Below are 72,089 nucleotides of genomic sequence, written 5' to 3'. Positions count from 1 at the left end.
AAGTACAATCACCTACATCTGTTGACGTGTCTTTTGATGCTCAAGGTACACTAGTGGTAGGGAGTAGTTATGCCATACATGATTCACTATCTGTCCCTTAACAGAAGTCAAGAAAGCAGCAAAGCTCTATTATATCTATAGGAGTAGAATGAAATGACTGTACGATGGAAAAAAAATAGGGAATGGGTTGTCTAATTCTTTTGGTCCCCATTGAAAGAGATAGAGGAAAAAGCATGGGAAGATTTATGGCCTTTTGGTTAATCACATGTTACTGTTTGGTCTTGTGCTTCACTTACAGTTACAGATTTGAGGATGATATTTAGCATCCAGAATTTAGGACTTACTTGAACTTTGATTAAATCTCCCAAATCTGTTGAAGGATAATTTCATTCATGATCAGGTGGATTGTGAAGAGTTTTAGTTAGATTAATATAAGGGCAAGATGAAATTAAACAGAATATGTGAAAATGTTTATGAATCCTGAGCTTACCACTGTTAAACTCTAAACATCCCTGTGGAAGAATGGGAGGATACAAGGGATGGGATAACCATTGAGATGTAACAAGAATAAATTAATAAAGGAGAAAATAAAATAAAATAAAATAAAATAAAAAAGAAAAAAAAATAAACTCTAAACATATGCTTTTATTATGAATGTTAGTTTTCACTAGACAATCACATGTTCGAAAGATTGACAAGATCTCACAAATTTATTTGAGGGTATTCAAATCAATTAATCTCCATCTTGTAGTTCCTCTTGTAACAGAATGTACACTTGAGTCTTTGAGACATCTTCCACTTAGTTCCTCCTGCTCAGTGTCCAGCTTGGGATGGACAGAGTTCATCAGATCCATTTACTCTTTCATTCATTCATCACATCAGAGTAAATATAACCTTATAGACAGTTGACTTCAAACATATTGGAGGACTCTTTCTTTCTTTCTTTCTTTCTTTCTTTCTTTCTTTCTTTTGTTCTCTCTCTCTTTCTCTCTCTCTCTCTCTCTCTCTCTCTCTCTCTCTCTCTCTCTTACTTTGTATCAGATTTAGACTATCTCTTATTATTGTATTTGATTTAGTTTCTTTAGATAATAATGAATGAGATGAATCAGAAAAATATATATTGTATTCTACAATTCTCATATAATAAATCATATTTGAGTTGGAACAGGCAAAGTTACAGTAGATTTTACCTGAAATATAAACATGTATATAAATGAATGCTTGTGCTTTGAAAGTAGGTTTTCAAGTGTTGTGTTTTTATTCTTTGAAGCAGATATAGATTCATCCTGCCACAAAATTATCAAAATTACACATAACAGATTTCAACAAATAGATGTAGAGTAAACATACTTTCTACTATGGACTCTATCGCCACATATGCTGTAAAGTATCGTTCCACCACAGGAAAGACTAACTGAAATACATAATAATTCCACGATTAACCTCATAAGATAATATTAAATACATTTTTTATTGAAGGAGGTATGCTTTAGATAAAAATGGGTTTTATTTTAATAGACATTTGAATTTTTTTGTCCAGTATTCCTATTGAAAACTCTGCAAAAACATGGTGCCTAAGACCAGATAAATCATTAAAAAATCATTCTGTATATCACTGCTTCCCAACTTAAGAGAGCTCCTAAGATGATAGTGCAGGAACTGGTTTGCTTCTGTGCCAATCTGAGCTATTGCCGTATAAAAGATAGTCCATACCCCAATGCAATAAATTGAAGTTATTTTCTTGTGAAAAGTAGACTAGTAATTGACATGACCATGACCATGATTTGCTTAACTAACAATTAAGTTGTACAACTTATTTATCCTGAACAGCCTGCAATAGCACTTTCAAAGTATTCAGAGTAAACCTTGTATTATAATTGGGTTATATGGGTAAAATATTTCATATTAGAGTTGAATATATATATATATAGTGTGTGTGAAGAGTAATCTTACATTTGAATTTATACCACTGTATATAGAATTAAACTTACATATCTTAGGCGCAACAGATAGATATGATTCTATAGGAGGATAAGGCAGGATATTAGATAAGGTCTTCAAAAACCTCAGAGACATGCAGAATATGGCTTTTTAAAATGTTACTGTAAATAACACTGCTAATGAAACAGGTTAACTCTTGGCAACATTCTGCCTACATCAAAGAGGTTAATGAGTATCAAAGAACCTCCTTAGGGAGATGTTTTCAAATGTGGCAAACATGTCACTAGGCAAAATGTCCTTCTTTACACTACAGACAGAATTCTGCCTGTAAAAAAGGGCAAGCTTGGATGCAGGCAGAGTCGATGGTCAAACTCTACCAAGACAGGGTAAGCAAGTCTTCAATAGTTCCAGTCTCAAAAATATGGTTGTCAGATATATTGGGCCACAAGGCTGAAGAAGATGCTCCAAAATTGTTCAGAGTTTTGGGTGACTATTCAGGTAGCAAACTGTCACGGTCATCTTCTCATTTGGAAAGCTACTAACCTGCACTCCTGGCATACCGAGGCAATCAAGTTTACTCCTTCTCAAGTCTCTGATGGGGTTGAAGAACAGTTAGCTTAGTTTTAAAATGAAGCTTAATTGTTTAGTGGTTAAGATGTTTTTAGGTCTAGATAGATGTTTTAAGTTGATAATGACAAGATATGATGGAGATTTATTTACATTCAGAATTTTAGATGCACCAAGATAGGAAAGATGTTTTCTTCAAGGATGTCAAATAAATTTAGCCAAAATACTAGAAATGTACAATTATATAATTCCTGATTGTATCATGGTTCTTCTTGCTATAGGTAGTTTATTATATATGTGTGTAATAATATAAATGTATATGTAAAAATAAAAAATGTTTAATTAATAAAAATATTATCACAAAAATAAAAAACAATAAAATAAAAAGCTAAAAAATACAATAACTATGGGCATGCAGATGTCTTTTTAGTATGCTGATTTAATTTCCTTTGCCTATGGATCCAATAGTAGGATAGCAGGATTGTATGTTGAATTTTACAGTGTTTCTATAATGGTTATTTTAATTTCTATCCTAAACAGTATATAAGAGCTTTTTCCGTACACATCCATGCCAACATTTTGTATATATTTATTTTTTACAGTAACTATTCTAAGTTTGCTGAAATATTGTTTCTTTGTTATTTATTTCATTTGTATTAATCTATATTTTTAGCCATTTTTATCTCTTGTTTTGAAATATGCCTGTTAAGATGGTTCACACACACGCAAAAACATATTTGAATTATTGTATGCCTGTGCCCAAGGCTCATTATTGATAGTCAGTGGTTTGTCAAAATAAAGAACAATTTTCTCCTTCGAGTCATTCTTTCAGTTCAGTCTTCTGTTGGAGAAATTGTGTGAGGTAACAGATGACTTTAAGAGTTACATCTTTCAAACAAACTCTTTAAAATCTTACACAAGTTCTAAAATGTTTTAAAGCAGTTTAATGTATTTTGTTCTTTCTATACTCCCTGCCAAAGGCATGCTATTGCTTGCCTCTGCTTGCTTACAGGTGGAGGTAACTCAGTTCTTTTTTTTTTTGAGGAGGATACTGGGAGGAGAAGAGAGCACAGCACACCTGGGATGGACCAGACTGTGTGTTTATGTATAACAGACCTCTTGTGGACTAGCCAGGAAACTCAGCTTCAATCTTCTACTGACTACAGTAGTTATAATAAAAGGGGAACAAAAATTTGTGGATGGGTAGACTCTGTAAGATGTGAAGAGCCTGCACTGTTCTCCATCTGAGCTCAACTCTGTCTGAGTCACTTTCGGCTCCCCATCACAGGAACAGGTATCTTAATAATGATACAAAAATAATAGCTTATCAAAGTCCTTGAAGTGTTGTGGTTTGATGGCCTTTCAAAACTTACTTGGATCAATACCATGGACATAGTGATAGATATTTACCTATGAAACATAGTCACCAGTGGACTATAAACCGTTAAGTGGTTTGCATATTTGAAAACAAAACATGCTTAAAGAAGAATTTCCAGAGTCAGACAAGGTTATGAATTGTTTAACTTCTAAAAGTTAAACAATTTTTCATCTTCTGAAACATTGGCATGGTTAGACCACAACATGTAAACAGAGCTCGTGAAACTTACAAAGAGGGACAAAGATCACTCTTGCATCTATGAAATGGGATTTGTAGACAAGGGTGTTGTGTATTTTAAGAAAAGTAAGCTGTTTTTTCTCCTCAAAAGTGTGTATTTACTACAAGAAAATTCATATAAAAAATGGATGATAGCATGAGAATGTTCCTGTTATAATTTAATGCAGTTTAAAAGAAAATATGCAAAAATGAAATTTTAGAAAAGTAATAATTATTGGCTATTATTCACCAAGAAAACTGTATTTTTGCACAACATTTTATATCCTGTATATCAACATGTATAATTTTATGAATAGTAGTAATTAATTAATATATAAGTAGTGTTAATTTTTTTCTGAACATTAAATCAGAATTTATATCTGAGCCATTTTGTTGATTAAAAAAATATTGGGTGGTACATTTTTACAGTACTCAAATGTGGGATGTGGTTTCTAGTGAAGATGCTTTTTTTTTTTTTTATTTTTAACACTGACATTAAAATGAGACCACACAACCATGATTTATTTTAACTGATCAAACATCAGGGGAACTTAAGCGAGTGTATTTCTTAAGGCCATCTCGTAGGTAGGTGTGGCTGGCATTTCCTGGCATGGATATTCTAGTAGATGGCATGCCAAGGTCTTAAGGCTAAAAGTAATTATGTTCAATGTAAGTTAGTTATTCTTTGCCAGTTAAAAGTGTCTTTTCAAAGAGGGATTTGAATCTACATACATATAAACTACTTCAGAAACAGAGGTACAAGAAGTACAAGCTAAATGATTTATTCAACTTTCAAACACAAAGTGAAAGTAAGGAACTGTTGAAGGAGAGTATGAGAAAAATACGTTGGAGTATTAACGGAGTTTCTAGGTAAGGAAATTTACCTCTTTCACATTAAAAAGTTGGCGGGCAAAGTAGAAAATGGAGAGTGTGGGTGTTGCTCTATTAATGTAGACCCTCTTCTTTATTGTGCTTAACACCCTAGGAAAATGATTGGTAATTGCACTGAGATCATGCTTTGAGATATATACATATATAGGTATATATAGTTTTTACTAAAACTACTTATTTCAGCTAAGTGAATGTAGTCATCCAACATTGAAAAAAGAAAAAAGTTAAATGCTGATTTATATCGGAACATCTATTCAGTGGTTTAAGATGAGTTTGTTTTCAGTTGACATGTGTTATGTTGGGTAATATGGAATTATATTATTATATATAAGACAGAAGAACATTTATTTTAAATTAACATTTTTTAATGGCATTAATTTTCTTTGTGGGGACACCATGACCCTTTCAAGGGTTCCATTTAAGCTGGTGATTCTTTGAACATTCATTTTTGTTAATTTGCATTTTAATAACTCTCCTTAAACCATATTGATAATAGTATTTAAATAATAACTGTGATGCAATCCACAATGTACAATGTATAATCAGAATTGATTCCCGCTCAACTTCTTACAACTTGTGCAAGTTATGTCTATTATGCCATTAATATGAAACAATTACTGCTCTAATTAGATGCAGACACAACTGGCAATTATGTATATAACTTTGCTCCTTCTCAGATCTAGTTTTAGCATGTCACCAAATAACATGCCCCTCTTCCCCCCTCAAAATCTGTAATCTCTTCGCTTAAACAGTCCCCGTCTAAAAGTTGTAGCACTGTACGGTCCCATCAGTAATAAGATTACAAAGAAGTGCAAAGATGCTGGCCTCATGGGCCCTGGCCTTCATTTTGAGGCCATCCAACTGCTGCCCCCTTTTATGTGTTCACACCCTTAGAATATTTGAAGGCACTTGTCATGTCTTCACTTACTTGTTGCTCAGACAAGCCGTGAGTACTCGTTTCAACTTTTTTTTTCCATGCAGTAAATCTCTCTTCTCTCTGATTTTCTGTGAACACTCTTCATTACATCAAAATGTTTTTAAAGTAACATTGTAGTGACGACAATATGTCTATTGCTTTCTATTTCGGATGGTTTTCAGTGAAGCTACGGTAACATATTTGATTCTTTCTATGGAGTTTATTTCAAATAATTGCATAATTATTAAAAACTATCATTTAGCCAAGTGACAAGGAAGAGGGATATGAAGGCTTGATTTCCTTTCCTTTCCTTTCATCATAGATATGTGGGTAAGTGATAGAAACAAAGGTGCCTTTTTAAAACATATTTTCCTCCACATGTACATGAAGATGAGTTCTAGCTTACTTAACACATTCCAAATGTCCCTTGGATTGAATTTGCCTTTCGTCTAGTTATATGGATGAGAGAGTAAAGTTTTAAAATGTAATTTCTATTTCTTTGCCTATTACATTTAAGGAAAACTTGGTAATGTTATGATTCTTCAGTGAAACCAACGCACTTTAGCCTGATGAATCAAGAGAATTTGGAATTGTTTATATGGCTTTGCAGATGAAAGAAAATGCTTTTATTTAACTGTGATACATGCCTACTTTTGTTTTTTGTTTGTTTGTTTTGTCTTGTTCTTATAAAGCAAAGTTTCTCTGTGTAGCCTTGGTGTCCTCGATTCACATTGTAGACCAGGCTGGCCTAGAACTCGCAGAGACCTGCCTACGTCTGCCTCCCAGAGTGCTGGGATTACAGGCATGTGACACTGCACCCTGGTGATTCTATGCTCTCTGGATCTTTCCTTCTCCAAAGAATTCCAATTTCTGTCAAAAATACGTACACAACCTTCTATAGCCAACATCATTGCAAAAATATGTATGGACTGTAAGCCTTCCAGTCCAGCTTTCACGGAAGTGTTTGTAAATGGCTCTCCATAACTTGGATGGAGAGAGAAGAGTAAGGAGAACAGGAAGGCAGGAGAAGAGTCTCTAATGTGAGCATCATGTAAGCAATAGCTCATAGGCATTCAAGACAGGGGCTTGTATGACCTTTTGTCTTATGATATACAATCATTTCCATCATCATCATCATTAGTTATCTACAATTGTTCAGAGAGAAGCCACAATCAAAGATATGAAATGACTTGGCAAAAATATTTGCTGATGAAAACAGTTGCCACACATCTTTGAACTTGGCTCAAATCTGTGAGAGACCTTATCTGGCTTACTTGTCCTCGTGCAAAGAGATTTAACACTATCAGCAAAAGATGAGAGCTGCATTGCTAGTCAAAGAATTTAAAAATCTGAGAAATGGTAAGTAGAACAAACAGCATAAAACTAAACAGTCTAAAGATTATTACTGGAACCCTGAGAAAGAGCAGAAAGGGTGCTTGTGTGCTTTCCTGCTCTTAATCGTGTGTTAAAGACGTTAGTGACAGTATCCTTGCAAATTCCTACATAGCAATACTTTCTATGGAAAATAGAACATTCAAGTTACTCTCTAAAAAATTTAAATGAATCATTAGTCTCAATACCTTAGTTTTCCCACAATTAATGTTTTGGGAAGAAAAAAAACCCTTCTAAAATATTTGATGGATCAGAAGCCCAATCTCAGCTAATGGAAAAACAAAACTTATTTAAATGTCAGCCTAAGTGATTGAGGTGCATTTGTGTTTAATGTTATTACAAAAATGTACAGAAATTAAAACTGGAAGCCATGGACATCTCCTCTCACCTCTTGTTTTTGAATTTTCATTTTTGATGAGCTAATCAGAGAAAAGAATGCTTGTATTTCTTTTTTTCAAGGAGAAGCCTCCTGGTTATTGTTCGTTATTCTTTCTTCCATCTCTCTCTCTTTTGTTCTCTGCTTTCTTAACTTTCTTCACCATTCTTTATCTGTTCCTTTACTTTTTTCCTCTTTATTTTTCTTTATTCATTTTTCTGCACGAAATAAAGAATGCCATAGCTTTACAATCCCTTACAAGTTTTAAAAAATTTCTATGTATACTGTACAAATAATTAGGTAAAACACAAAAGGAGTCAAGTCCTATCAAGTTCTTGCTTATCCCGTTGGACTTGTTCATTTAATTATTTTAAGTTAACTATATCACAAGTTTATTAAGACATTTGAATAAATTTTCAATCATAACTACACATTAAGAAGTAGCTATATGGCCTGTAGATGGGTAATGTCTAACACACTTTCCATGAAGCCATGAGGACCAGAGTTCACAATCCTAGGACTCATGCACATCTAAGCTCCTAATGTTTTGGTGGCAAGGTGGCAGATGGGTGACAGGAGAATCCCTGGAAACTGACAGTCCCGCTAATGGTTAAGTCAACAGCCAAAGAGAGGAGACAGCATCGCAAACATAATTGAAAATAAAAAGCCAAATTGTAAGTGGTTCTCAGACCTTCAAAAGCACATTCATATGTTTTATATGTACCTGTACTTTTATACAGAAACTTACACTCACTTTCTAAAATATTTTTAAAAATTAATGATGCTAAAAGTTTAAAGAACAAACACAATGGCTACTGTGCAAATATATATAAAAAAAGAAAAATCTGATGCTGCTGGGTTTTTTCTTGACTATTTGTATGTACTTACTTTAGTGTCACTTTTTACACAAAGAGTTTGCCTTTTGCTAATGAAATAGAAATGAACTATAGTCACAGTTCTGAACTGGGACAACATTAGTACCATGTGGGTGAGGAAATCCATGGCTTTGATTTCCTACTTGATTCTATTCCAAAGTGAACTTCTCTCCAGTCTTTTCTCCTTTGCCTCAAGCCCTGGCTAAAAGTAACTCTGGGTCTTGCTGAGCGTGCAACAGAGAAATATGTCCTTCTGCCCTCCTCAAACTCTCTGAAGCATCCGAGAACTCTTTGAGCTAAGAAGACCCTTCTGCACAGTAGGGATGTGACACAGTGGAAATTCCAAAAGCAGTTCAGAGAGGCTACACAGCAGAGTGAAAGAACTGTTTAAAAAATGCAGATTTTGATATCTTGCTCTGCTGCTCTACCATGGGCAGCACTAGTGAAGTGGGCACCTTTCTCTAAGCACACTGAAGGGCAGCCTCTGTCACTGTTCCGGTTCCCCTGATGGAAAACACAGACGTGGAGAGCTCTTAGGCTAACATTCCCACAACACAACAATACCTGCTGCTCATTTACACACATAGAGGCACACAAAAATTCGACAATTCAATTCTCATTTGAAAGCTAGTAGATAATAATATAGCAACACTGCCAAATACAGTAAGCTTCGACTATTTTAAGTAGCTCGCTTTATTTAATTTGTAGAACACATGAGCATATAACTTACTTTTAAAAAACAGTTGTCACCACCACAAAATAATCAAATCATGTTAAAAGTGTTTTGGCTGATAATTAATAATATATGGAAAATATAGCCATCAAGATATTAGTAAACATAGTTTTTTGAACATCTTAATCCTTTTTTTTTTCTTTTGTTTTTTTCGAGATAGGGTTTCTCTGTGTAGCTTTGGTTGGTCTGGACTTTCTTTGTAGACTGGGCTGGCCTCGACCTCACAGAGATCTGTCTGCCTCTGCTCCCAAGTGCTGGGATTAAAGGCTTCTTAACGCAATACATAGTACCTGACCTCAAAATTCATAAAAGAAACGTTACTTTCAATTTACTCTTTCTTCCGTCAGAGAAAAAGGTTTTACTGATTTATTTTCAGTATATATCATGGAAAATCATGCTTATTAACTGTCAGTTGTGGGCTTTTACTCATCGTAATGTAGAAAGCCTACCAAAAAGTTATAAAATGAAGAGGTTTTTTTTTTCTGACTGGGATGGAATTGTCTGCTTTTAACTATAACTCGTTTCTCCTGTGTAGCGTGTTTGTTGGGAAGTCAATTTCATTGAACATAGACTGACAAAACAACATTTAGTTCATGTCTGCATCTCAGGAAAGATGTGTAATATATACTTAACAATTGGCAGAGGATGAGATCCACACCCTTTCTTAGAAATAGAACTCGTAAACTCTACTAAGTTTCACTAAGAGGCTTACCTCAGGAAAAGTCTCTACAAAAGCATCTCAGTCTATTTTCGACTGGGTGTTTTGAATGGAAGCAGTCAAGGGGCCTGGTTTTGTGCCTTTGAAGTGTTTGACTGCTGTTCAAAGTCAGCCAATAACTTTCCTTGTGTTGCATAGCCAACATTGTTTTTTCTCATTTTGTCATTTGCACTTATATAGACATCTGGAAAATTAAAACACGTATAATATAAATACTGAATCTGGAAATAAATTGTATTATAACATTGGTGATTTATTGGTGGATATCAGGTAGAACTGTAGTCAGTCCCTCCTTTATAGCAGCACTGCAAAAAGCTCTAACTGTATGAGGTCATAAAGACTAATGCCATAACCCAAAATTCCCTTTAACAAGTAGGAGGAAAGGACAGATGTCTCACCGACATCAGACAATTTAAGTTAAGTTCAGACAATGTTATTTCTATGAGAAAGGATTTGGAAATTTATTTTTCAATGAAACATTTCAAATTGAGTAGTATCCATTCAGCTGAAAAGATAAGTTTTATATGTGAAGATACCAAAGTTGGAAAATTCTTAATAATTAATGAGAAATAGCCTTCATATGCTGGAACACAGGGCATATGTGAAGCACATTAAAAAACTCTGAGTAAGAGTTCTCACCGGAAGTATCTTGCTGACGTTGTGTGTGTGTGTGTGTTAGAAGCAATTGGAGTTTGCCTTCTTTGCTTAATACTATAAGTATTGACTCAACAATTATTTCCGCAGAGATTTGTTATATAGCCAGGCATGGCTGGCACGGTATGTGAAATGTGTAGAATGTATGAGGTCTTGTTTTTAAACTTTAGCACCACAGAGAAATCAATGCATGCTGAATATGTGCAGATATATTTTGAACTCTTACTATGTGCCCAGTAATATGGTACACCCTGGAGACATAGCAACAGACAGGAAAGAAAATGCTCCTTTTGTTAAACTATTTGTATTTGGGGGGAAAAGAGGCATTAACAAACCAATATGTATAAAAATAAAAAAATAATGTATTCACATAATATAATGTAATTTAAGAGATTATAAATTTTATATAGAAAATAAAACCAAGAAAATAATTAATATGGGTTGGGAGATTATTTATGGAAATTTCTTGAAGAAGGTAATGCTTCAAACAGAGATCATATGGTCAATCTGAAGAGCTGCGTGTCTTGTAAAGAGTCCAGAAAGGTGTGGCTTGGGGAGAGTCAGGAGCAAGTTCAGAGATTCTTGAGGAATGAAGTATTGGACTTTAAGAACAGGTCATCTAATTTCCCATAAGATGGGCAATGAACAATAGGCATTATCTCACACCTTCAACAAGCCTTGTATTCACAAGAGGAGACATGCACCCTTCATTAGAGAAACATGGCTTAATATAACAGAAGGGTGATTCTTTGACAATTTTAACACTAAAACTTCCTTTTATTATTGTTGTTGTAGTATGAGAGTGCTACAACATATTAATTCAAAATTTGACCATGTCTACAATTTTTAGATATTAAAGTTAGTTAAAAACTACTGAAGATCACTTTCTGTGCAAATTGATTGCTAGTGGTATAGATCAGTGTCATATGTACTTTGACTTGAGAAATCTAGGCTTTTACTGAAATTATTAGCAAGATTACTAGTTAGTACTTTGGACAAAACATAGAATGACAGTTTGGTGTTTCACAGATACTAGCATCTCATATTCACGGAAAAAGAATATTTATTTATTGTTTCGTAAGTGTGTGACAGATTTTGTGCGAACCCATACAACGCTTGCCACACATGTGTGAAGGCTAGAGAGGAGTATGTTGTCTCCTTCCAACATGAGGGACCCAGTGACTAAACTCAGGTTATAGATTTGGCAGCAAGTGGCAACTTTCTGAGCCATTCCACTGCCCCATATTCATTTAGTTTTCAAATGAAGAGCACAATTCTTAAAGACTTTGTTATCATTTATTACTAAGCATTGAAGCTAAAGTGCAGATTATCTGTATGTTATTTGCGAGTCTGAAGGGTTATTTCTCATGGGAGCAAATGCTCCTAGTTGAATTTAACTTCAGCATACGCTCCTCGAACGCACATTGGACAAGACAAGTTGAATTAAGGGAAATCAGGGACTCAGCCAGGCTACTAGAGGAAGCACCTCTTTAATTCCCAGGCTCCCGGCAGATTTTCAAGCCCACTGGAGAGGTTTTTTTTTTTTTCATCACCACCGCATAACCTTAGTTTATTAGGACATTTTCTTTCTCTATTCTGAAATGTTCTTTGTGGCTTTGAAATTCATCTGCAGAGAACAATATTTACTGTGTTAAATGTCTTCTGATTTGTACTGCATGTGATTTTATGACTAACCTTCTCTTCAGTCACCTGGCATTTGCCTATGAATTTCTGAGCTGTAGACAAAGGCTTGACAGATTCTTCCCACAGCAGCACCCTCTCCCAAATAAAACAAGTGATGGCTTCCCATATGTTTTAGGAAGCAGTGCACAAGCTGTTTAATTACATTATGACTTAGTAGGAGAATTGGAAACTTAAAACAGAAAAAAAATTCCTTTCTTCTTTAGAGCAAAGGAATTCAATGGATTCCTATGGTCTATATATGCTCACCCCAGGAAACATAACACACCTACATAAAAAATGGGGAAATTCATGCCTTCAAAACCAATTCATATCTAGTGATCAAGGCAGCAGCAGCATCATGTCTGCTCCTGTGGGTCACTATTCATGCAAATTTATTTAGAGTTCAGCCCAACTTTCCTGTTGCTCTTTACTCTTGCTCCAAGGACAGGCTGTAAATCTAGTCTGGGCACCTTATCTCTCCATAGTGCTTCAAGCATTTTATCAAAGGATGTGTACAAATCTATATTTGTGTTTTATGAGTTGGTTATGCTTGGGCTGTCATAGAGAGTTATAGGGCTATAGCAGCTGATAGTTTGAAACATGTGCTTCAGAAACAGCAGAGTTCAAATAACCCAAAGTTCCCTTTAACAAGTAGGAGGAAAGGACAGATGGCTCATGAGTTAGAGAAAGATGATATTTTGCCTTTATGCCTTCTAACTTCTCTTTGAGTTTCTTAGGATCCTTTCTTCTGTAACTGAGATGCCTGTCAAGGGGCTAAGACTATTTGTGTAGAATTGAGACCTTGTAGCCTGTTCCCTAGGGAGTTTGGCATGTTCATTTTTTCCTTGTTCACCTCATGTTTGGGTAGTCATATCGGTAAGATTCTTTGGGGTGCATTGTTGTTACAAGGGGATACAATCTCACAGCAAATTCCTTTATCCACTGATTCTTACAGTCTTGCCGCCTCTCTCTCTCTCATGGTTTCTGGATCTTAGGTGTGGGAGTGTTTTGTCGATGTCCGTTGGGAATAGGTTCCACAATTGTGCATATTGCTTGAGTGTGGTTTTCAGTAGTGGTCTTTCTCTGTTAAAAGGAGATGTTTCCTTGGTGAGGAGTGAAGACTATACTTATCTGTGAGTATAAGGACAAATGTTTATAGATGGGATTATTTTGGGCTAGTAAATTAGTGGTTTGTACGTTCTCACCAGTAACTGTGACTTCACTAGCACCAGCACTAGCTAGTTTAGGTTTACAGTACCAGGCATGGCATCCCTCTCGTTCAGTGGGTCTCAGGTCCAGCTAGAGAAAAGATGGTCACAGCAATGAGACTGTAGGGTCATCATACCATGCTGCTCGTTGATATGGTTCATGGGGGGGGGGGAGTATTAGCTAGTTCCTTTGGAAGCTTGCATAATGTCTTTTGGTACCACAAAAGCTACTCCTCAGAGAGAGGCATTCAGGTCAACTCCAACTCAGGTGATTTTTTCTGTTTTTTTTTTTGTTGTTGTTGTTTTGTTGTTTGTTTGTTTGTTTGTTTTTTGTTGTTCCTGAATATCTTTGCTTTCCCATGTACATTTAAAGTGCTTTATAAATCCATATAAAAATTTCACTATTACCTTTATTGGGATTATAGAAAATCCATAGGGAATCTGGCAAGATTTGATGACTGTGGTCTTCTTCTATTTTTTGTTGGCATTTTATACTCATCGAAGTATACATTTTGAAGGTTTATGTGCTAATTTTTAATAATTTATTCTACTGCAAGTGACATACTATTGACTTTTTGTTTCTAAGTTTTCACTGATGGTGTGGGCAAATAGAATTCAGTTTCATATATTGACATAATGTGTTGTTGTGCTGTGCTTTTGTAAGGTCCTAAAACTTCTTCCAGTTTTTTTTGAGACTTTCTGCATATAAATCAAGGCATCAATAAAAAAGCTTTATTTTTCCTATATACACAATTTCCCCAAAATTTTACTTCATTTTATTTAGATCTTGACTAACTAGAAATTCTAGTACATCTATTTGTTCATGACTTTAGGAAAACATTAATTCTTTTATCACTAAAGATGATGCTTGTAAGGTGCCTTGCATTGGCTTATGGTTTTATGTTTCACATTGCTGAAAGGCTTTACCCAATGCTTTTTGTCTTAAAGAGCCAGTTGTGGTTGTGCATGCAGGCACTTGGGAGGCAGTGGAAGGCATATCTCTGTGAGGATGAGGCTAGCCTGTTCTACAAAGTATGTTCAAGGCTGTTATAAAAAACAAGCAAACAAACAAACAAACAACCAAAACCAAAACAAAAACAAACCTTGTCTCAACAAACAAACACACCAAAACAACAACAACAAAAGTAAAGAAAAGAAAGTTAATGAATGTTTCTTGTTGCTGTTTGTTATTTGCCTCTAAAGACATATTTTCCTATCCTACATGAGCCCTGACTCCTGATCCTACAGCCTTGACACTCCTAGTTTAGGTTTATGGTACTACACCAAGACACTAGGCCAAGTACTTTGTTAATTTTTTTCAGATCTCGTTTATGCATTCAAGAAGTCATGCCATTTTTCTTAAATATGCTAGCACTACTGGTCGATTTCAAGAAAACATTGTTGAACACAATGGATAAAATCTTGTAGAATTCTGTATTAGGGGTTATTAGTTGTGTTAGTATTCCCTTCTTCCTCTCTCCCAATATCTCTGTCTGCTTAGGTTATATAGTTCTAACCTCAAATAATTCGTTTAAATCCTCTTTCATTTTTTTAATTCCAAAATGAAGCTTTTTAAAGTATTGTGCTTTCTTTCAATGTTCTTCATAAGCTTGGTATCCAATTAGACAGTCTTCTACATCTTTACTGTATTTGAAATGGCTACTAATAGGCCTGTGGTTGTAACTTCTCTTCTTTGTTTCCACTCGATTTCATAATTCTCTGTTCCCTTTACTTGCTTTATATTGTTTTAATAGTTTCGACTCCATGCAATTTCATGGGCTGGCCTTCAAGTTATTTAATCTTTCTTATTTATAGTTTTAAGTGGACATTCAAATTATTAAAATACATATGGCGGGGCTAAAGAGATGATTCAGCAGTTAAAAGCTTTGGTCATGCAGGCCTGGTGACACGAGCCAGATCTTCTGATCCTACCAGCTGTCAGGAAAGCTCCAATGCCTGAAAAATTTTCTCTGACTCCTCAAGGGTGACACCTTTGCACGTATTCTACAATATACACAATAGTAATAAACTAAATTAAATATATCTAAAATATTAGAATTTTACTTTCATTTGGTATGTTAGCATCTTGGGAAAACACAGAGACTTTATTGCCCACATAATTGTATAACTTGTAATATTTCATTTTCATACCATGAAGCACCATCAAAGCTTTGATGTTTCTTCCTTCTGTTTGTGTGTGTATGTAAATGTATCATGCATGGGTATGTGTTTTCAGAATGCCATCTGTGTGAAGACATTTGTCATGGGCTGATGTCTGATTTCTTCCTCAATTGTTTGCCACATTTTATATACTGAAATATATACATATAATATATGTTATATATAATATAAATTATAATAATATATTATATCATATTATATATAATATATGACAATCTCCACTGAAACTTGCTCCTTTATTTGGTTCAAGCAGTCAGTTTATTCAAGGCTTCGGTTTCTATCTTTTGAACACTGGAATACAAGAAGGCTACTACATCTACTGGCATTTGCAAATAGAAAACTCTATAGCTTTCTTTTCTTTCAAATAGTGATCCTTTCCTCTTCAGAAAGTAAAACAACCAGATAGTATATGTCATATATTGAGGTAGTTACCACACTGGTGGCTTAGCTTTATTCCCAAAGCTCATAGATTTCCCATACTGCCATTTTAAAAATCCTAAAAAACATCAATAACATTTAATCCCACTGATGTATTCATGGTGACATTCTATCTGTCTCCTTGGAAGGGAAGCGCCACAGGATCTAGAAGTCTGAATTGGCAGACATTTTCTCTCTGCTCTCTGAGGGTGTCAGTTCTGCCCTGGTCTTCCATGTCGTTCCTGTTGCAAAGCTACTTTCCTGAGGAAGACTAGGTGGTTCGCAATTGAGGTCAGTAGCAGAAGCATCCATTGTACTGCCTTCCCAGCCCCATATTTTCTCTTAGTTTGAGACATACACGCCGTTACATCACTGCTGCTATTTGTGATTTTTCTGCATGCGGCTCTCTTGGGTGTTGATTTATAATGTCCAAACACTTGGCACATGAGAAGGTTCTTATAACCTGGCTTCTGTTTTCAAAACCAATGACTGAGTTGACAAGGACCTGTGAATAGGGCAGAAAGCAAATGATACGTGGCCTGCTGTGTGGTTTCTTCTTGTTATTTTGAAGTTTACAAATTTAATACTACCCTTCAGAAAATAATTCATAAAAGAATTCTCACAAAGATTGCAAAATCTTAGTGTTATTTGAATCTATGTGTGCATGATGTAAACCCTGATGTCTGTTGCACAGAAGATCCAGAGGAACAGGGAGTTTGCTGTAAAACTGTGTCTCTACAAATGAAGGTAGCTATGAAGGAGTAAGCTAGTATAGGGGCACTTTCCATAATAGCGAAGTTGTGATGAAATTTTGAAGGAATCAAGCAAAATGAATCTACTTAATCACGTAGAGACCAAACACCATGAACCCTCTATAACTGTGGTCATTGTTTATACTTCATATTTTGCCTCACAAACATGGCTGCCTAAGTATGATCTGGAAAAGAGGGGGCACCAATGGACATGCTACCACAGACAGGGGATGCTCACAAGGCCTCAACCCTGGACAAAGCCCTACAGGCAACCAGAGAACACTGAACGTGAGAGAAATTGTTTCCCCCAAGGAAGACCCAGTACTAAGTGGTTAGTTCCAAAATTATATACAGACAAGTAGTAGTATATAGAATGAGCAGGTTGTATTTATATATTTAGGAATAAGTACAAAGACACTCACACACATACATGCACACAAATGTAACAAAATTAAAGACAAAAATTCAACAAAATCAAAACAGAGTAAGATAAGATACATGCAAAGTCTTTGGAAGAAGGAAAAGCTAAGGGAAATGATATAATTATAATATCAAAAATATTTTAAAAGAAGTTGTCTAAATACTGATGGCCTCCTGTGCCACTTATTGCAAAAGGAATTTAAATAAATGGCAAAGTAGTTTAGTTTCACAATTAAAGCTTGTCAGTCAGATTTTGAAAAGTAAAAATGCTAAACACAACCCCAATTATAAGTTGAATAAGTTAGTATAGCTGTACTTTCCACATCAGTGGAATGTTAAGAAGTTTGCAAGAACTGAATAAAATGAATTTACTTGATCATGTGAACACTGAACCCTCTATAGCTATGATGATTACACTCCTTAATAAATACTAGGACTGAAACAAGCTATTAATGAACATTACATTTCATTATCTATGACTCTTCCAATGATGACACTTATTTGAACTTCCCATTAGTACTCAATATTTACAGTAGAGATCAGTAATCCTTAGTGAACCTTAAGCACTTAGTGCTCTTCAACACTGAGAGAAGTGAGGCCCATAGAAGGAAAGGGAGCTGGTTCTGTGCCATAGTTAATGTGCATCAAAGAAATTTGAACTCAGTTATATCGGCCTCCCAAACTCAAGGACTTTTACGGTACTGTAACTTCTTTGAGGAGATCAACACTATTAATTAAGAACATTGCACTGAAAACAGGAAGAAGCTCTGTGGTAAACTAAGTAAGCTTCTGACTTTGCCTGGTATTATTAGTGTAGAACACCCGTGCTTGTTTGCACAGAGATATTTTAAGCCTGTGTCCATTGAAATTAATTAAGACAACACAGAACCTGCCTAACGTAAAGAACAATGAACTCCAGGGCATGTAGTTGTATGTGGAAATTACTTATTTAAGCAGTGAGGTAAAATTTAAACACCACTTATATGAGATTTCAGCAGTAGAATATGTTACCCAAGTATCCAAAGCTCCTGACAGAGATGTAATTTACATACATTATTTTTAATAATCCTCATAATTTTTTTTTGCTGGAAAGGTAAGTAGCAATTATTTTTCAGATTTTTCAGATAGTGAAACAAAAGCAAAGGGAAAGAAATCTTTACAAGTTCCTTTCAATAGATCTCAAGTTTTATTTTTAACCTTGGGAACATTTTCTTTACCTGAGGACAATTATAACACAATGAGATTTTATTTTAAATGGAAAAGTAATGACTAACTCTAGAGAGATATTCTGGATTAGCACAAAATTGAGAAGGGTCCTATCAATGTGTGTTTTCTTTCTACAACTACAGGAAACATTCAACAATTATGTCAAGAATATGAACGAGTACTCACCAAGCAAGTTTTAGTCACCAGCCAGTACATTTAAAGTTCTGTGAAATGCTAGAGTGAGAACCACTGTGTTAAAAAAAAAAAAAAAAAAAAAAAAGATGACACTTGCGAGCTGATCTACCCTATAGTGAAAGATGCAGTGCAAGAATAGTCCGAGATGAAGAGAGTGAATAAAACTTCAAAATACAGAGAGAACGAAGTCAGTGTGGAAATGCCACAGTTTTATTTGAAAGCTTATCATATGGTTCTTATGAGTTTTCAAACAAACTGGAAGGATGAAAACAAAATGGAAGCAAGGAAATCTGATATCGTTCATGAGTCAGTTTCTGTTCAAAGGACTGTGCCAAGTTGTGCTTGAATGCATCTGTGATGAGCAAATGGCAACTTACAAGCATTAATTCGTTGCAGAATTTTTCTATCACTGGCTTACTTAGTAATCTGATTTAAATCCCTTGTCTATGGTTTGATGGAAGGTTGTACTATTGGTCTTTACTTTGGTAAAATGTCAAAGGGTTGAATTTTTATCAGAGGAAAGCCACAGTTGCTTATGTATGCATAACTGAAAAGTGACTACAGGAAATAATTTAGCTTGGTAAAAAGATAAATATGAATACAATGTTACTCTATCTGTGCCTTTAATACTTCATGAGCACCTACAGTATGTTGGCACTTCAGGTAAAATCCAAGAGAAAAATAGTCACAGGCTCATGCTTATTAAAGTCTAGAAGAAACTACAAGCATGTATCAGTAGTACAAATAACTTTACAATGAGAAATGAGGTGAGGATGATGCAGTTACCAATTTAAGTAAGTAAGAGCATTTGAGGGCTTCGGTCAGAATCAACTCACATTAGAGAAGAGATGCTTACAATATCATCTAAGGATGAATAGGAACACACCAGACTATCTAAGGAAAGAGTATTTCAAGCAAAGGCTTTTTATATGGATCCTTGGAAGTCACCTTAGTATATGTAGGAGACTAAGTAAAGTTCAATGTGTCTGAAGCAGAAACAGATATGAACACTGAAGTGTACAATATTTTGGCACATTCTTGCTCTCAGGATAACTAGTGGAAAATTCTGATTCTAGCTATAAGGGGTTAGCAAAGAATAGAATTACCTTTCTGCTTATGACTGTACCCAGAGTGCCAGTCATTTAGAAAACAACATATCCTGGTGGACAGGAAGGAACTCTCTTCCCTGCAGGTGGAGGAGAAGGTACACCGATCCCAGACCAACTAATCAGTGTTGGCGGTTTTTAGTAAACAAAAATGTGACCTGTAGTAGTTTTATTAGGAATGCCGCTATAGACTCATTATTTGAGTGTTTGGCCCATAGGGAGTGGCACTAGGAGGTGTGGCCTTGTTGAAGAAGATGTGGCCTTTTTGGAGGAAGTGAGTCACTATGGAGCAAACTTTGAGCTCTCAGATGTTCAAGACAGGACTAGTCGGACTAGTGTGGTATTCATTTCTGCTGTCTGTGGGTCAAGATGTTCTTTCTCCAGCACCACATATGCCTGAATGCTGCCATGCTTTTTGCCACAACAATAGGGTATTAAACCTCTGAAACTGGAAGCCCTCCCCAACTGAATGTTTTCTTTATAGGAGTTGCCATGGTCATGGTGCCTCTTCACAGCAACGGGAATTCTAACTAAGACATGATCCAACTATACTACTCTTAAATATTGACCCAAAGGACTCGGAATCAACCAGTCTCAGAGAATCTATCACATCAGTGCTTTGGTTTTTGTTTGTTTGATTGATTTTTTAGGAGATTGTTGTTTATTTTTTAGCACCATTCACAATAGCTGCATAAAATTATGTATGCATATATGATTTAACCATAAAATGATACTATCCAGCATCACAGATAGAAATAATGGGAGGGAAGAATGGCAAGAAAAAGGAGTGTATGAGTTATGAGAGAAATTTACTCAATGTAGAATATATAATTTAATAACAATTTAGCTATATTTCAACACACATAAACACACACATACAAATGGGTGAGAATAAATAAAACAATGCTGTCTTAGGCACTGGCCAACAGTCAGCCCAGTAAGGTGACTTCTCTTTAGGAAAGGAAATAAAACAAGTGAGTGCATTAGAACTGCCAATGTTAGTGCATAGAGAGTTTCTAGGCTACCCTAGTGCAGGGAAGGCGAACCAAAACAGAACAGTAACTTGGATAGAGATGAATACTGTCAAAGAGAAAGCTACACAGAAAAGGGAAAGCCAAGTATTGAAGTAATGAGCACATATTTAGATCTAAAGAAACTATCCGAGTCAAGGAAAGAACTATCAATACCTGTGGTAGGCAGTGCAGAGCCAGAAAAACTGTTGAAATGGCACAGATAAAGCAAAGAACTTAAATGTGTGTATAGAGCAATGTCTTCACAAGCTGTGCACTGAAAACTACAAAGAAAGGTGAATGAATAAGCTTTAAATTATCCAAATAAAGAGGTATCTGCTTTAATGATAAGAAAGTGTAATATTAGTAAGATGCCAGCTTGGAAGAGACATTCAATACAATGCCCATCAGAATCCCAAGTATCTGGGGATAAATGGCACATAGATCCTAAGAGAGAACACATTCTGTTAAATGCCAATAGTATTAAAGCAAGCCAATGTATTAAAGCCAAACCTTTTAAAGTCATAGTATTAAAGTCAGGCTAACGACTTACTATGCTCTCACGTAGGTGAGAACATGACTCAATCATCTACAGAGTAGCTTTTTCTTGATGTAGATGGCAATTAACACTCCAATATGCAGAGAATAAGACTCTTGTGGAGTGCTCAGCCCTAAATGAGCCATGCATATTATACTCCTCCCCTCAGTGTGCAGGGATATTTGAGAAAGAGATGGTCAAAAATGTCTAAGAGCCAGAGCTGGTGGTTGAGTTCAAGGATACAATGTTTTCTGAACAAAACAGGACTATTGTATATAAGGACTCACAGTGGTTGTGACAACATGTATGAGATCCATTCAAACTATAAAGCAAGACAGAAACCCAATATGGAGGCATGGAATCTTTCCACTAACTGATAGCTTCTGGGAGAGAGCCATGTTTTTTTGTTTTTTTGTTTTGTTTTGTTTTTTAATGTGGCATGTATTAGGCCCACCACCTTCTAAGTTAGGATCTATTTCCAAGATTAGTTGAGCAACACAAATTAGGTTATAAGAGGAGAAAACAAAACAGAAAGAACACAAAAAAGAAAACTCAAAGTTGGGGAGTGTCTTAGTTAGCAGTTTCATTGCTGTGATAAAGACTATGACAATTAGCAGTCTGCATAAGAAAGGGTTGAGCCCAGTTTTACAACTCTCAGGGCACAGTTGCCGTCCATCCTTAAAGGCCATCAGGTTAGGGACTCAAGAAGAGCAAGTATTTGAAAGCAGGGGTGGGTATAGAGGCCACCAAAGACTGCTGATTGTTACTTGTTCTTTATGCCTGTTCAGTCTGTTGTCTTAGAGGACCCAGGACCACCAACCCAGACCTGGTCCCACTGATAGTGGGAAGAACCCTTCCACATTAGTCAGTAACTAATGAAAATACTGTAGATTTGCCTATAGTCTTGTGGGGACATTTTCTTGATTGAGAGTCTCTCTTCCCAAATGACTCTAGCTTGAGTCAAGTTGACACAAGCCTAGCTAACACAGTTGGGTAAGAAGGAGAAGGTAATGAGAGGGGATATGGCTGAGGATGGTGGACGGAGGGGACTATGATCAGAATTCAATATGTGAAATTATCACACAGTTAAAGTAATGTATTCAAAAATCTAATAAAAATCTTATGCTGATGATTTTAGATAACTATATTGCATTCGATTTTATGTGAAGAAGATAAGAAACTAGACAGGTGAGACAGAGTAATTGTAAAAACAGAGGAAAGGCTGGAGAACTCATATATCATGGCTTATTGCCATTGATTCTATGGCAATAATAAAAGAACAGACATAAAAGTGAATAGAATAGAATAATAGAATATTTGGTCCAAAAATAGACCTTCCAAAGTACAGTTGATTAAAGTTCTACACAACTTCAAACCATTTATGAAGTCCCACACACAGTACAAGAATGGTACAGTAAATATTTGTAGAGAAAGAAATCTCATCATGTACTTTATTTAGTACATAAAACTCAAATAAAATCACAAATGTAATAAACCTCAATGTCCCAAAATTTCTAGATATATCAAAATCATGGTATATAGGAAGAGGTGTGATACATTGGTCAAAAGGTATCAAAAGAGAAAGTAGAAGCATTTTAGACACAGTGAAAAGGAAATGAAAGCACAATATTAAAATATGAACGTTGTTCCAGGCAGTGGTAGCACAAGCGTTTAATCCCAGGACTTTGGTGGCAGAGGCAGGCAGATTTCTATGCGTTTGAGGCCAGTCTGGTCTACAAAGTGATATCCAGGATAGCCAAGAATACACAGAGAAACTCTTTCATGAAAAAAAAAAACAAAACCAAAAGCATACAAACAAAACCAAAAAAAAAAAAAAAAAAAAAAGAAAGAAAGAAAAATATTCAGAATGTCATATGAACAAAGGAATGTAATATTAAACAAGTGTAATAGAGAAGGGTAAATTTTTCTTATTGTTGATGCATGATTCTACCCTAAGACATTGGAAAAATGCAAGGATATTAAAGTAAGGGTGGAAAACAAAAGAACATGAAAAAATAATAAAATAAATCTACAGGGAAAAAGCTGGGCATGGTGGCGCACGCCTTTAATCCCAGCTCTTGGGAGGCAGAGGCAGGCGGATCGCTGTGAGTTCGAGGCCAGCCTGGTCTACAAAGTGAGTCCAGGACAGCCAAGGCTACCCAGAGAAACTCTGTCTCGAAAAACCAAAAAAAAAAAAAAAAAAAAAAAGAAATCTTAAGATCTCAATAAAAATAGAAAGGAAAAGAAAACTTTGTTGTTAGATAACGTAAGGAAAATGATAAAGTTCTGGCTAAAATGAAAGAAATAAGGAAGTGTACACATTACCAATATAGAAATGAGAGGAGGCAGTGTTTCCACAAGCATTACTAACATAAAAAGGAAATAGCATAATGTACTGAAAATCATGTGTAAATAAATTCAACTATTTAAATGAACTAAACAAACAGCTTCAGAGACAACATATATCTAGTAATTAAATAGGATGTTTAAAGCTTTTCTACAAAGAAAATCCCTGACTGGAGCGGCATAACTAATTGATTCCATCAAATCCTTACCTAACCCTAACCTTAACCCTTGGGTGAAAATTTTGCCAACACCAAAGCTACTAAACTCTTACAAATGCTGGGCAGACTGTCCTGATTTTCTCTCTGTTACTGTGATAAATATTATAACCCAAAGGAAGTTAGTTGAAAAGTTGAGGGAAGAACTGGTTTATTTGGCTTTCACTCCCATATCACAGTCCATGTGTCACTGAGTAAATTAAGAGGAGGAACTGAAGGCAGGGACCTAAGAGGCAGGCTCTGAAGCCAAAGCCATAGAAGGATGCTGATTCCTGCTTGCTCTCCATGGTTTGCTTATTTTCCTTTTTTATATAGGCCAGGACCACCAGCCTAGAGGTAGCATTGCCCATAACCATCTCATATCCATCATTAACCAAGAAAATGGCCCACAGGTGCCAACAGATAGAGGCCGTTTCTCAACTGACATTTACTCTTTCTGTACGATTCTAGTTTGTAAAATGGACTCCTTGCCAATCGGACATACAATAACATCACGAAAGAACCAAGCTATTTCTTGATTGTTTCTCCACAAGTATTCAGGCCAGTATCACAATATAAAACATAGTCCAACTGTAGGAGATTCACAATTCAAAAAACAAATTTCAATATATCTTGACTGAGGGATGCTGTTAAATGTTAACAAGTTAGATAGTTATATTTAAAGGGAGAATATCAAGGGCACAGTTAAAAACCAAAATGAGTGCAAATTGTTCAATATCTGACATTTAGGACTTAGTCAGTTCTTCTGTGCTTTGAAGAGTTTGAGAAGTTCCGCCCTCCACCTGTGCCACAGACTAAGGCTCCAGCTAATATCATATTGACAACACCTGAAATTTGGCGAGGACACGTTGCAATCATAGTATCCTAATTCAAAACAAAACAAAAAAAAATTCACGAGAAAATTATAAAGCATCGTTCCACACAGATGTGATTGCCAAAGATCTTAATATATTAACAAAGCAATGTAATATTTTTCAAAATGAATTCCGTATGAGTACATCACCATCAAATTTATTTTTCCTTCAAGAATGCAAGGTTGGCTTAATATTTTAGAATTTTAATAATAATGTATCAACAAATTAAGGAGAGAAAATAAAAACCATGATGATTTCTTATCTGGAGAAAAACATTTCATAAAATATAGAATCCATTTGTGCTAAAAAATTAAACCAGACTGAGAATTAGGATGACAAAAAAATTCATTAAAAAGTCCTATAGCTAATATCATACGAAATAGTGAATAACTACGTTTTATCCATGAAAACAAAATTGTGGAAATATCCAATATTCCACTTCTGTTTACCATTGTGCCAAATGTCCAGCAAACAAGTCATCAGCAAGAAGAAAAAGAATTTAAATTGCTATTATTCTGACATAATGTGGTTTTATGTATCAAACACTGTAAAGGCCCCAAAGTTAACAAAACTATTAAGTCATTAGTTTAATACATTTCAAATTTTGTGAAAGAAATCAATTGTTTCTTTTGTCCTGGCAGTAGCACAGAAATCAGAATATAAAAATATGTTTCACAAGTGTATCAATATATGAAATATTTAGAATAAAATTTGAATTAAAATATGCAACATCTGTGCATTGAATACTCCAAAACACTGATGAGAGAAATTCAAAACTTAAATAAAGAGATATCCACCTATTATTGATCAGAAAACACAGTTCATTATAATGTCATTTTTTTCCAAATTGATTTACAATTTCAAAGTGATTGCAATCAAACTCCCAGCTGGTGTTTTTCAGAAGTTGGCAAGCTGATTGAAATTTAATATGAAAGCGAAAATGTCCTATAGTACAACAATTTTGAGAAAAAAAAAACAGTTTCAGGACTTACAATACCTTTCTTTCCAACTTGTTATAAAGCTCTAATAGTATAAAAAGTTATTATTGGTGTAAAAATACATATATAGAACAACACATCAAAAGTCATTCCACATATATGTGACTGAAAAAATTTTAAAATATCTTATTAATTTATTCATATTACATCTCAATTGTTAGCCCATCCCTTGTATCCTCCCATTTCTTCCTCCCTCCCTCTTTCCCCCTACTCCCCTCCCCTATGTCTGTGACTGAAGGGGATCTCCTCCCCCTGTAATGCTCATAGGGTATCAGGTCTCTTCTTGGTAGCCTGCTATCCTTCCTCTGAGTGCCACCAGGCCTCCCCATCAAGGGACATGGTAAAAAATGGGGCACCAGAGTTCATGTGAAAGTCAGTCCCTACTGTCCACTCAGCGGTGGAGAACATCCTGTGTGACTGAAAATTTAAGCTATTTTAAAAGGTCAACATCATTTCAATAAATCAGTTCAAGCAATTTAGTGATTGGGCAAAAAAAAAAATGCAGATATTTACCTCCTACTATTTGCTGATATGTTTTGAAATTAGTTACAGATTAAATATTATACCAAACATATAGACCCTTAGAAAAAAAAAAATCCTAGTGACTATTTTTAGCAAAGATTGATCAGCACACTCATGAGACAAAGTGATAATGAGAAAACACCGTTAAACCGACTTTGCTGTTTTAGTAAGGCTGTATGAACCTGTGTACACAAGTGGCAGGGTGAAAGAATTCTTTTAAAGCATCAGACTGGGGGTCAAGGGCCTGCAGTTGAATGTGGTGGCCGCCAACCTCAGGTCATCACTGAGCCTCTAAGATAAACTTTGATAGAATTGTGATACATTGTATGCAAAAGTATACACTAAACTTTAGAGATGTGATTAAGAAATCCAGTGTTAGATTGTTAAAGTTTGCATTGATTACATATTGAGATGAGAATATATTTATATACTTGGTTAAATAAAGATACTAATTGTATTAACTTTCTCTTGTTTTTTTTAGTGCCATTTTCTATGACTACTACCATACAATAATACACATGTGACTTACATAATATTCCTACTGGACAGAGTTTATTTAGAATTCGTAAATAATATTCACCAATGAATAATGATATGAAGTCAGATAGCATACTAACAGGACAAGATAGTTTAGTATGTACTTCAGCAGAGAAAATGCCTTGATAGTAAATAACATGGTGTGGTGTCAAACCTATGGACCACCTGTGAAGCAGAATGCAAAACAACAGCGCCCTCCCTCTGATCAATCACTAACGGTTTTATTTTAAAATGATACTAACAATTTTGGAAAATTTATATTTCATTTATTTCTGATAGACACCGAAAAAATCTCATAACTGATTCAAATAATGAGAAATTGTAGAAGAGTGAAAGTACAGTATACTTATATAATAGACATTCTACTCATGGTTTTAGTCTGTTGGAAGCATAGCACATCCCCCACAGAAAGAATAATAAATTAGGTTAATACACAATTGGTTACTCATCAAGGTGATGGTAATATAAATGTCCATTCTTGGGTGAATAGATAGTCAACATTTTATATAACCATAAAATGGAATACTGTTCAATTGCCAAAAGGAACAAACTGCTGATACAGTCAACAAAAGTGATGACTCTCAAAAATTGCTCTGTGTATAACAAGTTGGTAAAATTCAGTACATACTGAAGAAATCTAATTAGATGAACACTTAGAATAAGAAAACGGATCTATCTTAACAGAATCAGATCAATAGCTGCCTAGGAATGTGGACCAAATAATGATAGATCACAAGTGAAACACACAAGAAACTTCTAGGGCAAGTGCCATATGCATTGCCTGAATAATGTATAGGAAAAGCTACAAAACTGCCATACTTAAGTTCACTTCAAGAATGTTAATTCTACTTTACTATTTGAAGGAAACTATGATCTGTTAGAAAAAGAAAAAAAAAAAAACGTAGCAGGCAACCATCATGATGCAGCTGTGCGTACTTCTGTAATCCGTATTAGGGTAATTTAGAAAAAGCAGGGGACTCAGACTTAATCAAAATCAGTTTCCTGAAGGTAACTTGATGAGCTTAAGATTGTCTTTGGCAGTGGTGAACTAAGTGGACTTTGTAGAATATGGGACTATATGCACAGAACAAACAGACCGAACGTGTGCACATTTGTACGTCAATGCAAAAGTGAGCACAGTTCCATGCACAAGTTAAAGAAGACAAGAATCTGACCTCTTTGCCTCCTTCAGTTGTGTCTCTATACAGTCTAGCCAGTGCATTTGTACTCACAGATAGTCTAGCTCGGCTTCTCAGAATGTAAACTTGGCCATTGACTTTTGGCCGTTGGCTCTCTATCTGTGAAATGGGAACTATCTACTGTTTCCTTCCTAAGACTGTCATCAGCATTAAATGAGATAATAAGTGATAGGCATCTTAGGACAGTCTTAGGGAGCTTTAAGTATTATCATCATGCGTAGTCATGGACATCTAGACACTAGAGTACTGGGTACTGTGCTGTGACACGAGAATATAAAATGGAGGAGTTATACCTTCCTCCCCATTTTTAGGAATCTTACTGTCTGGTGGGGAAAACACATAATCCATATTGATTACAATATAAAATATTACATCAGTCATGTACATAAGGTTCCTGTTGGCAATACTGTCATACAGATTTTTACAAAATTGTTCATCACTATATGTGTTTTTAAGGCTTCTTACATGGGGAAAATTTGAGAATGTTCAAATTTATTTTTTTTTTTCTTGAAGTAGGTCCACTGAAAGGACAAGATAAAAAAATTGCATTCTAAAGGGAAGAATAGATGATGTAAAAGTGATATTACAGAAAACTGAGACCTGTGTGTGGGGCCTTTGATCAGTTCAGAAAAGCTATCTAATAGATATGTACAGATAATGATGAATGATGGTGTTGAATAGGGAGGCAGTGGCCAGAGTAGCACTTTGGCTTTATTTATATTTGAACTTGATCTAGGAGTCAAAGGGTTCTTATCAAATCTTAAGTCAGTAGAGGAATTTGAACCATGGTATGGTATAATCAGATATGTCATATATCGAAATCTTTAAGGCAGGAAGCCAAGATCTTAATCCTGTCAAATACTAGAAGACTAAGGCTGTCTAGTTGGCTTGAACCAGGTTACAGAGAATAATGCAGACCAAGCATTTGGCTGTATGGGTAAATTGAATTATCATATGATTTTTTGAGCAATAATGCCACATTATAAATACATTTTAAATGACTGTTTATCAGAAATTTGCTTCAAAGCACTATATACCCTGTATTGAAAGAAAAAGAAGTAAATAAACAAATTAATTAAAAGAATAAGAATAGAAAATATTCCAGCTATACTCTGATGTTAATGCAGACAGGAGTCAGTACAGACATGGCCAGGAAGAAGAAAAAAGAGGTTTGCACCAAGACATTCGATGACTAGAAAGAGAGGAAAGATAATATGTACAAACAATAATCCTAGTTATTTGAGCACATGACATTTCTTTCCAGTATAGCCCCTCACAGTGGCCAGTAGAGCCTTTTAAGATAAAAGAAAGACTAATCTTGATCATATTCAGTAGGCACCTAGCAAAGGTTTGGCAAAGTAAGAGCAGCTTCAGAGGAGTTCTACAGAAGAGATTTTAAAAAAAATCAGGGGATGAAGACGTGACATGATGGTGAAGTCCGGTGCTTGGAAAGTTTATTTCTTCATCCATAAGCTCCCTATTCATCCAGTGTTGAGTTTTGCTGGGATGTGTCTATAGGCGGACTCTACTCTGTTACGAATACCCAAAGCCCAATGGATTGACGCTGGACATGTTTTTCCTAGGGCCAGTGCCTTGGCCAATGGCTTTTCAGCTATTGGACCTCCAAACCACCTGAGGTGTTTATGCGGTCTGGGAGTAAGCTTGTAACGGGAAAGGAGCGAGCGAGAAGAGAATGGGTAATCCAATGGCATGAACCACCGGCCAGTCCTCCATGTTGATACAAAGGTCTCCACAGTTTCTGCAAACTCTGCTTTTGAACATGACGTTTCACAGGATTGAGAAGTACATTTGTCAAAAGATCCAGATAGAACGTATGGTGTTTTAACATTTTTTTTTTTTTTACTTTGCCTTAAGATTTCCAAATGCTTAGGTTTGTGAGGAATGGGCCACTATTCTGGCACTGCTGATGTTGAAAGATGGCTGTGTATATATATATATATATATATACACATACATACCTGGCAAAGTAGTTAAACTGTTTTATGCTCTTTAGTCTGCTGACATTTCTGGAAAAATAATTCATATTTTACCTGTACTGTGTTGGCAAGTGATTCAACCCACCATAGAATCACCAAGCAACATACTCCTCATCTCCTTCCACTGAAAGCCATCCGGTCTTCTTGCACTGAAGACTTCCTTATGATGGTTATTGATGTAACATGTAAAAGTAACTTTTATTTGCCTGATTTAAGTGTCTTCTCTGAGGCTTACTGCCTCTGTCTGCTAACCTAGGCCTAGTTCTGGGAGCTTCTAGCCTGCATGCCTCTGTCTCCTGAATGCTGGGATTAAAGACAGGTACCACCATGCCATTCCTAAGCTTTTCTTTTATGTGCTCTATACCAGACTGGCCTTGAACTCAGAGATCTGCTTGCCTCTGTCTCCTGGCATTAAAAGCCTGCCTGTATTCCAGCCTCATCTCACAGACCTGTGAGACCTTTGGATGCGATCTCTTGCCAGCACCCATGTTCTGAATTAACACTCCTCTATAGAAACCTGTGCAGAGTTACTCTTGTGGAGGAAAATTCCTTTGCATCTTTGCTTGGGAAGTGTTTGTTCCTTCACATTTCTGCTCACTTCAGTCCTGCAGTCCTGCATCTCAGCCATCAGCCACGTATGTTTGAAAGGGAAGGAGAAGTTCTTTGTTGCTCTTGTTGTTGTGAATAAAAAAAATTAGAATTTTGAAAGAAGCACAGGGTGATTATGCTTTATACAATATTTACACGTGTTAACATTGGTAAACTGTTGGCTCCTAGGAAATCAATTATAATTTGTATTGTTTGTTTTAAAATGGCTTAGTTAGGAATAAGAAAATTTTAGCATGCTGAATTCAAGGCGAACTTGTTCTCACACATCCTGTAGGAGATAACTTCGCAGAAGAGCAATTACTAATAACCCCCAGGGGTTCTCTTCAAATGTCACCTTCCCTTGGCTAGTTTCTGCGTTCTGAGGGATACTTCTACACAACCTTAGATGTCTTTGGCATTCCCAGATGAGGAAAAACAGCCTCATTAAAAAGTTTGCCTTTTGAGGGGAAATCTCCTATCTCGGGTATTTTGCTGAGCCCTGTTAATTGCAAACGAGATGTAAATACTTGGAGATAATACACTCCGTTTTGCTGTTGTTGTTGTTTTGGTTTTAGCATTTGCATCACATCCACGAGTGTGGTGCTAAACTATACCACTTAATATATTTATATTAATGTCTCTATAAAGCAATAAATATCATCTGCTGGCCGGCTATCATTTTCTTTTAAAAGTATCCCAGAATTCAGTGTGCTCCCTCGGAAGATACAGCTGTACAGTGTTAATCATCTTCCCACTTTCTTAACAAGCCAGACTTTGAATGCAACACAGGGCCTCTTAGTGATTTGAAAATTTCCATTTAGGAACAATTCCTTCTTCAGTTGTGTTTACTTTGAGGCCAACACACACACACACACACACACACACACACACACACACACACACACTGATACTGTCAATATTAATGCATAAATATTCTTCACCAACATGCAGTCTAAAAAAATCTGCCTTGCTTGGATAACATTTTCCTTCCTCCCTTTCTCTTACTGGCTTATAACCAGTTTAATAAATAACATTGTTTCACAGAATAAAGATCAGATAGAGAGCAACAATGTGAGGACTCTTGAGAAGAAAGAACAGCAAAGTCAAGCTGAGGGCTTCGGAATCTGCAGTTCGTAATATACTCAGCCTTCAGACGGTTTTTAGAAGTTGGGAGCAGTCCAGTTTGAAGGATCAGAAAACCAAAAGTCTTTTTTTAGCCATGAAAATCTGCATTGTTCCACCTGGTTAGGGCATATATTTTACACAAACCAGCCAACATGTATTTTCAAAGAACGCCACGTTGTGTTGAGCTTCCCGGCAGGTCCTCCCTGCCCAGTCACAACCCAGTTGACTGGCGAAAGAAAATGACCACCATTCCTATCCTACTGTTCACTCTGCTGGCAGAGCTCCAGGCTTGGTGCCAAGGCCCTGGCAGTTTTAAGGCTGTTTCCTGGCAGTCATTGGCTTTTCTGTGCCACGTGACTCGGCTTCTGTCTGTCTGGATTTTGTTCTGAGTTTCCTTAGGGCGTGCTCCTGAACAGCATCAGGAGCGACAAGCGAGAGCCCTGGGATTCAGCAAAGCCATGTTATCCAGGAACCTTGGATCTCTGAACTGTCCCAGGCTTCCTCTGCCAGCCGCTTGCTTCAGGGCTTCAAAGGAAGGCTCCGCTGCAGTACCCAGCATGCTTTTCTGTGGCTGCCACAGCCCTCTTTTGAAGCACCATGGTAGCCAACAGAGAGGATTCTGTGTTACGTACAGTATGACCCTGGAGGAGCCAGCCAGCTGCTGTGACTCAGCTAAAAACAGGGAACTAGCTGTAAGCGAGAGGGCATAAAAGGGAGCTATGGCTAAGGGGGAGGGAAGCCAGGAAAAGCAGAAGTTTATGATGCTTAAAGTTTATCAAAAGGCTCAACACGCATTTCAGAAAGAGTTTTCTTGATGGACCAAAGGAAGCCCATAACTGCGACTCTCAGATCTGCTTAGGCTTCATAATGTTTTATATCTAATGAAAACAAGCAGGGCAAAGATTAGGGGGAGGGCAAGAAAATGAAAATAAATTCTCTCTTGCCTTACTCCCAGGTCCCCTGAGGAAATGTGGACTAATTGGCTTTTCAGAGATTGTTAGGGATCAAACATGCTGATGAAAAGAAAGAATGAAAGAAAGAAAGGAAGAAAAAAAGAAAGAAAGAAAGATAAAGAATTTGAGAGTCGTTTTTCTTCTCTTTCTATTTTCTTCCCTGATGAGTAGCTTTGGTGGCTGAATTCCCATGATTCTGCTTCTCTCTCAGAAGGAGTTCTCAATTAAAGTGTCAATGTGCATCAGACAGTACTATGTAGGTGAGGGTTGGATAGAAAACACTCCATTGTTCCATCTCCCGTTGGCCCTAGACAGGTTTGTTTCTTCCTTTCCTTTTCTTTTCCCTTGAAAAAAAATGACCATTTAAAAGTAGACCTTTAAAAGGTGCTCAGCCTTATTTGTGAAACATTTGCTAGGGTACTTTGCTCAGTTCAAAGGTAGAAATTTAGAGGAAGGTGGAATACAAAATGTAAAAGGTAATTTGAGTAAAGAAAAATGGGGGTTGCTTAGGAACAATCTGGAAAATAGAGATCATAGAAAGGAAGCTACATGAATTAGTTAACCAAACCACCATTTTTAAGTGAAGATTAGGGTATTCTGTGCCCAGCACCTTTGGATATTAAGGCTGAAATGTTACAATGAACGGTCTGATGAGCCAGAGAAGAAAATCAAGTTTGTGCCCTGTCAGCCTGTCAGCCTAGACCTGGGTGTGCCCCACCCTGGCAGAGTCTCTCAAGTGATAAAACCCTGAGCAAGTGGTGGCAGCTACCCTCTGGGAGAAAATCCTACTTACAGTTTTCCCCTGATGTCTTTTGAGCCAGCAGGAAACAGGTCAGATCGATGGGGAGAAGCTCAGCCGCAGAAGCTCATATTCAGGCTTCCATTTCCTATTTCAGTATTTGTTTTGTCTGCCTATGATTTCTGTGCACATCAGCAGACATGTTTCATTAAAAAAGAGTCAGTTTGAGACATAATTTGTCCATAATCTTAGCACCAACTGGCTCCTCAAAACAGCCTAAGAGGTGACTACAGGGGTACAGGTCAATGGCCTGCAACCGTGAGGACCCGAGTTCGGATATTCAGAACCCATTAAAAATCTACATGTTGATCAAGCACTATGCCTAAAACCCCAGCTCAAGAGGGGTGGGGAAGACACAAGAAGATCACTTTCTCCAAAGAATAAGGCTGAGATTGATAGGACAGCCAACTTCCTGTGGGCCCACAAATGGGAAAACCACACACACACACACACACACACACACACACTCACACAATACTCCCCAATGCATATGCATACACACTTGGACTCCACTATGTACACACACCTACACAGATGCACCAACACACACAAACACACACACACATGCCCATACATGCATACATGCTCATACATACACACCCACATATACACATCCTCTCACATTACACATGCATGCCTGCACACACATGCATATGCATGTACGCACAAGCATGCACATGCACACACACAGATACTTAGTGGCCATCCTTAACTGTATGCTTATTTTTGGAGATTATGTTATTGCTAAGAGCATATGCAAGACTAGGAGGTGATAAATCCTTTGATGCAACTTCAAAATTCTCTTAACCACCTAAGAAGAATCAAGTATCTCCTTAGTAGACATTTATGCAGATGCCTGAAACAGAGTGAAAAAGAATAATGGTTAAAATAAGGTGTCATATTTTTCTAATCTATAAATGTTCATAAATAGCTTCAATGATAAATGATTAAAGAAAAGGTACTGATCATAGTATCATAGAAAAAGTTTAAGGAACATATAGAAATGGTGAATTTCTGTGCTTCAAAATTTTTGAGAAAAGACCAGGTGCCATCCTTCCAAATACCTGCTCTCATGACATTGGCTTGGGAACAGAAGAGCCAGGATAAGAAGCAAAAGTGAGGCTGAGTGGTCTTATGACATGACTCAAAACTAGATCAGCTATGCACCAGGGCTATTAGAAGCCTCTGGGTTGGCTAGATTTCAGTTTGGATCCTCCTTCATCCCAAGACCTCTTTGCCTGTGCAGTGGTCCTCAGATGATTCTAGATATTGTGTCTGCCCATCTGCAGGCCACTTCTAGTTTTAGCAATTGTCGTGGAATGGTTAGTACTCTTGATAGGGTTTTGATGGTTCCTCAAAGTTATGGTCAACCTGTAATCATGACTCTGTTTGGAAATAGACCTTTATAGACACCAGTGACCCCTAAAATCCTTCTGGTTTAATGTGAGGTGGCCTTGAATCCATTGATAAATCTTCTTGGGTGAGAAAGACATAGTAAGAAATACACAGAAAGTGATATGAGATCCAGGTGAAAACAAACACTTACTATATCCACATCCAGGCAACCAGAAGACAAGGAACACAAACAAACTGCTAGACGAACCCAGGACAGTCAGGGAGCAGGTTCTTCCTCAGAGCCTCTGGGTAGGAAGGCCTGCCTTGATTTCAGTCTTACCATTTTGAGACAAGTTTCCCTTCCTTTATGCACACATCTTGTGGTAATCTTTTAGACAAACCTGAGTAACAGAGATAAGTCAGGCCCTTGTCAGTACAAACTGTGCTAAAGACACACAAACTGGAGCAACATACAAGTGTTTTAGTTGTAAGACTGTACATACACACGTTAATGTTCCAAAACCTCCTAGACCAGTTGGAAGATAATGCAATTTTGTATCAACAGAACACTTGTTATGTGCAGTTAGCAGGGCAGTGAGTAAAATAGTTCCCTCCTTAAGGAAGTTTGCAATCCATCTGTATACGGTATGTTCACATGACCTCCAAGAGTCATAGAAATTGAACTTTGAAGGATAGTAACACACTAGACAAAAGTAGTTCTTTGTAACGTCGATGATCCAAAGGATAGCACTGGTTTTACTGTGGTATTTTTCTAAGCAGGTAACAGAGTGATTGGAATATTTTGAGGCTAGAGAGAGGGAAGTGAAATTATACGGGAATGAGAGGATGAATGCGTGCAATTCCTCCTACTCAGGAATTAAGGACCCAGGTAGACACTACACAGCATTCAGTACATCACACATATATTTCACCAGTGCCACCCATTGCAGACAGGGTTTTGTAATGAGCACCAAAATTCCTCTCTGTGGGTCTCATGATCTCCTCAAGGGTTTCAGCAACACTTTGAACTGGTGCTGTTTCCTTGACTGTCATTTACCGGTGTTCCGGTGTTCTGAACGCACATCTGTTCCAAGGTGCTGGGCTGCTGTGCAGTTGCGAACACTGGCTTTGGAGAGAACCCATCAGCGCGATGGGGGAGGCTCCTCTGCAGAACGGGAAGTTTGCTCTTTTCACAGCCAGCACTGCTGTTGGTTTTGCCTGCTGGCTTACAAGAATTGGCTTTTACATCTCTTAATTTAGACACTAGCAGTATGGAGACTCATTTTATGCATGTATATTTTCTGTCTGAGGCGAGCAGTGTTTGTCATTGCAGAAATCCAGACGACTGCCAGCAGTGTGTGAGCATACTGCAGAAATAATCCGCAGGCACTTCACGTTGGAGCGCGAGTACTGAGCATGGGGAAATCAGGAGCTTGCTTATGACTCAGCTGGGACTGATTCCTTTCTTGAAAGAAATCTAACTAGAAGCCAGGATATTCAAGCCATAGTAAGCATTCTCGCTCTAAATCAGTGGAGGTGACTAACCTTTCTACTGTTCCAGAATGTTTGAAGGGGCGACCATTCATCAGACTTGCCAGTCCACCTAGCCAGTATTAGAGCAAACTATGTAACGTATACCTCAGCTTGTTATGTCATGAGCTAAGCACTAGTGCAGATAAAGCTGCTGTGAACATAGTTGAGCAAGAATCCTTGTGGTACGGTGGAGCATAATTCAGCAGTGATATAGCTGGGTCTTCGCATAGATCTATTCCCAGTTTTCTGAGAAATATCCAGTTTGATTTCCACAGTACAAGTTTGCACTCACACAAGCAATGGAGGAGTGTCCCCCTTGCTCCACATCCTGGCCATCATGTGTTGTCACTTGAGCTTTTGATCTTAGCCATTCTGATGGTTGTTAGATAGAGTCTCAGAGTCTATCTATGCAACAACACTGGATGAAAACTGAAAAAGCAATAACATCATCAATATCGTTAATAAAATTTTGTTTTATTTATTTATATCATGTGCATGTGTATGTATGTATATAGGAATGTATGTACCACAGTTTGCATGTAGAAGTCTTAAGACAACTTGCAAGCATTGGCTCTCTTTACACTTGTGCATCTCAGGGACTGAATTCATGCGGTGAGTCTTGATGGCAGGCATCTTTACCCCCTGTGCCACACCACCAGCCCCAATGTCACTTTAACAGATAAGAAAATTAAAGCTGAGAGAGACTAAATAACTTCAAATGGTCAGTAATGTTTCAGGTCACTTTCAGGGAAGCAAAAGGAAACCAGTCACTTGTGCAAGGAAGACTGGAAATGCACTTAAAGTCTGCCATAAACTTCCTCCTCCAGAACAACAAGGCACAAAGTGTTCCGATGTTTTCTCCTACCCAGAGACAAGGGGCAAATGTTTCTGTGCAGGGCTGGCAGTTGGGCTTTGGTTTCCAAGAGGGCTCTTCCCATTTTTGTTAAGGATATTTAATGATTGGATAAGCTTGACTAGTGAGCAGCCAACATTCATAGCAGCGGGTGACAGGCGCAAAGTCCATCTATAAGGACTCTCTGTAGGGCAAGGGCAGCATGTTCTACCAGCTCTTGAGTGACAGAGCATGACCTCAAAGATCATGTAAGTGGAACTCGTGCTGTTAACACTGAACTACCGAAAACCTCTTGACCAGGTCAGGAAGTGCCATGCTTTTATCAGCCTCCAGATTCCAAGGAATGCACAGTCCTCTATAACAACTCCCTGAGAGGGTGCCAATGCAATTTCAGACATTTTGTTTCATGGTTTCAAATAGCATGACCTTGAAGCTCCTCTAGGTGCTCAGGAGGATTATGTGTCTTCTCACAACCCAATGTTTCTTGCCTCCTTTCTCCCATATGTCTGTCTCCTGACTTCCCTTGCCCCTGAGGTTGGTGTTGAAGACCAGACTCTAAGCGATGGCTTCTTTGGGATGTGTGTACTGCTGCTCCTTGCAACTAGCAATAAACAAGAAAGAGTAAGAGAGAGGAAAACTTGTTAACACCATGCTGTATCTAAACAAGCAATCCCAGATGGCATCCTTTATGCCTTCTGCCTCTGATAAGAAAAGATTGAACAGGAAAAAATAAGCAACAGCTGACAAGCCATACCCGGAGCTGAGACCAACAGGAAGAACAGATCCCAGCTCTGTGCACTGTCCTTAGTCATGGCTCAGCACCCAACCCAGAGACCTGCCTGGCTTCAAAAGCTTTCAGCAGTGAGTACTTTTAGCCAGTGAATCATGAATGCTTACATGGCAGGCATTTTGCCTTTTAATTTGATCTTTAGTTTGCTGATGAAGACTGTGGCATAAATGCAGTAATGTATTTTATTTACAGACACTGTGTTGTTAAAAAGAGAGACAGTAAATAAAATTCAATAGATCTTTAGTACCAGTCTGTTTTCCCAGAAAGCAGTGGTAATTCCCATCCTTAAAATGCATTATTCTAATAATGTACATCTGTATGAATATGTGTATATAAGTGTGTGTGTGTGTGTGTGTGTGTGTGTGTGTGTGTGTGTGTGTGTGTGTGAATGAGTATGTGTTCTGGTTCTGAGACATTATAACAATTTTTCTGAAATACTAAAAGCTATCCCAGGTATTTAAATAGCTAGGATTGAATCATTGCTGCATTATTTCCTAGCTATGTGTCCTCAGACAACATTCCCTGTACCTCAATATCTCCCTCTACAAACCAAAGTTAATAGAATTTATTTATTTGCTTGGTGATCATTAAGTGAGAAAGAACATGTGCAGATCTTAGGCATAGAAAATATCTTTAACATGTACTAATCATTAAATGAAACCCATGCTTTCTGTCATTTGTCCATCAACTGAAGCATATAAATACGTATCTTGCCTCTTCTGGACTCTGACATAATCTGGAGCTCCAAATATCAACATAATTGTCATTTTCCTCTGCAATTTAGAATTAAGTACAATTTAGGACACTTTGCTATATCAACATGGAAGTTGATCTTTGTAAGCTGCAAGGGCACACCAGTTGTAACAGACCACCTGCAGAAGCCAAGTCAGCAATGGCATGTTTGTTAATAAGAGCGTGATGTTAGGATGGATCAAAAGAAATGCTCTTTAAAAAAAAGCAGGAGGAGGAGCCCAATGATGCCATTAGTCAACCCATTCACTCCATATTAGCTGCACATCCCGGCCAGCTGCCTTTTTCACAATTGAACAAATGTGAGGTGCTCAAAGAGTGGGTTGAAATGATGAAAGCATTTAAAATGAAAACATTGATACAAAAAAACTCCAGCAGCAACCCTCTAAGTTTTCAGATAGAAGAGAAACCCAAGAGGGTTCTGTTCTCTGCACTTCCTTCTGAAACAGAAGATGGCCGAAGCATTGAGATTAGACAAAGACTTTTCTTACAGTCAAATTCCAGAAAACAAAGGTTAGGAAGTCACAGATGACACAAGCGCTTGTTCTAATAATGTAAAAAAAAAAAAAAAAAAAAAAAACGCAGCAACTCTTTAAAAAGAGCTTATGATAATGGGATGGAAATGAGTCAGAAAATATGCAAATGAAATGCACTTGAAATATATATGTCTTTAAAAATTAAGTGATAAATTGCTTTGTCAAATGCCTATTTTGTGTGACTTCCACCTGCTTACCCCATATTTAAATTCTGGTTTAAGATGTCTTTCGTAAGCTCAAGTTCATTTTTAGGAGACTAGAAAGGTTAAAGAGAAGGTATGTCTCCATATATGGGCAGTGGCAGAGTTTTAAGCTCTGTGGTAGAAGGAAGAAAGGGGAAGGTGATAAAGAGCAAGCAGAGGTAAAACAGTCATAAAAATCCTAGTAAATTGGACTGAGAGAAAAAGGAAGCACATGCTGGCATGAGCCTAGAATAAGACCCTCCTGGAGATCAGTTAGAACGCTTTGACTACACTACTCTCCCTACCTAGTGTAAGACACACTGTCCGCACACGAAGCACTTACTGAAAAAGTAAGTGCATATTTTCCGTAAATCTTAATGCACAGCTTCACGGTTAAGTTCTCCTTAGGGCTGAGTTCTGTTTCTTACTGGTTCTTAGAAGATTAAAGCGCATTTTGTTTGAGAGATTGCTTACTTAAGACTTTTTAAATTGATACCTACAGCACCTAATTATTTCTGCAAAGAGCTACAACCTGGCCCAAGGCAGCAGTGGGGTAGAAAAGCCAGAAAATATCAACGGATGAATAGAACTAAAGCTAGATAATGGGTACAAAGTGGTTAAAAAAAAAAAAAAGGCTAAGCTACCACAAACTACAGAAAATAGAAAGTCCCAAGCTCGGAGAAGGCAGAGAAGAGACTGAAAGTCACAAGTTCGGGAGACGGCAAACAGAACGGGAAGCAAAAAGTTGCCCACTCAAGAAAACACATGAAGATGGAGCCACAGCTATGTGGTAACATGGCAACGCCACTTCTAGCTAGGAGCTGACTCACACAGGAAGCTCTTTATGATATTCCTGCTTCGGCAGGCTTAAATGACAACTCAACAAAACAAAACAAAACAAAACAAAAACCCAATATAGAGCCCAGGGCCTCAAAATCTGCTGAAATCTGACAACTCCCTGACACATTTAGCTATTGTGGAACTGGTCAGCAGATCCTAACATGTTCCTTGAAAACTGATGCACATTTTCCCACCTACAGTAAATCCCTAGAATATTGATAATGACTTAGCACTTACCTGAATTGAAAATGCCTGATCCAGGCTCCTAATGATCTGTTCTCCTTTATTCTTTTTTTCTGCACAATGCATTTTGAAATAAATGAAATACATTTTCCTCTGCAAAATTTCATCCTGTTTGCTTTAGCAGCGACCGCACGCTTTCGAATTTTGTCACTGAACTTTCAGAGGTCTTGGCATGCCAGGGGTTGACAGTATCAGTCACAAGCACAATTTACAAACATATTTTCTCACTCCTTTGAAATAGTTGACTAAATTATTCTCTTAGAGAAAAAGAATTGTACAGTGTTGGATAACACAAGGACTTTACTGCAAACATATCAGTGGCTTTTTCTATTTAATTTTTTAAACAAAATTTTTTCATTCATATTGGAGAACCATAGTTCATTTTAACTGTTTGTTTTCCTTCTCTGTGGTGTTAGGGAGCTCTTATGATTGACTTCCTAGGGCTTACTATTTAACAATTTTATTTCCTGTAAGTTTAACACATTTTATTTACGTATATATTTCTATGACCATATGAGTGTATGCCACATATATGTGGCTGTTATAGAAGAGTTTTCAGAAGCCCTGGACAAGGAGTTTGTGAACCATAAGACACTGGTCCTAGAAATTCAATTCTGATATGGACTCTCATGACAGGAGCAGAGGACACACACAGTTCTGATGTGACTTGATGATCTGGGGTGGATGGGAAGAGGGTTCCTATTTTCTGAGGAAAAGGGGAAGGGAGAGTGGGGGAATGGAGGGAGGGCAGGAATGGGAGGAGAGGGGGGCTGAGTCTATGCTTAGGATGCAAAGTAAATAAAAATGTTTAAAGAATAAATACTTTAAATTTCTGAATCATCTCTCCAGTCTCAGAATTTCAATACATAAATCTTTAATATATTTAAAGCCATTTGCCTATTTAGACCTATGTCATGGTTTTCTTAGTTCCCAAAAATTTTGTTTACTTTCTGAAAAACTTGTCTTTCTCGGCCTCCTCATAAAGACATGCTGGCCAGGATGAACTGTACATCATAGAGGCAGCCTGGGAATCTGATGCCTTTTTTCAATGAGAACATTGTCACTGATGCAAGCGGTGATTATGTTACTTCTTAGGCTGGACATTATCCTGTTGACTCATTGAGTTCAAAATCACACTGAATCTTAACTTGTATTTTTTCCACTTTTTTGAAAGCATATGCTTCTGAGTAATACCAATCTCTCTGCTTTTACAGCTTAGAGGAACAATTAATGAACACATGAAAAATCCAGTGTTCTTGAAAGTGTTCTCACTTTTTTTTCTGTCAAGCTACATGGCAATATGTAAAAAGGAATAAAATAGAGGGAAAGTATAGTTTATAACTAAAGTTGAGTTTGTGAAACATGCATTGAAATTAGTATTGGTTTTCAAGCTCTGTTAAAAAAAACAAAAGAAAAACCAAAACCAACAACAACAACAACAACAACAAACAAACAAACAAAAACCCCACACTGCCTGATTCTCATTAAGTTCTTGTATTCATAATGGCTCTGATTTCCAGTTTATATCTGACCTCAAGTAGATAATGATTATTTTTGACAAACTATCCTGCTCAAGGTGTAGGTTAACATCTCTAGGTTATAGATGTAACTACAAGCTAAATTTCTCATTTGATAAATACATCTAAGAGTTCTCACACAAAACTGAGAATCCATAAATTAAAATTTAAGACTGTTGCTCAAGTCTTAGATATACTTTGGTTGAAACTGACAAAAAGCAAGCTGTTTAAAAGTAATTTAGAATGTTCCTATATGTTTTTGCTTTAGTCACATTCAAAAATAATTTTTGGTGTGTGTGTGTGTGTGTGTGTGCGCGCGCGCGCATGGGCCTGTATGAGTCTTTGTGTGTCTGTGAGAGCCAGTTGGAGAGATCAGACCCTAAGCAACTGGAGTTAACTAACATGGGTGCTGAGAATCGAAACTTGGTCCCCTACCTACTAGAGCAGCCCTGAGTCTTCACTGCTAAACAGTACGTTCAGTTCCTAATATTTGCATCTTAAACTTTAAAGTGAATGTATTGACAAGTAAGAACTTGATCATTTATCTTGTTATTTGATAGTATAGTCCTGTTGGGTATTTTCATTACTATCGTGGAAAACATGACACTTATTAAACAGATTCCCTATCACAGGTATCAGGCCATCACGGCAGGAAGTATATGGTGAAGCAGAGCAGGTCATATCAGAACAACTGCCAACAACTGGGGCAGTGGGAGCTCTTATTAGCTTGATTCCTCCTCTTCCCCTTTTATTCTGTCAGGACCCACAGTTCCTGAGGCTGTACCACTGGTAGTCAATGCAACTGCTCTCCATTAATCCTATCCGGCATGCTCTCTTACAGATGCACCCACAGTAAACTCTCCTGATAGACTAGACTCTTCGTCATCTAACCAAGTTTACAATTAAAATCAACCATCATGAACATTTGAACTTTGAGACTAGAAAATTTAATTGTGGTGCACTTTATTGCTTGTATGCTTTTTCATTTTTAAATGTGTTTTATAACAAAATAACTAAAATAGTAAACCTGGCCCTAACCCAGTTATCCCTTAAAGGAAGCCTACAGAACCTCAAGGTGGAAAGGAAGGATGATATTTTCCTGTTCTACATCTTAAAACATGCAGCTTAGGGTCCAGACTACAAAAAGGGAGGAATGGTTAGTTAGGTATACAGGAAAGAGCTCATGGAAGACCTTCTCATGACTGGACATGGTAACCATCTATTTTGTTCACTTACAGATAGGATTGTATTTTTGTGATCACATTTGTATGACAATCACTTTGCAGAATGAGCAAAGCTCAGATACCTCTGTTTTCTCTGAGGAAAGAACAATGCAACCCACTTCTATTCCCTGATGAGTAATAATGACATTCACTTTAACAAGATCAACAAGAGCCCTTACTCCATTGGAGCCCTAACCATCAGTGGTAAGTAGATGACAAAGAGGAAGGATCACCACATTCAAAGTCCCACAATGCACAATGGCTATAGGAGATGCTTTAGAATGATCCCATTGTAGAAGCATGTGCTAATGCATACATTCAACTCTGTGTATGTGTTTAAGGCTGTACCGTCCTATCCTTGTATACAGATAATTATATATCTCTAGGTTTACCTTGACCACATAGTTCTATTGTGGGAGAATAAGCCATAAGTAAACTGCTTGGCAGTTACAAGTATCAGGAAAGGCCTAGTGCTACATAATGAATCACTGTTGTCAGGCAGAATCATACAAAACAGCTATTATTTGCTAGATAAAGGTGAGGCTATTCTGGCTCTTTAGGTGATTGTAAATAAATCTTTTGCAATGTCTTGGAACAAGATCAGCCGACAAAAAGAAAGAAAGGTTGTGAAGCTTCGGAGCCATTTGACAAGGTCTTCTTGTGAACTTTCTTCCTCACACCTTCCGCACTTACAGAACCCAAGCATCATGCTGCCTGTGCTCATGCTTCCCCCTTATACATGGAACAGAAGTGTTGTCTTCCTTACTGGGAAAAGTTATCTAAAGTGTTTAGATTCTCCTTTCATCCACTGCATGCATTTGCTTCATCTGGTGCCAACAGAAGCAGTGTGATCCGAAGCTCTAACAGGAAAAGGTAGTGTGCCAAGTGCTACTAAGCCTTGGAGGCAGAAGAGTGCCTCCAGAAATGTCGAAACAGCTGTATTTGATGAATGGGCAAGGCATGCAGAGAATGCAGCTAAGGCTAGCCACAGTTTCCTCAGTGGTGTCCTTGTGTAGTAGATGACAAGGTTGGTACCAGCTGCCTCTGGTGCAGGTTTTCTGTGAAAAGGACTGAGTGTTCTTGCAATTCTCTTTTGATGATCAGACTCTTTGGAAAAGTAAAGAAGCAATTACAATGCAATGCCTGTGTTGAGATTTGCTACTTGAAAACAATAAGGTGAACAAGGACCAAAATTAAATGGAAAATGAGCCGTAGGACAGAAAATGTGAATTTTCATGCTTCTCTCTACAAGAGCCTACTTGCCAGACCTGTGAATTTCTTCCAGGCTTAGAAATGTATGGAGGAATGAATGCCGTGCTAATATTTCTGACTGATAGCCACTAAATTCTATATTACACTGCTCAATACAGTAGCCACTGGTCACGTGAAACCATTAAAACTAATATCATTAAAAAGTTAACCATCATATATGCGGAGCTCGCAGGCCCTAGGGGTTAACCTACAACTATTATTCTGGCAAAGAGACACAGCATTAAACTGCTCTCCAAACTCCCTATCTCTGTAGATCAGTTATTGTATCTCTCAAACCTCATCAGAGATGTGTGTGTGTGTGTCTGTGTGTGTGTGTGTGAGTGTATGTGTGTGTGTGTGCATGTGTGTGTGTGTGTGTGTGTGCGTGTGTGCGTGCACACAGTGGATTGTAGTTATCACAGAAACAAGTGCTTAAAACCCAGAGCATAAGTGCTAGTGGAGTGTTCAGACACAAACTATCATTGTTTCCCCTTAAGACTTAGGATTCAGGGCCAGATAGAATGTAAGATGCAGGAGCAGAGTGAAATATTGTCTTCTGGATAAGGCATGACTATTATATTCTTGAACTCACAATGTTTGCCTATGAAAGACTTATTCCAGGTCAAGCCACTAAACATTGTAGCATTGAAGCAAAAAGGGTTTCATAAGCCCCACCACCAACTATGGGATAGGGAAAGTCAACTTTCTTTAAGGACGTAGACCCTGTAGCTTGACAATGCTCTTTGGATGGTCTCATACCCAAGAGTATATGGGCAGCATAAATTACAGTAGACAGTTTATTAAAGAGATAAAAATAGATGTGATATTGATAAGGTAGTAGAGATGGATATGAAAGAAAACAGGAGAAGGAGTAGAGAGAGAATATGATCAAAATATAATGTCTCAAATTATCAAAGATGTTGTAAAGAAGTCTCTGTGAGTAGATAGTGGCTGTTGCCCAAAGACCTGATGAACTGAGTTTAATTCCTGGATCCTAAAAATGGCAGGAGAAAACTAACTCTCAGGAGTTTTCCTCTGACTTCCACGTACCTGTATAACTCCCCTGCCCACACACACACACACACACACACACACACACACACTCACCCACTCACTCACACGTACTCACTTACTGAATAAAATGAATTCTTTTAAAACCATATAAGGGAAGACAGAGATGGGTGGGTTTCTAGAGATCACAGACCAGCTTGCCCAACCTCCATGGCAAGGTCCACGCCATGTAAAGTGTCTGTCTCAAATACTGTGGGCAACAACCTGAAGAGCAATATCAAGCTAGTTCCCTGCTGACTATGTGCACATTCATGTATCTGCATAGCCCCACCCACATAGACACACCCACACAAGAAACAGCACATACACACATACACAAGAAAATTTTAAATTCAATTCCTTAGCCTTAGTTTCATGTGTGTGTGTGTGTGTGTGTGTGTATGCACATATATATATTTATGCAAAGTATCCTATGAGAAAATATGTTCAAGACGTGGAATTTTTCTAGATTTTCTTAGACTTCTAGAGGCAACATGTCAATGAAAAAATGGCCGAAATGGTGTTTTTCCGTTAATATTTCTAAAAACTCTTGATGCTGTTCAAGAATGTTAAACAATTGAAAAACACTAAATTCTTTAACTTTTCTGATAAAATCATAATGTACATAATTATTGAGAATGCATAATGAAGAAGCTGGTCTACTATTGATTAACCCAATGGGTAATTTAAAAAGAATCTTAACACAACAGCCTTTATTTAGAAGTCATCTATTAACCCTACCCAAAACTCAACTTCCATAGAGCAGTTTCGGGAAGAATTTTGTCAGATGAAGATTTCTCTCAGGCCCTTCATCCACCTAAGATCAGAGCAGGCAAAAGGAAAGTTGCAATGTCAATCAACTTGCCTGAAGTCAGCCCTGTCAGAACATAAGTGTCATGACTTGGGGAAAGTCATGATAGTCAATGTAAACAAGGAAATCCAAAATGGGACCATGAATTCAGGCGCTTTCGTTGCTATTCCTGGAGATATAGCCAGAAAGGGGCTGCTTTTGCTCACATAGGTTGCTCATTATTAATTTAATATGAAGGCCTTCAAGTGACCAATCCTGGCTTTGTTTCCTGAAGTCCTGTGACCATGAACCTACCTAATTTTACAGAATTTTGGGAGCCTAACATGTCAAGGATGAAGTCATAGTTAGATTTTTCTGTATACTTCAGTGGCAGCATTTTTCCTGATGTCCCAGGTGGGCAGATACTTAAAAATCTTTTTTTATTTTTAATTTTTTATTAATTAAACATTTTTATTTTTTACATATTCATTTATATTATTACTATTAGATGCCATTCTTCATATGGCATAAATGAAGATTTACAGATGTCTTCTTTTCCTGCTCATACAAAGGGCAGAAATCCAGCCTTAATTGTTCCATGAATCACACACACCTTATACACTTATAATTTTAGGCTTGTATAATGCTTGTGAGAAATTATATGCTTTCAGAACAAAAGAACCAGACACTGACGTTGGATCAGAGGCGACAGGATGAATTCCTTGTAGCATACTGGACATTGACATCCTGTTTGGAGAAAGAGGTGGAAAAGAAAATAAGGGGGAATATAGAAATGTATAGGGAAGATAGAACAAAAGTTAGATTACTGAATCTACTTCTCAACTTAATGCCTCAAATGTCACACAACATATTTTTAATTCACTGGTATATATAATTTGTATATAGATGCAAAATAAATTCTATATACAGTGGTATAGAATTCAAACCTAAAAATATCTTAACCCCTAAACAACTAAGCTTCATTGTAAGACTAAACTACCTGGTCTTCAACCACATCAGAGACCTGAGAAGGAATAAACTTGATTACCTGAGTATGCCAGGAGTGCAGGTTAGTAGCTTTCTAAATGAAAAGAGGACAGAGACAGTTTTCTACCTGAATAGTCACCCCAAACTCTCTATAATGGTGGAACATCTTCTTTAGCCTTCTGGACCAATATACGTAACAGACATATTTGTGAAGCAGGAACTATTGAGGACTTACTTACCCTGTCTTGGCAGAGTTTAGCCATTGGCTATGCTTGCATCCAAACTTGCCCTTTTTTAGGCAGTATTCCGTCTCTGATAAAAAGGAAGACATTTTGCCCAGTGGCTTGTTTGCCACATTTGAAGCCATCTTCAAAGAGGCTCATCATCCTCTGTGAGGTAGGCTATGTGTTGCCTAGAGTTAACCTGTTTCATTGTCAGTGAATCTTTAAAATAATAAAAACATTTTAAAATGCCATATTCTGCATGTCTCTGAGGTTTTTGAAGACCTTATATAACTATCCTACCTTATCTTTCTGCAGAATCATATCTTACTGCTGTACCTAAGATGCATATTCTTGTGATAAAAGTAGACTAGGAATTGACATGACCATGATTGATCAGCTAACAATTAACTTGTATAACTTATTTATCCTAAACAATATGCAATAGCATTTTCAAAGTATTAGACATAAAGCTTGTATTATAATTGAGTTATATGGGTACAATACTTCATATTAGAGTAGAAATATATATAATGTATGCAAAGAATAAACTTACATTTGAAATCTATACTTCTTTATCTAGAATTAAACTTATTTTGCATCTACATACAAAATTCTATACCAGTGAATTTAAAATAACCTGGTGAGTGACAATTGAGACGTTAAGTTGAGAAATAGATTCACTAATCTACTTTTTGTTCTATCTTCCCTATATATTTCTATATTACTTTTTCTTTCTTTTCAACCCCTATCTCCAAACCTAAGAATGTAAGATAAGGGGAAAGAGAGGTATTGCTGAATCTAACCTTGTTTTCTTTCTAAATAAGAACAATAATAACTTGTAACCAACTCCCGTTGATAATAACTCTCCATAGCCCAAGAAAGCAACCAAATGCCTACTTGACCCTCTTTACACTAGGGCGTCATTCTCTTAAGGTTTCTTCTGGCTGATTTGGAAACTACAGTTCCTCCAGCAAGCTGCCTTGTGCACCATCAAAGCAAAGCACTGTGTGAGAAAAAAACAAAGGCATGAGCACAGATACTTTGAGTGCCCTGCTGTGCAGTGGTGTCTCCCACTCCATGGAATGAACCAGCATCTTTTATTGTTCTCCAAAACCCACCCCTTACCTTATCTTCATTTTCCTCCTCCCTTCCCTTTCTAGTCTTTCCCTCTCATCCTCTATCTTCTTCCTCCTCTTTTCTTTACTTCCCTTTCATTTCCTATCTCTTCCAACCCTTTTCCCCTCCTCCTCTTGCTATCTATTTCCTCCCCATACCTCCCTAACCCTTTTCTCTGTTTTTCTTCATCTCTTTTTTCCTTTCTCCCTCTCCCTTCTTTCCATTCTTCTTCTTTTTTCCTCTCATTTCTTCTCCACACACCTTCTAATCTCTACTTCTGTTTCACTGCGTTTTCTCTCTCTCTGGTTGAATAATTGTTTCCAAGGGTTCTTATTTTCCATGGCAGCTCCTTTAAAATTACCTTAATGTGAATAAACTGTTGCTTTGTATCTCCCCCATTTGAAAGACTAAATTGGAAAGCTACTACCAGTTTGCGCTAGAGTCATATAGCTTGAATTACATGACATGGAACCTGAATATAGAATGCTACCATGCAAAGGACTCTGAACAAGTTTCTGAATAATTTGTCCCCAGGCTTTCTTCATATCTGCAAGATGTGTTCTTATTTGAGGATCAGTTAAAAACAATGTTATAATAAAAAAGAAGGAAATGGAAATAATGCCCTTTGCTGTTCAAGCTAATGCACTAATACAAGGATTCTAGAACAGAACAGAATAGAATAGAATAGTTAAGTTGCATAGTAAGGTCTTATTCAAAATGACAGCAGCATATAGATTATTAATATATTTGGGCACTTTCATTTAAAAGCATCCTAAGTATTAGTTTTCAAGAGTAAATGTTACACATTAAAAGAAATCTAAGTGAGGTTTGTGCTTATTGGATAGATTTGTGCAATACCTTTGTTGCTGCATACATTTGAAGATTTAAAAAGTAATCATTTAATTCTGAGATATGGCTTTATGTCAGTATATGTCTTCCGTACATTTCCTATTATTATATACAGCTATACTATGAATAAAATATTTTGAAAATACTTAATATCATTCAGCGAAAGGGAATCAAAGTCTACAAATGAAGTCCTAGCAGTGGAAAAGTCAGTTTTGCATAATACTATTAAAAAACAATTACCTGTTTGTTTCTAAAACATACTAGACAGGTCCAAACATCTTGCGATAGGGCTTTTCTCACGCTAATCTCACGTTGCTCTCTGTTGTGGTACTGAGGTTGACAGAGACTGTTTCACACGACTTGCAGATTTTTATTCTTTGAAACTATCAAGCGTGCTGTGATAACAGGTTCACCGATCTCACTTGTCTCATGTAGACATGACCTGGCTAGCACTGAAATAAGAGCAATCAGCAATGTTTCAAGAAAAACTCCACGAACCTGTGCACATAAGAGGACAGTGAAAATAAACATAAGTATGGTGCAGGGGATAATTCCAAATAACTGGCATAGATGACCATTTCACTGTCCTTAGTAACTGGTGGCAGAATAAAGTCACTAGATTCTTTAATTTCAAAGGGCAGACTGACTGTGCCTGTTACATTTGGATTGTAGAAGATATCTTCTGCCTCACCCTTAACCTTGCTTCCCAGGAAACCTGAATCTTCCTTAACTTCAAGCACGACCATGCAAACCGCATATTCCATAAAAAGAACAAAAGAAGCCAGCCAGCCGAAGCATGGCGTGGGCATTTGCTTCCTATAGTATAGAACCAAAATCAACTGAAGAGAAGTCTTGCTAGCCCTCACTCATCAGCTGTATGTTTGTGTGCTTCGGCAGAGGCAGGATGCAGTTGATGGTGCACAGGCTTATTTCTTGAGTCCCTCTTGCAAAAGCTCGGTGTGGATCCCAGAACCTCCGTTTGTACTTTCATCCTCCTCCTCTATGATTTGTTTACTCCTCCCTGTCACTGTTAGCTCATCACGAAAATATCATTGTTCAGCAGATAACTAGGATAATACTAATATAGGATAATGTGACTCTTGTAGTAATAACTACATAATAGGAAAAAACTGCTTATCTTTGCCAGTATTACTAATTTCCTTCAGCCTGTTTCCTATGTGTGGAACATATTCACAGGCATGAATTTTCAAGGAATTAGTATACTCATTTCTAAAACATCTCTTGTATTATTGCCCTAATAAAATGTTTGTTGTTTGAATTTTGTTTCCATTGTACTGCATTTGCAGTGCCAAGGCAGTGTTTTAAATATAATATTGCACTGGCTTCTCTTTCCTATGACAAAAGCATTTCCTCTTTTGTCTCCTGATTCAAGGACTGTACCTTGTGCTTAGCTATAGCTCACATATTAAATTAACATTAGTTGGTCCAGTAAGTATTTGTGTGTATCCTCTGTATACCTGCAGCACCCAAGTAAATAACTATTTGGAGCACATATGTGCAAACATATTCTAATCATTTATTTTTTTTTTACCAGTAATGGGAGAATATGACGAAGCAAACATGAAAATATATCAGGTTCTTAAAAACTAGAAGAAGTTCTGACTTTTTTCCTTTTTGTAGTTTATATCACAATTTCCTACCCTGTAGCCATTAGTGAACCATGACATGAATCTCATTCCTTGTATGAATATTAAAATACATGTAGCATACATTCCTCTAGACCTGTATTTTTATTTCCTTCATTCCCTGGTATTTAATCACTTTCACCCATCACTCTCCTGCATTTGGTTGCTCACAACTCCAATTTAGCACCTATGCCTCAGCAACACACTAGGACTATTGTTCCCATTTTTGTAAGTTGATCTATTTTATACAGCCGAGGTCAAATGCCAACATTCCCTTGAAGAAATCTTTTTGATCAAAATTAAAATTAACTGCTAGTCTTTACATATGCATAATATTTGAATCTTTTCTGAACCATGACAATAAGTCTTTCTGGATTATTTCATTAAGCTAGAATTTGTTGAGTGTCACAGTAATCAAGCACAGTTGTGGTATGAGTTGTGTGTTTTGTTCAGTTCACTTAACTAAACACTTGAGGTCAGTACCAAATATTGCTTAGATGTATTCTAATTAAAACAACAAAATCAGAGCTCTACATGAGCCACAAAGTAAGAATCCATGCAGGCTTGCCACACATATAACTCACATACAATGTGCCGTCTCCAGTGACCATCTGTTACCAACCCTACAGACACATGTACAGTTTTAATAAATGATACACAGCATGCCAATACTATGTGATTCTGGCTTAAGTCGATGCATATGAGCTCGATAGTCAGAAGTCATTGTATTGAAAGATCTTTTGGTTTTATCCATCATCCCACATACTTACAAACAGCTCCAAAGCCTTGCTGTGAGTGTCATAAGAGACAAAACTGTCTTAAGAATGTTTGATGGTTAATATTAAACTTTCCCAATATGCTTATAATCTCATACTTGAGACTATACTCTCCAATTTCAAATTTCTAGTGTTTCTGTTCACCTAAGTCCTGCAATTTCTTTAAAGGAGAGTAGAAGAAATGGGAATGCCAACTAAAGCCTAGGGTTTTGTTTGTTTGTTTGTTTGTTTTTGTTTTTTTTTTTTGTTTTTTTTTTTGTTTTTAGGAATTTTGTCTTTATACATCTCACAGTATTCTTGGTGACTATTGAAGTAACTCTGCTACAGACTAAGCAGGAAGATGCACCCTAACTCAAACGCTGTTTCCCCTCTGAGGCCTTGGCGTCACTGTGATCATTGGTCCTAGCTTCTGAACATTTACGGGGTTGATCTTCTGATTGTACATTACAGCTCGTACATCTATGCCTCAGGAAACATTGTGGAAGAGGATGCAGGAAGCCTGTAAGAGCCAGAATGTCAGGTAGTCTGCTGTAAAAACAGTTTATCCTAGAAATGGCTACATAAGAAATAATTGAACAATGACAAATCAACAAAGTTGTAAGCGTGCACACATATCAGAGGCAGGGGGCGGGGAGGGAGAGGGGGGAGGGAGGGAGGGAGAGGGAGGGACAGCGGAAGGGAGGGAGACAGAGAAAGAGAAACAGAAAAACAGAGTTAGAAGAGGTTTTGTAGTTTTATAAATGCCCCCTCCCCCTCCAGAGTGGAAGGGGACAATTTTACTGAGTCTAACCACTAGACTAAAAAACCCTCCCTAGTTACTCTGGGAGAAGGAAATTTAACTTCTTCTAAAGATGAAGTAGTCAGTCCCAAAGCCATATTTATTCAAACAAAAACACACACAAGCAAAAAAAACAGACTCTTCATATAAATAGATATAGTAATACTGCATATATTATGGCACTTCCTAATGAATTGATTATAGATAAAAAATGAAAAGGGATATATGTGTATTGGAAAATAAAACCTTTTTAAAACTGAACAAAGTATTTCTACATACATATATACATATGTAAAAATAATAATAAAAGAAAAAACTATTCACTTTAGAGTATGAGAACATGGTTGGGGTTCAAGGAAAGGTATCAGGGATGACCTCAAGGAGGGTAAAACAAAACAAAAAAGATTTTATTTCCAAATGTTGATGTTTGTGACAGCTAGCACATTAATCAGTGTTTAATTCTGCTGCTATTACAAGGACTTAATCTGGACCTTGTATGACCTGATATACTGAGGCCTACCTCAGGAGAGAAACCATACATCTCAAGGCGGCACCCTTAATGGCTTTTTGTCTCTTTATAACCACAACCCCATTCAGAATAGAAATGCCAGCAAACCTTCTGCACTCTCATGTAGATTGTAAAGAACAGGTTTCGATCCATTTTCTCCTTTCAACAGCTCACACACTAACCAGCAGCCACAGCATCTTCTCTGCGATGATCACCTAAGAAGACTGTTCGGCTTCCTTCTGCTAACTTGGATTTTAATTTTGCTTTTTTTTCACTCCACTGCAACAGTGAGAGAAAGGCAACAGTTTTCAGACAGTGTACAAATGGAAGTTAACAAACAGCCCAGACTCTTAATGATTTATCAAACATAGAAGGGCCAGGAATTAGGGGTTATTTGTCAAATATTTATAATCCATTCATCATATTAATGGCCTTTAGCAAAATGATGAAAATGATGGACAGCTGTTTCTCTTCACTAGAGGCTAAGGTCCAGAGCCACCTTTTCACCAGTGGTGCATTCTTACTTTGTGGTTGTTTTCTACTTTTTCTTCCACCACCTGAAAGTCTCATAGCACCTTTTGTTTGTATTTTTTATTTACTCTTGGTTTTCATCCTCTGAGTATTGCTACCTATGTATTTATTTTTTCTAAGATGTCCCTCTCCATTCAGTGTTGAGTGTTCAGTATATCTGTAGATAAAGCCAGAGAAATTATTTATTACAGGAAGAAATCAAACTTGGGCATCTACATAAGACTCCTTCAACTTTCCAACAGCTGCTAATGCATACAATTCTCTCTCTCTCTCTCTCTCTCTCTCTCTCTCTCTCTCTCTCTCTCTCTCTCTCTCTCTCTCTCTCTCTCTCTCTCCAAGGAAGCTGCCATCCAGGAAAAGAATGGAAGTCCACTTCTATCAATCTTTGGTTGGTAACAAATCCTTGTATCTGAACATGGATTTAGTTTTGGGAAATAGGAGTCAATTGGAGCCTGGGCTTCTCTGTCATTTATTGCTTAAAGAGTCACTGACATTTCAAGGGAGATAAAAAGCAAATCCTGAAATTGTATGTGTAGATTTTCTTTTATTATTATTTTTGGCTGGCTCTAGTGACAACATAGGCAATGGTGACACATAATTCATTGAATGATAACACTTTATAATTCTATAACTCTTTTCAAGATGAAAAAATAGGGAGATGATTATAACTCTAAAAATGATTCCTGTTCATTTTCTAAAACAGTTTTATTTTCTCATACACATATTTCCCATTTCATCTGAAAAATCTATATCCAGACCATTGCCAAATAGTAAAACATAAGCAGAAAATACTATTGCTCTAAGTCTGGTTGCTTAAGCTTCAACTTTATCTTTCCTATCTCAAATTCAGTGATCTTGGACAAAATAACGTAAACTCCCTGTATCTCAATTCTTTCACCTCAATAATAACAGAGATTTTGGTGAAGGATAGCCAAATTAATGCATGTGAATCAGTGTCTAGCTTATAAGTATGTGTCCAACTAGATTTGACTAGTTTATTATTGTGTCATTTTAAAAACTAATTTTGATTTTACCTCAAAATTCAAATTATATTTTAAAAGACCACTTTCATCACATGTAACTCATTTGAACATAAAAGGATTTGAGTCATATTTGCTGCATGAGAGTTATTACCTGAACCCTGGGCTCTGTGTAACATTCAGAAGCATGGACAGCATCACCATGAGTGTACTGTGAGTCAGAAGGGCCTCGGAGCACTCCAATGGTATCTGCACTTGGCATGAGACATCACAGACATAAATGTACTTGGAAAAAAGTGAAGGAAAGTATGTTGGTTCTGGATGAAGACACCATGCTTGTCAAATTGTTTTGAAATGTCCTGGTTTCTCTTCAATATCCCTCCTATTGACTCCAACACTGAAGGCCATGGTCATTAGCTAGCCCACTAAGGGAACTATGAATCACTTTTACTGCCCACCAATGCTCTGGCTTATCCCAAAGACACAAGCAAACCCAAGGTAATGGGGGAAGTACCTCATCTCTGCAGTGCAGTGCAAGATGGGAGGTGGGAGTTAACGTTGTTTCCTCATGGATCTTACAGCACCAAGGCAACAAGTACTGCCTTCTAAGGCCTGGGGTAACTGACCATGTGAGAAGGAAGTCCCTTTGACTCTTCACACACCAGGGAGATGCCCCCACTTCCTGCCATCTGGAAGTTAGAGGTCTTGAACCAACAACACATGACTGTTGCAAACATGTATTTTGTGGAGTCCATCATCCTGTTTAACTTGGCAACACCTACAACCACTCCAACATTTCATGAATGAGAAGACTGCCAAATTGATATGTTTCTGATTCAGTTGCTTTTAAGTCATTTTCTCTGAGCTTTCATGATGCCTGTACTGAGGACAGATCTTGCCTTCAATCTTTAAAAAAATTTTTTTAAGTTACACTGTCTAAGTTTTCTCTTTCTGGTGAGGAGATTGAAAGCTATGAAAGTCATTCCAAAAGTTTTTCAGGCTCTGCAGTGGCATTTTCAATGGGAAATTGGCAAGGACTTATGTGTGAATGAAGACAAAGAGAGCCAGTGAGCAGTCGAAACCCTGTGATTGAGCGTCTGCTTGTCCACATGTCAAAGAGGAAATGTGCAAATCTTCCTTCAACTGCTAACAGACTATGTCTGCCCAAAACTCACGAGGTCTGATGCACTGTAGGAATTTAAACAGAGGAGTGAGGCAGGGAAAAACTTATATCATGAATACGAGCTTGTCTGAAAATATTCCTCCTTCTTCAACAACTGTGGGCAGTCTCGCCCTTCCTCTGTTGCAGCCCTGAGCCCTGCAGAAAACGGAAGATATGACATAGGTTGAGTCTGCATAGTGCCAAGCATCTGGGTTAAATTCGGCCCTGGTGTTTTGATTTCAAATAGACACAAGGTTATTTTTTAAGGCACCATCTGTAAAGCTGACATAATCCCCATCAGCCAGGATACTGCAATCAGCAGCCTGTGAGGTATTTTACCAGATCATAAAAATTTCCCCAGCCTTTCTCTCACTGACTACTGTTATACCATGTTAGAAAAACAAAAACCCTACTAATTAATCTCTTCTCCATATAAAAAACTATTGCTGTTTCTTAATGGGATGGATGGTTTAAGAATGAGATTTCTAGCAAAAAGATCTAAGGCAGCAGTTCTCTATCTGTGAGTTGCGACCCTTTTGGGTCGGGCGGGGGCCCCAGTGTCACACATCCAATATCTTGCATATTGGATGTTTACACTATGACTCATAAGAGTAGCAAAATCACAGTTATGAAGTAGCAAGGAAGTAGTCTTATAGATACTAATGGATCTATGAATGATACACTTTAGATGGCTAAAGAACAAGTTCTGATGGAATTAGCCAAGCTTTCTCCGATCAGCTCTAGATCTCTTAACATGACTCACAGAGCACCAAAGAATTAGAAAAGGCTGTGGTGCGTAGCATTAGCATTATGGATTGTCAATTCAGATAAACTTGTTTGTAAAGGCCAGGTCTGCTCTGGGACATTGTGCAAGCCGTTTAAGCTCCTGAGCTGTAATTTTCCCATATGTAAATAGGGTTATCATGAAATTATGTAACCACCAGAGTTTTTATATATTGCCTATATTGTGATAAGTGCTCATAAAACTCAAACAAGTGTTGTCTATACTGTTCACATTCAAAGAAAGTTAGAATGAGCAAGGCATAAACAGTTATATTCTCAAATTTCTAGGTCTACTTGTGGAGGTGGACAGGAGAGGCAGGTTAGCCCCCAGGACTAAGAATGAATATTTAGTAATTTCTGACTGTGTCGAGCTTGGGCAAGTCAGTCTCCTTGTGTGAGCTTCATGTTACTTATCCTTAATCACGCACGAACTGGTTGGATTTATAGCTGAGGTTCCTTTAATCTCTACTATCTGTTTGCCTGTGCTTTCCATACAGCTAGAGCTAAGATGGCTACTAGGAAACATTTCCACCTACACACCAGTTTTGGAATCTCATTGTGCACCCTCAAGATTAGTCACCAAAGGAGACAGAAGCATCAGTCAATTGAGGTGAAGCTTCCGCATGAGTCACTATTACTGTATTCAAGACTATAGCATGTTGCCATTTTCCTTCAGATACTTTTGTTCTTACTTGTGTCAGTGTTTTCAGAGTCTTTACTATGGTTTCCTACATCTCTGCTGACTCCTGCACTCTGATTTTGCCATCTGATTCTGATCTGAAACTCTCTGTGGAAAAGTAAACGCCTCCAATTCCTTTTCTTACTGTGTAAACCTTTGAAAAAAAAATATACCAGCCAGTATGACTGATAATCATTCTGAAGTGTATGCTAACGTATGTTGGAGTTTTGTGAGTTTTATTATTTATGCAGACACAAATTTTTCAAGTGCTTCACCTTGTATGTGTTCACGCAGGACAGAAATGATTAGCCTTCATTATTTTTTTTTTTTTTACAAGGAAGGACACATCCATTGGGAATCTGTTCCGGTGGATGATCTAAGTGTCTGAGTGGCAGGATATAAAGTCCTCTGTGTATATTTCCTATCAACTGCTTCCATGGCTTCAGTCACCAAGTACTTGATGCTTATGTTTTTGTCCCTGTATTACTATGTTGGGATTTCTCTTCCCTCCAGTGAATTAGGGGGTGTTTTGAATTCTAAATTTGGAAATGTCCAAACATGTTTTCTCTGACAGATATTGTAATAATTCCCAGAAGAAAGCCCATATTCTGGGCTTTTTATTTTAACACATTACTTGTTTTGTCTCATTATCCAAGAGACTATTTCTCCCGTACCTCCATCAGTTTTTAAACACATGCTGAAGGGACCAATGTGAGATGTGCTTCAGAAAAATCTAGGTGATATTATTATAATAACCTTGTTGTTGATTGTATGCCCAGTGAGGACTGGAATTTCTAAGCATCAATTCAACATTAAATTTATATGCATTTAATAGAGAAGCTTTGTTATTGAAACTACTTATAATTACTTGTAAATATATTTTAAATTTAATATTGCTTTGGGAGGATTCTTCTAAAACTTCTAAAATGATTCCCGAATAATAGTTTATAAAGATTAGTAGTCAACACTATCAAAATTGAAGACAACAGATTTAAAATATGAAAAGAATCACAGAGGCATAAGGACCACCAAAACAAGGTAAAAATTCCCTTGCTTAGAAGAAAAGCAGTCCCTGGCTCAGTGCAATGAAACAAAGTCCTTTTTAATAGATTAAGGTTGAAAATGTTGGTCAATGTGAAGATTTGTAAAACTTTAATTTTCAGAGTTAACAGAAAATGTCATTACTACATTTCAGGCCGAAATGTTATTATTTTACCTGGAAATAACCAGAACTTTCCAATGTATTAGTATAGTCATTTGTTTAATGCCGATGAACTGCACTGGGGAAAAGGATAAATCTGGACTAAGTGTATCATGGCCACTCCTTTTTAAATTCAAATTCTTGCAATTGTTTTCTATGTCTTCAAATATCAACAAAGTATTTTAATGCTTTAATATTTTGTTTTATTATGAAGCCCATTAATATATTCTGTATATCTAACACCATATCTTTATCTCATGTCTTTTATGTTAATTATCTTTGAACTAATGACTTAAACTACATATATTTTGTATATATAAATGCATACATAAATATACACATACATATACACAGATACATGATCCAGTAAGCTAAACTACATATGCTATTATATTCCCAATAAGCTCTATAGCTACTAAAAAAGAACCTCATTGTTTGTATATAAAACAAGTTTGGGAAGAGAATCAGAAGTGCTTTCTCCACCACCAGGAAGACTTATTCAGAGGATAAGGCTATAGCAGCCTCTGTCCTACCTAACTTGTACCTTGTTAACAAAGTTGTCCTGATTTTCTCCATGACAGTCTCCACGGGAGAGAAGGAGCACAGCAGTGCATGTTGCTCCTGTCCATGCCCCACTGCAACCATCTCTGGCACAGGGCCACATCTGAATGAAAGGAAGGCTGAGCAATACTACTCAGGTGTGTGCCTAGGAAGGAGAAAGTAGTTTTCGGGTCAAGAACACCAGTATTTTACTTATCATAGTATTCTCTTCCTATGCTTCCATCTTAGCATAAGTAGCCATTACTTCCAAATAGTCTTTACTTTGACATCGTTTTTTATCTCTCTCTCTTCTGTGGCCTAGCTTTTTGAATTCAGTTTTGATGGGTAAAGGGGGAAGAAATTCAACCTAGGAAACAAGAGAAAGACTATTTGAGGTGGTTCTTCTGTATAAATGATTCTTTTATATGCTATAAATAAACATGGTTAAAGTGAGACAACACTAAGATAAATTGTCTACAAAACCAGAAATAACTGCATTATAGCAGCTGGTTACTTTGTTCAAAGAGCAGTAGTGTATTTACTGACACCGGCTCGAATATAGATGAAGCTCTAGGAATTATCAGACTTTCTAGCCAGTTTATCTTTTTAGCTCTTATAAATAGGTACAGATTCAGTAGTGTGTTTACATAAAATGTATTTATATAACTATTACACACAATTATTAATGGATTTGTTAAATGGATGTCATTGCCTTACATGTTACATAATCACTTTCAAGATTACCTATAAGAAGTTAGATCCAGAGAGGGAGAAACCTAAAGAGTGAACAGTATCTAGTAAATGTTCAATAAACCTTGGGAATTGTTACTATTTTGAAATCAGGTATTCTTTCTTTTTCTAAACTATTACTCATTTCTGTTATAATGATCTCCAACTTATTACAATTTAATAGGGGAGAGAGAGAGAGAGAGAGAGAGAGAGAGAGAGAGAGAGAGAGAGAGAGAGAGAGAGAAATAGAAAAAGAGAAACAGAGGCAGAGAGAGAGATTTGTTTTTTGCCCAAGAGTTGTATCTCTTGAGTTTTACTTCTATTGCCTTTAAAATGGAAGTCATGCAGGGCCCTTCTGCAGTCCAATGCAGCTTTGCCTATGAAAAGGCTCTCAAAACAAACCTAACAGCTTCCTGACTTTCACCAAATTAGTTATTTGCAACTGACCCCAAAATTTCTTAAGATAAATATAACTTTGTTTAAATACAAACGTGAATTCACATTCCCCTAAGTAAAATAAAGTAGCTATTATTTTTAGAAGCTGGGCATGATGGTGCATACCTTTAATCCCAGCACTCTGGAGGCAGAGACAAGACAGATCTTTGTGAGTTTGAAGCCAGCCTGGTCTACACAGCAAGTCTAGGACAGCCATGGCTGCATAGAGAAAACTTATCTCAAAAAAACAAAAGAAAAAAATATTATAATTTATTCAGATTACTTCCCGATTTTCACCCCCTCCCTTGTACCCTCCTCCGTCTTCTACCCCTCCTCTAAGCCTCTGAGAGAAGGGGACCTCGTCCCCCACCATATGACCACAGCCTATCAGATCTTATCCAGATACCCTATTTCCCCTTCCTCTGTGTGCCTGCCCAGCCTCCCAAGCAAGGAAAAGTGACCAAATCTGGGGACACCAGATTAGCTACATTTTAAGCAACAACAACCACAACCATGACCACAACTACCACCACCACCACAACAAGTGCATTCGGCCTTTTCCAGCATAATGTATGTAAATCAGAGCTAGCAGGTGTTTTTTGGAGAAAATGTGTAGTTGGAGCAGAGAAAGGGGAACAAAGAAAACCAACCTCCTTCCTTCTAATTCATCATGACAAATGTTGACATCTTTTCATTAAACAAGAAGACAACCCTAGGAAAAGTGAGACCCATGGTCCTATGTGAGCACAGTAGCCTGGGCTTAGATACTGTGAGGAAAGGAGCTATGAAGAGTCCCTCCATCAGAAGGGATGAAGCAGAGGGTCACAAGGCCTGGCAGCAGATGACTGGGGCCACCTTTTAGAAACACCCACATATCACATGGATTGATCAGATATTGCTTATTGGTGTTTAAAGGCATAAGGTCAAGTCTACAGAGGCATCTGCAAATTTAGGCTTTTGGGGCCTTGTGTGAACACAATCTGCAAATACAAAATAAAATACGTACACCATGAAGGCTTGACTACACCAGAACTTTCTATATTTGGGTAAATTTTAGACTAGAATAAGAAGCTATGCTGCCTGATACAAGTTTTTATAACATTTTTTTATATGACCACTTGTTTGAAAAATATTTTGTCCTTCATTCATAGCTCTGAAGTACAGATGCTAATAAGAGGCATATTGAGTAATAACAAATAAAAGTCAATGTCACTGTAATATAATTAGTGGGTTTCCAGCCTGGACTGTTTAAGAAGCCAACTAACACAAATGAACAGGCAATGGACAGCTCTTTGCTCCTAGGTAGAACAGGTTTTTAAAAGAGAGACAGTAAATACCTCCTTTACTAGACCAACATTTTTTGTACAAATGCCACAAAGAGTGTAGGAGACAGAGGCAGTGGAGGATCACAGGGAAACTGTCTGCTGGATGCAGCTGGGCAGCTGAATATATGAATGCTGTGGTATGACAGCGTACACAGACCCAATCCAGATCAATTCATTTGGGATTGATGGAGAAGCCAGCATTGACCATGTAGCCCCATCCCTAGATGAGGTGCTTTCAGCAATAGATATCTTCCAGGAGAAGCTGAGTCAGTTTTCTTTAAGAAAGTAGCCCCTTGTAAGCTGACCGTGCTCCAGTGGAGGTCACATGTCCAAGGTTATTTTGGCAGAACACATTGATCTTGTTGGGAAAAACTAGAAGTGCTTTGAAAGAAGTTTTTATGGAACGGAAGAGGAATGAATGGGCACTGCAAGGGAACTTGCGAGAGCTGATGACCACTGTACTTGAATTGTTCTCATGACAACAAGATCACTAGAGTAGGCACAGTGCATGACACTATGCACAATGGCAGAGCCCTACCTGTTCCCACAAGGCTGCTCCTTGTATTCAGATCAATCCTTCTCTTGACTGATTGTGCGAAGCTTCTCAAACTTTAACATTCCTTTCCTGAGAAAAGCTCATTTTGTCCTCCTACCATACTGCTCAGTCCACTCAAGTGTCACTTTCAAAAGCCTTAGTCTCTGCACTCCATCTAAAGCAAGCCCTTCCCTCTATCTATGATTTATCTCATTAATTCATTTTGAAACTGTTCATCCTTATTTGATACCAACTTTCACTTTTATTAGCACGTTTGTTTATTATTCACCTCCCCTCCTAGCATCTGAACTCCATAAAATTAAGGACTCTGTCATATTTACCGTGTTCCTGCCCTTGCTTAAGTCAGATGCTCAAGACTATGAGATGAATGAATGATATTTGGAATTATAAAATTCAAGTTCTATATCTTCTACTTTCTGAGAATGCCTTTTGAGCTCTAAATAGTGGCCAAGATTTACGGTGCTTTGAAATGAATGTGATAACCAAGTTGGATTATACATGTAAAAGGCCTTGTGTAGTATGAAGTGCCTCGTGAAAATTAATGAAGTCCTTTGTTCATAAGTTGTGAAATTGTACAAATGTCGTTAGACTCAAGCTTAAGAACACACTTCCAATGAGGACTTCACTACTTGGTATGTTGAATAACCTTGAGATAGGATGTAGCCTCCAAAGGCCTGAGTCTCTTGCAAGTTATATGAACATAGCATAACATACTGAAAATAAACGTACATGGATGTGGTAGAGAAATGTATGGTTTTGAGTGTATATGACTGTGGCAAAACCAGTCCACTCATTATAATCATCTCTGGTTTTCTGTAGTTCTTTGTGTGGAAATGGAAGGCAGTAAGACAACTTAATCTATTGCTGCTGTTGGTTTCCCAAACATGGGAGGCAACTTGTTAAAGGTATAATCCCAAAGTAAGTGAACTAAAGTGTTACATGCTTTATAAGCTATGGGTGTCGTTACAATGTCAAAACTTAACTTCTTGAAGATACTTTATCTATAAACTAGTTGAAGGTAATGTTCTAAGGTTAACCAGTTCCCTGGAATTCTTCAGCTCCACAGAGCCTGTGACAATCTTTGACTACTTTGGTTCATGTTAAGCCATGCATGAATTTAACCTTATCCTGTTATTTGCTCATGCTCAAAGCACTGCATTAATCAGAGAAGGAGGCTTCAGTCTTGAGCTTGCTTTCAAAGCCTCTGCTGCATTGTGTTTCCTTTGATGAAAAGCCTAAGAGGCAGGGAACAGGAAATCCACTCTGATTTCATTGTTCTCCTAGAACACTTCTTTCTTTTCATAAACAATGCTAGTTTGCCCAAAATGACGAATAATCAGCACCTTTTATTGAGCATTAATTCTGTGCCAGGCACTCCATGAAGAATCCAGCATCCATCTGTACAATTCGCTCTCCCATGGGAATTTGGAGGAGCTTTTAGTGTCTTCATTCAACAGAACAAGTAACTGAGACACTGGAGTGAAAACTATTCTGCTGTGATTGCCTAGGGAGAGGAATAAAGCTGGGAGAAGTATAGCACCCAGTCCCAAAGCTCCTGCTTTCTTAAGCAGAGACTAAGGAGCAGCAGATAGCCCTGCCACACTTCCTGTGACAATTTCTGAGACATTTCGAATTGGGATCTACCAACCCAAACTGTTGAAGTTGACAGTGACAAACAGCAGTGCCAGTGTGTCAATCTTTCATGTGGTGTCTTAGATTATCTCTTCTTATTATTTTAATCTCTAATATTTGATTGCATGATTCAGAACAATGAAAAAAATGCAACCTTGGAATAATCAATTCAAACAATGACATGAAGTGTTGCTAAAGTCCTCACCTTTGGTCTTAAGTTGGGGCAAGGTGTGTCCTACACAGTTAATTAGAGTTATCTACATTTGAAACTAGCATTGGGGTTCTACTACCAGCTTTGGAGCCAAGTTTGGTCCCAACCCAAGCCCTTGATCTGAGATTCTGAGAAATTGCAAAACCTCTCATATGCAGTACCTTCACAGGTTGAAAGAAGATCATGAATTCTCCTGACAGACTTATCTTGAGAGTTGAGTAAGATAGGATCTTTACAGAACTGTTGTGAACAAATAATGCAAATGGAGTATACACTATAAAGAAGGTAATGTAGAGCCCAGAAAAGAGCACAGTTTTAAAAAACATCAGCAACATTAATTTCATGTAACAATGAAATGTCTTAACAATTCTGAACTACTTTTTATATATAAAAATGCATAATATTTATCTATTCATTTTGAAACCTATGTGTTTCCACATAAGATTTGAAGTTCTTAGGTCAATATTATACCAATAGCTGGTCTCTAAATAAATAACAGTCTTATTCTTTTGGGGTATAATATTAATCTCTGTAATATGAAATCAACCTACAACACTCTGGCAACTTTTTTTCTCCCATTACTCAAAGAAAAGAAAATAAAACAAAGTAAAGCAAAATCCTTCACTCATAATTAATTAATTGCTCTCAAAACCTTTAAGCATATTAAAATATAGTGTTACATTATTTTCCTGCCACCAAATATCCTCTGCTTCACTTTTTGATTCTTTGCATCATGAATATCTAGGCTCAACTCTCCTTTGCTTTTTTGAACTCTGAACTTAACCAGTGTAATTGACTGCATTCAATGATAGGAGTTTATCATTTTCATCCAGGTTTTTTTGTTTTTTTTTTTGTACTCAGGTCTTCATTGTGTGCGTATCTTTGCTTGCCTATTGAGACAATAGTAGACAAACTCCGTTGTGAAATTTTGTGATGTTCAATTGTGTTTTTGAACTTTTTATAAATATTTTAAATAGTAAATATTTACATGAGTATTCCTAGGACGTCGGAAGGAAGGCTCGGGAGATGACTCAGTGAATAAGAGTACTTCCTGCACGCGCATAAGGTTCTGGAATTGCAGCGTCAGTAAAAGCTAGATGTGGTGGCACACCTTTGTTTGTATATCCAGCTATAAGGAATGGAGACAGGTGGACCCCTGCAACTCACTCCCTAGCCAAACTAGACGAGAGAGAGGGGGTGTCGGGGCTTTAAGTTTGGTGAGAAACTCAGTCTCAATAAATAAGGTTGAGAAAAAGGATCCGCACATGATACCACGTCACTATGCATGGGCATGTAAAAATATACAATTTTTAAAGAAGTAGGCATGCAATCTTCTTTCCATGGTGGCTCTTGGAAAACCAATCCTCTTTGTTTAAGGCCCACTCTAGTATGTATATCTTGAAAAGTCAAGTTTTAGTCAAGTCAAATATCTGTTTCTTACAAAGTAATACTTTTATTAACTTTCTCTTTAAATACTTAGCTTTTTATTTTTACTGATTTGTGAACATTAGCTGTTGACTTAATTTGCTGTGCTAAGTAGTTTTTTTCTACTGTTACATAGTTCCAATAAGAACAATGAACAATGATGTGCCTCATTCATGTGATAGACTATTCAGTCAAAAAGTGTAAATATCTCGTTAATATAATTACCATTAATAAGATAATGCTTTAGCAACAAAAGTAAAAATGTGTGTTTCTTTTATTGATAGAACGTATCACTTTGCTCCACACTATGCTTTCAATAAAATAAAAGAAAATGGTGAAGAAAAGAATCAAAACATTAAATCATCAAAATGTAAAGAATCAAAAAGATGAATCAGTTTCTCACACCCAGAACTTATTAAGCAAAAAGAAAAATATATCAATAGTCATTTTATTGACATTTTAGTTTCCAGAAATTATTTTGGTCATATAGAGGAGTCAAGCAACAGATCATTCACACACATGTGTGTGCATGTTCTCCTGGAGGTCAGACAGGCTCAGGTGTTATCCTCAAGATGGTCTACTTCCCTTGAGATAAGATGGCTCATTAGCCATTAGCTCACAGTTTGACTAGCTTGGGTGTCTAGTAGATCCCACTTTTTTTCCCATCTCTGCCTCCTAAACACTGAGATCACAACGTCATAAAATGTCACCATACTTATGGATCCAGTACATTTTTTGTTTTTTCTTTTTTAAATATATTTTATTAATTTATTCATATTCCATTTAAACTGTTACCCCATCCCTTGTATCCTCCCATTCCTCCCTCCCTCCCATTTTGCCCTTACTCCTCTCCCCTATGACTGTGACTGAGGGGGACCTCCTCCCCCTGTATATGCTCATAGGGTATCAAGTCTCTTTTTGGTAGCCTGCTTGGATCCAGTATATTTCACCAAAGTCCTTATGTTCACACACAAAAATATTGCTTTACTGACTGAGGCAGAATTCTTAGTCCTCCTTGTTTTTAAATATATTCTGAGTTGACATTTTGTTATTTTGTTTTTAAGGCAACTTAGTAGAATATATCATTCAAAATAAAATTCATACAACAAGAAAATGTGTGCTTGTTCTGGCCTTTAAGAGGGGAAATATAGTATTTGGGGGGACTTCCTGAGGCCTAATATTTTGATTTGTTCAAGCACAGCACTCTAACAGTGTGAGAAACATTGCCACTTTCCATCAATGAATCATAGCTGAATCTAGACAGAACTTGAGGAAATTGTGGAAAGCCAATCATTAGTTCAGTAGATTATATAGTTCTAACCTTTTACAAAGCATACAGTATTTTCAAAGATTCATTTTTTTCAGTCTGCTACAATCCTCTACTGTGCTGCTACCGACTCTTAGGCAAGCATCTGTAGAACTGAATATGTCTGGAAGTCAGTTAGATAGTTCTAATCTTCTGTGCTCCTGAAAATTCTTCTTTAGTAGCAGTTTCTCACAGTTTGCATTATTCCCTGACATGTCATTAGTCTTTTGTGTTTGACTGCTAGTTTATGAAGAAAGAATAATGTTTATTTTTATTTCTGTTCTGTCCCCTTCACCCTGAGGTACATGGCATATGATAAACATTTAGTAAATATTTGTGGTTGAAAAATCCAGGTAGAATGAGAAGGAAATAATGATATACTGAGTTAGTAATGTGTGTTTTAGACCAATGAGGTAATGCTTGGCCTCACAGTTGGCTTCCACTCTCTATGGTTTTGTCTTATTTTACATCCATTTTTCTCATTTCTCAAGGCTCTCTCCTACCCCAATGACCGCTGTTGCTTGTGTTCTGAATTTACCTACAAAGTAAACTGATGATTATACCATCTCTACAGTCCTTGCTCTTAATAGTTAACCCCAAAGTGTCAATCATTAACACTAGTGTTAAGGTTAGGAGGAAGGTTTCCCAAAAGTAAATTACAATCAGTTCTATTTTCCCTAAATCCAAATATACCATGTAAACAAAGAAACAACACCCAAAACAAGTCTGTTAGTGAGTGAGTCTAAATAAATAACCACTCTTTATTCACTTTATACTTGTTGACCATGTCTTGTCTGCAGGCTTGTTATGGTCGTCAGTGTAAGCTTATTCTTAGAAAATAAAACAGCAAGCTTCACTGTAAGCAAGTGGTTCTCTTTGTGCCTTTTGTGTTCTAAACTTCTAAAAGATAGGATTGTACGATGTAGCCATTTGTTAAGCTGGAGTCAGTGACTGGAAAAGTATGAGTAAATCTGGTCGTTTTAAACCTTAAAGGAAATAAGATTCCTTAAGGCAGTTAGCCTGTTCTGTAGGCAACCTTTGGAAATTGCTCTCTTTCCCTGAGTCATCCCCCAAACCTGAAGCAAACACTTTCTATGGAGTGCTGGCCCTGGGGACATACAGATGAAAGCATTCTCTCCCTAAAGAAGGTCACAGTCTAGGGACAGACAAGAACAGGCAAATTAACACTAATAATACAGTGATAAGTACAGGGTAGACGTAAGCACAGCTTACCATGGCAACGCAGAGGAGGGGCACCCAACCTAGCCCCAGGCAGTGGGTAAGGTTTCCCAAGGAAGCAGCAGTAGGTAACCGGGAAAAAGCCAGGTGAGGGGTGTGGACAAGATGGGCTTTTAAACAAAAGAAAAAGAAAAGGTAAGCTCTTGGAGGGGAAATACAGCAAAGTACTTTGTAGATACCTAGGGATCATGAAAATAAGGACTTTTCCTTGTGAGGTAGAACAACCCACATGAGGTAGTTCCATAAAGGCAGATGCTTGTTTGGGAAAAGCACATGTTTTGAAAGCAATGGATGGACCGAGAGAACTTATGGCATGATGGAAGTGGCCTTTTAGAATGTTGTTCCTGGGAAGAGGAATTTTGGGGAGAAGAAAAGGGAGCAGGAGTGAAAAGGAGACAAGGGATCTTATATACTTTTACTTTACATAAATATTGAAATATATATATGCACTACATATTTATGTATTTTTGTATTTTGTAGACATTATTGCTTTTTAAAAATATAAACTTTAGGAACTTTCTAAGATGTATGCATCAAATGACATAGCACATAAGTAGTTTTAAGCTAAAAGGTGGAGGTGTCATCAGGGCAAGGATATAAAATAGAACCTGAAGTGAGATGGGACTCAGAAATTATACGATGCACTTGTAACGAATATCTGAGAGCAGACATATTTGGCTCTAGGCTTCCTAGGAGCCAATGATATATTAGATCCTGAAGTCAGACACATTAATTCTGTGGTAATTATTCCTGTTACAAAGATGTGAAAGAATATCTTTTAAAGAGTTTTACTTCAAGCAAGTTAGGACCGATTTTAGTTTTATTAAAATTGAGCATCCATAAGTTAAGAAATGTTTCAATTTGTACGTTCAATAACTTAAAAGGAAGTGACCCCACAAGGAGGGCTCAGTAAACTGTTTCTCTATAAATGAGCCAAAGTGTGAGTGTGAACAAAGAGGACCTCAACCAGAGAGGTTACCCTACATGACTAAAATCAAAGCTCCGTGAAAGTGTGTCACCATTGACTACATACTCCAACCAGATGACCTATAAGATCTGTCAATGTTCTTTTTTTTCCAAGACAAGGTTTCTCTGTGTAGCCCTGTCTGTCCTGGACCTCATTCTGTAGACCAGGCTGGCCTCAAGCAGCAGATATTTACCTGCTTCTGCCTCAGGAGCAGGAGTACTGGGGTTAAGTGGGATTAAACCACTATCCTGCTGAGACATCCATGCTGGAACTGTTAGGACTGAAAGGGCGATGAGAGGGGATGGGGCAGTATGATGAGACACTGTTCTTTAGGTAACACCAGCAACAGGCAGGAGTATTTGGGTCAGAGTACAGTATCAATCCCTCAAGGCAACTTAAGGTGTCTTCTTATAGAGGTGTGTGGAGTAAAGGAGAGGTCTTGTACTACAATGCAAACCAAGGTAAAGCATGATTGATGTTATGTGACGGTGATAGGGGAGCAGGGCTCATGTGACTCATGCCTTGTGATAAGGGTCACTCTTTGTCTGGAGAGAGTAGGGGGCCTTGGCAACTGTGTGGTATATGCTATGTAACAGGAATATTGGTGCCTCTGATGCCCAGGCGTGGGGATGGTCCTGTAGTCTCTTTGAAGTCCTCTCTGCTTTTGGCCTGGCTGCCTGGTGAGCTTGTGTTTCCTACCATTAACTACAGTCATTCACTCAAACAGAAAATCAGATTTAAATTCATTTTACTTTAAATGGAGAACACTTTCTGCCTTGAGGAGGGATAGAGGAAACCTAGACAACTCTTGGTTTTACCTTAAATGGCAGCAGAGTGAACCAAAGCAGAATTTGCATAGAGAGGCTTCTAATCATGATGGAAATATAGAATAAAAAATTACTCAGAAAGCAAGTACACCCAGTGTTCAATACGCTGGCACAGTTTATGGGCACCTGGAGAAAATCCAGGCGAATTGTAGACAGTGCCAACATCATAGATTCTTCTAGAACTACAAATCCTCAGTTGAAGTACTTGCTGAGGATTAGGCTGTGTAACTATCGGATGACTTACATGGCAACTCGCTCAGGGCAGCCATTCTGTGGTACAATTCCAACTTACGTCTTAAGCCAAAATGTACGTGAGGCTGATCACTTTTTGAACTCATGATAAACTAATCTGTTTGTGACATTCCCATATATGGAATGGCATCAAATAAAAGAAAGGTATCACTGAAGAAATGCACATTTATTCTAGTATAAAAATCTACATGATATGACATGATCAAAATTTTACACTGAAAAATTATAAGGAAGATATTCCTGGTAACGCCTTTAGATTACCTAACTACGTCACTATAGTATCATGGGACATTTTGATTTGAATAATGTAATTTCCACGTACACCTTTGACACCACGGTCACTGAATGAGATGACTTGTCAACGGATTTATTACTAACAAAGAACCTAAATGCTGTAAAACAGCAATAAAAGCCATGACTTTCATTGTAAAACAGTGACCCATAGCCTCTCTTCAGAACAAATGGTGTTCGAAAGGATCATTTTTCTTTAGAAGTCATTCTATTTCATGAGAATAAAACTATATGAATATAGTTAATATGAATAAGAATATGCTTAAAGAATGCTCACCTCTTGTTGACCATGGGGAGAAAGACAAGAAGGGTATGATGTAAAATAATACATTAGAAGAAACCCACACAAGGTCCGTCCTCAGTTTTATTCTTCATAGAAAACTTTAACACAGCAGGCCTGTTCACTAACAGAACAGAATAAGGGAAAGATTTCCGGGGTCACCGATAAAATACATTTTGGATATGTCAAGCCGTCAAATTGAAAATGTCCAGTAACTAATTAGAAAGTAGAAATCTTCCCTTTAAGGTAGAAGTCTGAGTGGGAAGTTGGTAATTTAGAAGTTATCACTGAAATTTAAATCTACAGGAATGACTTAGAGGGAGATGTGCAACTCATTATTAAAGATGGAGGCATATCCTGCCATGAAGAGAGAGAGAGAGAGAGAGAGAGAGAGAGAGAGAGAGAGAGAGAGAGAGAGAGAGAAAATGAACAGATTGTCTTTTCAACTACTGTGATGTCATGCACATTAAAAATGGATCAAGAACAGTGGTGAAGATATCTCATGAGCCTCCTCAACTCCTGATACCATGTGAGAGAAAACTAGAGGCTACATTTCTAAATAGCAGATTGATTATCTACAGTCTGAAAGCAGAACAAATCAAAGGAAGAGAAAGGCATTTCTGAGAAAGAATTATTGGTGTAATAAAATTTGTAGGTTAAAGGAGGTTCATTTACCGAAGATTACATAACAGTTTAAGCAATGAGATAAGTTACTGTGGCATGCTTATTATTCTGCACATTTTTCAAAGATTGGCAAGCCCCTTGGCTAGATTTGTCAATTTGGGAGGTAAGAGTCAGTCCAGGAAAAATTATGCAGTAAGTAGAGTTTTATTTTTATATCCCATTATACCAGACCATTTCACCTTATATTTCAGTGTTCTCCTGTCCTAAGTAATCAAAGGTTTTGCTGTATGTCTATGTGTTTTCATATTTAGTAGGAAAATTATAGCACAACAACCTTGCCTATATCAATAGGTCATGAACCATCACTTAAGACATTTTTATGGAGCATACATTCTCTTTGTACCTAGCATATCCTATATCCCATAACAAGAGATAAAACAAGACAAAGCCCCTCCATCACACTATTTTTAAGGAAGACTTTATTTTATTTATTCATTTATGTGTTCATTATATATTTATTTTTACACAGTTGAACATTGAACTTTATACATGCTAGGCAAGTGTTCTACCATGAATTTATATCCTAGCCATAGACTATATTTAGAGACAATTCAGGTTCATAAGAAATGGAACAAAGATTCTCTCATACCTGCAGTATGCCTGATACTTTCCAGTTATCAATAACTCCCAACGATATCATACATTGTTATGATCAAATTAACTATGAGGGCACAGAGCTATCACCCAGTGTTCATAATCTTAGCTCCAGGTTGCTGTCATGCACTTGGAAGATGTATGAAAGTATCTGGCATTATTATGACACACACTGTA

The 72,089-nt window shown here is 37.2% G+C and overlaps 1 long non-coding RNA gene across 1 annotated transcript; it reads right to left on the bottom strand.

The window, feature by feature from the left end:
• Window positions 1-36,815: 36,815 nt before the first annotated feature.
• On the bottom strand, window positions 36,816-53,581 carry LOC311579818. Its single transcript, XR_014773253.1, has 4 exons — window positions 53,392-53,581; window positions 52,419-52,496; window positions 49,816-50,073; window positions 36,816-37,828 (listed from the first exon to the last, which is right to left on the bottom strand). It is a non-coding gene; the product is annotated as an uncharacterized lncRNA (long non-coding RNA).
• Between the last annotated feature and the right edge of the window lie 18,508 nt (window positions 53,582-72,089).

This window comes from Acomys minous, assembly GCF_964271855.1.
Source record: "Acomys minous genome assembly, chromosome: 12".
Classification (NCBI taxonomy): domain Eukaryota; kingdom Metazoa; phylum Chordata; class Mammalia; order Rodentia; family Muridae; genus Acomys; species Acomys minous.
The sequence above is the reverse complement of the archived record's forward strand: the minus strand, read 5'-3'. Positions and strand labels throughout refer to the sequence as shown.